The sequence below is a fragment of the Neodiprion virginianus genome, chromosome 7 (assembly GCF_021901495.1).
Source record: "Neodiprion virginianus isolate iyNeoVirg1 chromosome 7, iyNeoVirg1.1, whole genome shotgun sequence".
In the NCBI taxonomy this organism is placed as follows: domain Eukaryota; kingdom Metazoa; phylum Arthropoda; class Insecta; order Hymenoptera; family Diprionidae; genus Neodiprion; species Neodiprion virginianus.
In genome coordinates this window covers 21,145,691-21,217,779 of record NC_060883.1, presented here as the reverse complement: position 1 = coordinate 21,217,779, position 72,089 = coordinate 21,145,691, and the positions used below count along the sequence as shown (strand labels likewise).

Here is a 72,089-nt window from a genome sequence, read left to right as displayed (position 1 = left end):
AGTGAAAATAGTGCGAGCCGTGCAACGATATCAGAAAACACGATATTCGTTTTGGTAAAAAAAAATAAAAAAAAGAAGTAAAAATACGGATCGAAGGTATGTATAATTTAAATATAGCAACATGTAAGGAATAAATCCAGAAACGTGTTTTTTTGCTGTTCGAAATTTTCAAACAATTAAAAAAATAAATGAAGCGGTAACTCGATGATACTGATTAAACGGAAATTAAAAAATTCATAAACTTTTTTGGCAAGTTCAAAAATTCAGCTCGACAAAAACACGATGCGCAAGTATTTGGGCAAAGCTTTAATGTATTGAGGTTGAAGAGTGGTTGAATTACCGAGGCATCAAGAAGTGACAAAATTGATAAGAAAACAACAACGCCATCGACGATAGCGTTAATAAAAACTCTGTGAAAAAGTGTGACGTAAAAAAAAAGGGAGGGGGGAGGAGGGATGGAATAGAGAGAATAAAAAAAAAGCAACAACTTTAAGAACCGGTCATTAATTTCGAAATTATAGCAATAAATTCGGCGTTAGCTGTATCATATCGTAAAATGTATACGGCAGGTTATCCGGGGGTTGGAGTTCGCCGGATCGAAGGTGACGGATATAAAATCGGGAGTGAGGAAAAAAAGTAGGAACATTCGGTACATCCGCCTCTCCACGCGCATTCCCTATTTCAACTTGCCGAAGAAGAGGATTCCAGAAATGTCGCACACGAGAAGTTATAAGGTGCGTCGTGATGCGGCCGAGCTGGCGGGGAAAACGCGCCGTTTATCGTCAAGCACGCGCTTAAACGATCACCCGAATGACGGGGCCCCGAATTTCTGCCGTCGCATCGCCTGTAAGCAACGCGGACTTGGGGGGAACAACGTTTTTATAATATTTTACCAGGGTACGTGAGTTCAGACCAAAGTACTCTCTCTCTTGCCTTACATGACTTCGCTCCGTTTTGTCACCCGGACTACGTGCACCTCGACTTTACGACACGCTGATCTCCGCACATACCCGAGATAACTTTTCTAAGGTCAAAAACTGCAGCACAATTTTCTTGCTTTCGTTTTTCTTTTTTCTTTTTTTTTTTTTTTTTTTTGCGCAAGGACCGGCAGGGGAAAAGTTGAAGTACCGAATTTGAGAAGAACCGAAAGAGCCGATGATTGCGAATTATTTGAGGGCGAAAATTGAAGTGAAGTGACGAAACTTTGACGAAACAACAAAGCTTCGAATTGTCGGAAACCCGAAGGCTCAAACTTCCGAAAATTCAAGTTCCGATAGACCAAACTTCCGAAAAATGAAGTTTAGGTGGAGTAAAATTCGAAAAATTAAAATATACTCACACGGAGTAGTTTACTCGACGAGTGGGCGTGAAAAATGAAAAAAACCGAAAATCAGAATGCACAGGATTCCGAACGTGAAAATATCGCTTCTTTTTTTCTTAATCAAGAGAAGGACAGAATTCTTTGGTTCAATTAAGGTTACGACTAAAATATGTAGTCTCGATTCGTTACTTTAAGCTTCTCTCGTTCCATTCGAGCTGGATCATCGACTTCAAAATTTCGTTGTAAAAAAAAAAAAAAAAAAAAAAAAAAAACTGAAACGTAACGCGAGATATTAGCGTGTAGAATTGCCGCATTTGCATATGAGTATCCAGTCGAGAGGCCAAAGCATACAATGCAGAAACATCATATGACGGTTATTTGATTTATTTCGCTTAGGGTAGAAGCTGCAAGTGAAACATGCATAGAGCTAATAAAGAAGAAGCAGGCACAGCGGCAAAAAGGTTACAGGTCAACGATGTGACCTTAGATAATAACAATAATCAAACTGTCTTCATTCGCTACATATGAAACGTATTATTACTTAATAATTGAATCTCCGGCGTCCTTGAATATCGATTCGTAATGGACGATCGACTGATCGCTTCTTTGATTCATAGAAAATATCCTGAGGTCCTACCTTGACTTCGACTATGGCTCGGATAGCATGTATGATGATCTCTTTCCAAAGGTCGGGACGTCATCGTTGCGTCGTCGATCAGGCATCTCGGCGGAGGACCAGTTCACTCGATCCTCATTAATACCCGCGTCCGTTACACAACCTTCGATATTTCGCATTCACTATTCGTTCCATCAATTTAACTCGCGAATTAATTTCAAATTAGTTCCGTCAGCTGCCTCAAATTTGCACACTGCAATTTATGTCTTCACTCTCAACACTCCAACGATTATCTTTGTTAAATTTTCATACTTATATGTTCACAAATTGTTGCATTGAAATTATTTTCAGACAATAGTTGACTCAAGTTATGTACACTTCTTTTTTTTTTTTTTATTTTTTTGTTTTGATATTTAATCGAGAAAAGCTTGCTTCGGTGATTTTTTTACTCGCAAAAATTGTTCGGTAAAATATTCGTTCACATGATACACGATGAAAATTTTTACTCATATTGTTTAACAATTTCTCGTTGAAACTGGAAACCGTCATTTTAACTTTCAACTTACGATAAAATTAAAAATTCCAATAATCGTCGTTCGTAATAAATATGTTTGAAAATCGTGTCTTTCCGCCAGTCGAAGATCCGCTTATCTAGCGTATATATATATATATATACATATGTATGTTAGACAATATTTTATCCGAAATTAGTCCCGCAGCTAAAATTTTGTCCTGAGAATATAAAAAGCAAAGCTAGGTTATACAAACACATTATCACAGCGTGCATACAAGTTTTTATTCTCACGCGTTTATTCACGATTTATATACGTAATATTATATAAATAATGTAAGAGAGGTTTGGCCGGTTCCTTTCTCAAGTTTTGCGTAGATTTTTTATCGCGTTTTTTCTTTTTCTTCTCCCGTGTACAACACTTGGCTTTGTTGGCCAAATTTCGTTTATTTCTCGCTATAATTCTCATTGTTACTTTCTGTTTTTTCTATTTTTTTTTTTCTTATTTTTACAAAGTATAAAAGGTTAAAATAAAAATCTTCTTCGCGTTTACGCATCGTTTCTAGCTCTCGTTTTTTCTCTCTTCTTTTTTTTTTCCAACCAACTATCTCACAGCTTGTAACGTAACCGTTACAGCAGTTTCTTCCTCTATCGCTGTCTTCCTCTCACATACATATCTAAAATTGCGAAAGTCACGATCTCGTTATGCCGCACCGAGCCGAGCTATGTAAAGGTGTGAATTTAAATCTGACATTTACCGAAAAATTATCCTAATGCCTGAGCATATTTCATGGTTTGTGTTATGCAGCTGCTTGAAAATGAGGATGAAAAAATTTTTTTAACGAGCGTGTGAAATTTGAAATAATTGTACGGATACGTTGTTGCGCAGTTTTACACCTCCGGTGAAATAGAATCGATATCCGAGCCTCCGGCATTCGCGTAATTACATCTTAACGAATCTTAACTTAATGGTTATAATTACAGATCCTTATGTTGCAAAATTCAAATCTTTGTATGTTTCAAAGCAAGGATTGTCACATATTTTTCCCACTTATTTCTCTCTAATTTCGATCGCGTGCCGAAAGGTAATTACAACGTTGTTCAGATGGGGTAAAAAAATAGACGAGAAACAAGAAGCTTGTACATAAAAGAAGAAAATAGAGAAAAGAAAGGAAGAATGAGAACAAAAAATTTTTGTGAAAGTTTCCGAATTAACCGTCTATATGTACGAGGCGTTATGCGCACTTGGCCGTTTAATTTCATGTTTAGTTATACGTTGGGCCCGATATCGCGTCGACGAGACATTAACGGCACGTGGCAAAATCGTGTCAAATTTACGATACGTAGGCAATTTTTTTCGGGGTAGGATATTACAAGGGATAAGAAAGATTTAGCGGTTAAAAATAATTCCGCTGATATAGCAATTATCGCCACGTTGAAATAGCGGGTGGCGGTTTTGTGTATTAATAAAAATTTAAATGTGAATAAAATAAGGGTTATTATTTCAGTAATTATACGCACACCTCGAGTCTGTGTCACATTTCGTGGTCGTAAAGCCTTAAGGCAACTATCGGGTCACCCGATCGACCCGCGTATTGCGTTACGAATTAAAACCGCAAAAGGCGATACGCCTTCGCGTTTGCGCAACGATATCAGGCATAATTCAAGGGAGAAAGAGAAAAATATTATTCAATATATCGGTCGCGACTGTATTAACAAATAATTGCCCCCCCCCCCCCTATCAATTAAACCGCGATGTTGATCGAAGTATAATGACGATTTTTGCTAACGGACTAGTCAAGTTGGAAAAAAGTCAGGTAGAATTTAAAGCAATATAAAATTATTCTTGTGTTTTGCCTGTACGTGATTTGATCAATCGATCAAAGGCTCCGATGCATATTTTCAGAAATTTGATTGAAACTGACAGATCTGATGTTGATTTTATCGAGCAATTATTTTTCATCGTTCCGAACGATACATTGTGTAATTCGAAAAATAAAAGAAATTCGCAATAGAATCACCATATTCGAGATTGAGCATAAATCTGTCTATTTCATGTACAGATTTGTGCATTGAGAATTCTAAATGTACAAAATTACAAAAAAGTAGTTTCAAGAGTTCAAATATATTCGTAAGAAAATATGAGAATTAGTGTATTTCTTAAAAAATTTTGTTCAAGTGTGAATAACTGTCATTAAAATCTCGAATCAAATATGAATATAATAATTTCCGAATCAAATTTTCGGTTTATGCATCGTAGTTGCTAAAAGAATTTCTGTAAAGTACACTGAGAAAAATTTCCTTTGTTGTCGTAGCTCGAAAAATGGAGTAAAATAGATATCGTTGAAAAAACTGTTTAAATACTGTTGGAATTAGGAAAAACGAGGCACGCGTAACCATTTTGCGCTATCGCCGATCCTTTTCTGGTAATTGCAACGCAAAATCAGTTTCTTCGGTTTACTCTACTTTTTTAGTTAAACAAGGGCTTAACGTCAATTTATTCTTGCACTAGCATTAAATATTCGCAACAGTTGCAAGAAAATATATTAACAGTGATCGTAATGAGAAAGAATAGTAAGAAAAACGTCTAAATGTGAAACAAAAATTATCGAGCAAAAGCAATTAATACGTTTATCGTAAGATTAATACCTTTAGCTGCTAAAGGCGGAGTTCGATATCTCATTCGCAGAGATTAGGGAGGAAGGTTTCAAATGCGTTGCAAATACTCAAGCGGGACGAAAATTTCAAGCACTATAGAAAGTTGTAGACGAGATGAGAATTACAGCGAGGTTTTGAGCAGAAGAGAAACAGGTTCGAAGATTGATTCGAGATGATCAACCGGGCGAAAACGGGAATCGAGAGCTAGGCTGAGTATTAGCGAGGGGTCCTAATCCCTCAGGACTTTCTGCGTGCGTGTAAATTCGGGAGCCGATACAGCTCGCGCAATATCGCAATATTGCTACTTGGATGGTTAGGAACTGTGGGTTTTAAACGGAATGGCGGACACGAAGAGAGAGGGGGAGAGGCAGGGTCGACGAAGGCGACGTTGACGCGAGGTTGACGTTGACGTGCGGAATTGTTAATGCGAGCTTGCAAAACCCCAGCGAATTTATAAAGCCACGGCCTGGGGGAATAACCTGTTAAATTATTAGGATACGCCAAGTCTTCGTGATACGCTGCGCATGTCGGAACATTCGATATATAATTTAGTTTTAGTAGTGAAATGGTCACGAGTTTAACCGGAATCCCCCGTATTGGGAATTATCAAAATCCGACTTCAGATTCCTGATCAGCGCGCCCAAAGAACCCCGAGTAAGATAATTCAGGATAAAATATCGAGTTGAAAAATGTTTTGACTGAAAGGGTTAACGGGCTGAGTCATCGATAAATTCGAAAAATCGGTCAGTCGCAAGGAGAAATTCGTCGGATAATTAAAAAGAGGAATAATCAAAGTTCTTACACAAAAAAAAAAAAAAAAAAAAAAACCAAAATAAAAAAAACAAACGTTGACAATCGAAGTAAAATTATAATATGTTAGAATTTTTAACTTTCAAGAATAATTTTCAAAAATATATTAATTTCTACCGCTCGAATGAACGAATGAACAAATGAATAAACTGATCTGAAAGAAAAGAATGAAAGCATAATTATGGCAGAAATATTTTTCAGTATAATCTGTAACAATAATTGTGACATCTGCAACAGTTTTGTTGATATCTGAGTATTCACGAACAAGTTGAAAAAACATTTGATTAGTGGTGTAATAATGTATAATAGTTATTAATTTCGATGTTGGATCCACGGTTGTTTAATTAATCACGCAGCCTTTGTCGATAATATAAAGTTCCGCAGAGCTTCGCGGCTCTCCGAGTTGCTGAGCGTCGTGTCTGAACAACACTGACGTTAACTACTTCGTATCTCTATCTCCTTGGGTCCAGATGGCGCCAGCGGCGTTTTAGAAATCGAGAAAAGCCGTATCATTGTGAACCGATTTTGACGCCCGAGATGCGCGCTTGTTTTCCGTTTTAATCGGGATTTTAGTGTTTCTGTAGTAACTCGATCGAGTATTTAAAACTCACTCATCACGCTCCAGTTCTAAAATTTACATTAACTGAAATAAAATTTATTGACTACGCGAAATGAATTTCCATCGAATTGAATAAAACTCTCTCGTTAGTGCCAAGTGAATTATACACTAGATACATAATGTATTGCATATGTTCAAGTAAGATCTGTTGTATAGAAGAAATTCGAAAAAATTGTCGTCTCGGTTTATGAAAAATTGAGAATATTGTAACCGTTTTTATAAATGAAAATTGAATCGATTTCTGTCCCACACACTTTTAGTTTGGCAACCGTATAAGAAGCTGAAGGTTTCAAAATTAGTAATAAATATTCATTCAATTTGTGTTTGTTGGGGATCTCTGGCACACCAAATTTCGGATCGTTTTCAAAAAAAAAAAAAAATAAATAAAATAAATGAATACAGTCTTACGTTTTACTCTTCATTCTGGATGTACGCGAATTTTCTGAAACCCAACAATCAAAATTGGGTCACGTTACGCCTCACATATGATTCAACCCTAATTTCTCGCGAGTTATTCTCGTCTATCGGAGGACGCGAAGCGCTAGGATCGATGCGACGCGATGTAGTTTTGGGTGGGGAAGATCAGGGGTGATAAATGACCGCAAGAAACTTAAGCATACAGAGAATTTGGGTCCGGCGGGCGATCCCGAGGGAGTCTGACCTGCGTCAGGCATTTCGCCTCGCCCTTCGCTTTTATAATGTAGTAAATTTGACGACAGAGTTCACGTTTTTTTTTTTCACCCTCAGGAAATTTAAAACAGGCTGTAGGTAGGTACGATTTTTTCCACGAAAGCTGATTCTTTCGAAAGTATGTAAATTCCAGGTCCAAAACCTTTCAGCAAAAAATTACGTTCTTTTTGAAAATAACTGTGATTGAACCTGTTTTTGATTTGATTCTTATTATTTCTTTTATTCGATTCAACCTTCGAGTCACAGATCATTGTGCTGAGTCAACTTTTATAACAAGTTAATAAAACATGTATATATGTGTAGAAGGATGACTATCTCGGCAATGAATTGTTCCTTCATGTTTCACGATTTTTTTCAATCAATTTATTTATAACAGTAACAAGTGACATTGTATCGCAATAATTACTCTCGCGTGTTGAAAACCAATTACTGTGCTATCAGAAATAGTAAAAAGGCGCAAATAAAGATGTTTTGAAAATTCTCTAAATACACAAAAAAAAAAAAGAAATTGATATGAAATATGTGGTAAGAATACTTGCCACTATGACTCGAAAGGTTACAGGTTAACTACGCTGCAATTTTTTTTCCTTCATGATTTTCTCCGCTGCTTCGCAGCTGTAGATCGATTCCCCGGAATGGAAATCCCCGGCAAATTAATTGGAGTCAATCAGCAGCGGCTGCATTCGGCAAACCGAGTATGTATCGAGTGCCGTTCCAGCACTAATGGAACTCGACCGATGCTTTATATAAACCAGCTCTCGGTGTGTTTTCAGCGAACGAAAACGCGACACGAGGGAAAATTGTCAGCCCCGGCGAATTTGGTCCGGATTGAATTTTACCGCGGGCTGCAATGTTACGATACTGTTATCGAGTCTAGATGTTATTGTTTTTTTATACCTCGTTTACCGGATCCGCAGATTCGGGGATTTGTTCAGTTCTCGTTGAGAGTTGAAAGAAAAACAGAGAGAAAAAAAAAAGAAAATCCATAAAAGAAGCGTCGTAACTCACAGTTCTGCAAAATTGTTAATTAAAAAAACCGCGCAATGAAATACGATGGAATTTTTTTTTCCACCCTTTTTTTTTCTTCATCGCGTCAGGATTTCGAGATATTCAGATCTAAGAATGGCACTTTTGACAAGAAATGCTTTTCTTTTTTAACAGTATCGTCTATCGTATATACCGCTTCGTAAGGCAGGGATGGAAAAAATTATGTTAGTTGTTGTGATCTTTACAATAATATGCTATTGAAATACAAAAAAAAAAAAAATGTTTACTTTATATTATGTAATAATAGCATGCGTATTTATTGTAATAATACTCGGGGTTCGAAGATTGGATTTTTTATTTCAAGTATTCCACTCAAGCTATTTGTCACATCGAGATTATCTTGTACGAAACGTATGATAATGAGGTAAAAACTTGAAAAACACGACATTTTTGAGTTAAAAATATTTCTCAACCTCATTTGTAGGCTTGTTAAGAAAATTTGAAAAATATCGTGCCATTCCGCAGGTCGCAACACATGACATAAATTTTCTTCACCGTTTCGTCCGAGTCAAAAGTTTCAATTTTCTTTACATTGGAATAGATCAACTTATCCATCCATCGATTTCTCGAAACAAATCTTTCAGGATTGTGCATTTAATAAATTGACAACGAAGTTTGGAAAATATTCGGGATTTTCGGAAAACATGAAGGATTCGCTTCTCGCAAATCGGTGAAAATTTACAACAATTACACGGCTCGAGAACAAAGCTGCAGGGGAATATCAGGCGCACATAGAAACTGACTGCACCGTTCTGCTCTGGCCTTGTGAGAGCCTATTAAAGTATTTGCATGGAGCGGTAATGAAGCGGAGAGCACAGAGTTCACCCGATTACCGCAACATTGTTAAATCGCGCAGTCATTGTCTTCGGTCTGAACTCGGCCGATCGATGAACCCGTTTCGGAGTTAAGGTTCGCAGTTCAAATTCACCGTTTCGGTTTAGCGATACGCTTGAAACTCACGCTGCAGCTAATTGGCTCTTTGCATGACGAATTTTTAAGAGCTAATTATTTACTCGAGAAAACATGAATAATTGGGACGCTTTTAACCTCTTTTAGATTGAACAGTAAAAGGTGGAGGTAAAAATGTAGAAAGGTTAGAAAACGGAGGGGTCGTTGTATCGATTTTTCAAAAACGCGAAAATCTATTTTACAGATTTATACACAGAAGAGACACAATGCAGAAAATTCAAGTACGGAAAACCAGAACACAGAATCGTCAAAATTCTGCTGATTGAAATGACTTTCTACACTTTGACTTTTCTACATTTTGACTTTATGCATTTGAAAAATACCATTTAAGAAATTGTCGAGTTTTTCAAAATTCGCCACTGTGAACCTTCTATATTATGATCTTTCTATATTTTAAGCCTTACCTGGAAAAAAATCATTTTATCTATTTCAATGAAATGGAAAAATTTCTTCTCAAAGTTTCTCCATTTTCCACCATTCGATTTTCCGACCCTGTGTTTGATGTTGGGAGTTTCTTTTTTTTTTTTTTTATATATATCTTTCAAACGTAACTTTCATCTCCTGTTTCCTCAGAATCCGTCTGATTTTTTTATTCCGTATTCTTGTTCATTATCTCTGTCCGTGTAAAATGTTTGGCCCCTGCAGTTTGATAAAAAAAAAAAGATTTGAAGAGCGGATTTGCCATTCATTTTTTCATTCCCATTTCAATTATGTCTATCAATTTGGATAACGATTTTTTTAACTTCGACTCCGAGAAGGATTATATAAATGGGACGAGAATTACGTGATGTAAGCATTGAAGTCTTATTTTACCGTACACATAATTTATTTAATTGTAGGTAACTGAGAATTAGCTGAATAATAATTCCCAGGAATTTCGCAACATTAGTGTATTAAAGAGTCGGGATTTATGATCCGTTGAAATAACTTTCCCCAAAATTATAATAATGCACGTCGAAGATGAGACGGTGAGATTTGTTATTTTTTGATTTTCTCACGCAGATTTAATTCCGGCAACGTTCAGGGAACAAGGAAAAATGGCAACACGATGTGAATACGATCCCAATCGGACTCTCCAAGGCAAAGTATGCAGACTCAAGGTTAAGAACGATCAGCAGTCGCCTCGAACTCGAACTCGGAACTCTGCTAAGATCAAATCTTGCAACTATTTTGCATAACAGCATTGATACAAGAGCATCAATCGTTCCAACTTGGAACTTGATCGTGAATTGAGTCTACAAACTATAAAGGATGCCATAATATCCGTCAATAATCGTTCAAGAATAGCTGTTATTTTGCTACACTGATAGAAATGTTTATTTCCAGTTACCGCTGAATCCTTAACTATTTTCATTTCTTACCGCAATCGAAAAATATAGTTCTAGGTAAAAAATGAAAATTAGTTTTCTAGCCGTTACCGGAAAGTCTAGTATCCGTTACTATTCCTTCTCATTACGATCACTGTTGCTATATTTTCTCGTAACTGTTGCGAAAATTTAACGCTTGTGCAAGAATAAATTGACGTTAAGGCCTCGTTTAACTAAAAAAAATAAAGTAAACCTCGCAAACTGATTTTGCGTTGCAATTACCAAAAAAGGATCGACAATGGCGCAAAATGATTAGGCGTACCTAGTTTTTCGTAATTCCAACAATATTTAAACAGTTTTTTTTAACGATACCTGTTTTACTCAATTTTTCTAGTCACTGTAACAGATAAAATTTTTCCCGGTGCATTAAGAATATTTTAAATACATTATTTTCTCTTATTTCCATTTAATTCTATTCTGAATATTTTTTTTAACAATATTCAAGATCTCAACGAAGTGAAAATATGCATGGCTGATTCGTTGAGAATTACTTGTCGTATAATATTATAATGAGAATTGAAGAAAAAAAAAAAAAATAAATAAATACATTCCGAGGGTGTAATAAGACGAAATGAAATAATTGAACGTAAAGTTAATTGCTTTCTTTCTTCCCATTAAATATTTCGTGCAACTTTCCTTCCTGTTTAATATCCATTATACTATACCGCAATATTTTAATTACGTCCTTATGCATTTATATCTGAATCCTTCCTCTTAATTCAACTATTAAAGACGCTTGCGGTACGAACGCGTCAATTTTTAATTTGAATTAAATAGGTTGGGTATATACCGCGTTATTTCACTCGCAAAAACCGGTTGACTATTAAACTTCTTAACGAATTCAAAAAAAGGTGAACAATAAAGAAAAAGAAAGAATCTAAATGGTATATTTATGAAGAAGAGAAGTTTTTTTATTTCAATTCGATTTAATATATTTAATGTTAACTGATATTTTCATTCCATATAGAGTTACTATATGTTCAACGTGTATCGAGCATATATGCATATTGGTAACTAATTCAACCTCAATGGCTTCGTTGCATTGAAGTGAAAGAAAATTTTTCATCAAACGAGCAGCATTGATTAACTAATCAAATTGAACGACAGAATAAAAGAGAAATATGTAAATTTTAATCAAACCGTTTCTCAAAAGTCTATGATTCAATTGAAAAATCAAAATTCGATGAATTAATCAACTTGAACTGTTAAAAGAACAACAAAATTATGCTAAACAAATACGAATTTTGATTAGTCAGCGGATGCGATAAGCTGTCAATTACATCGGTGATCTAAAATAGAGTTCGAGAAGTTTCTAATACCAAACGAGTGTACAAATTGTAAAATAAGAAATTCATGTCCGATCCTGTACTTCGGGTGTGAGAAATTTCCGTAAATTTTCAGCTCCTAATTCCGTAAGACAATTTGTAGCGATTAATTATCGAAATCTCGATCGTGGTGATGTACGAGTAAATATGATCAGACCGATATCGTTATGGGCAGAGTTTCCGTATAATTGGTGATATCGGTTCTATCACGCGAGGCGTATATAAATTATTTATTACCGCTCCCGCGGTATAAGGTACGCACTACATCGGTATCGGTGGGAGCCGAAACGGAGGTACGTCATTAGCCGGCGTAAGCATCCTCATAAATTGAGAGTTTAAGAGGCCTTATGACCGTGGCGCGGCCGAAGAACGTTAAGGAGACTGGCTGCTTCCACCGCATCGAGAAACCGGAGGCTCCGTCCCGTCCGGGCTTTCATCTCCTCCAAAATTAACCGAATTAAGCTCAATTATTATAATTCACGTTGATATCGGCCGTTGCCATTACCGTTAAGCCGGAGGCGCGTCCCTCGCCTCGCTCCAAAATGTCAACCCCCTTAAAACCCACGCAGTCAATAATTTCAACGATTAACCAACGGCGCCGAATTTCCCGTGGTTTCCTAGTTTCGGAATTCGAATTAACCGACGTCTCAAGTTCGCCGAGTATCAGGGTGTCAGAAATCGTTTGCAACTATTGTCATTTTTTACCAAAATCGAAAAATATAGTTCCAGGTAGAAAATGAAAGTTAGTTTTCTAGTATCCGTTACTATTCTTTTATCATTACGATCACTGTTGCTATATTTTCTTGCAACTGTTGCGAAAATTTAATGCTTGTGCAAGAATGAATTGACGTTAAGGCCTTGTTTAACTAAAATAGTGGAGTAAACCGAACAAACTGATTTTCTGATGCAATTACCAAAAAAGGATCGGCGATAGCGGAAAATGTTTACGCGTGCCTCGTTTTTCGTTATTCGAACAATATTCAAACAGTTTTTTTAACGATATATGTTTTACTGAATTTTTATAGTTAATGCAACAAATGAAATTTTTCTCAGTGTACTTGAACAGAAACTTGTCACTTAATTATTTCCGATCTGGTGAACTTTTTTTTCTAATTCCATGATATTTACGTGGGGAAAATAACTAGAGATTTGAATAACACGGTTATTTTTTGAGTTGCATTAATTTACACAAATTCGTGTAATTCAGGTGTAAATTTTTTTGTTTATTTCAAATTAAATTCTTTCATTAAACTTAATTCATTTCAATTCGTGAATTTCAATTTTATTCTCGATAATTCTCGACAATTTGTTCAAATTCAAGTGAGCTTCACAAAATTTAAATTCATCGTTTTGCATTTCCTGTTAAATCGAAATAATTTTTGAAATTTAACTTGACTTTTTTTATTTCATTTTATTTATTTTTTCTCTGTAAACAGATAATTCTGGCACTAAATCCAAACTAATTCAAGTCAACTTAAAAAATCACATTTCAGATGGGAAAAAAAATTTCTATTTCAAAATCCAGCAGCACAAACATTTTTGATACCCTAGCTGCAAACCTGATATTTCGAATTCACTTATTCAATCCGATATTTGTTACGACATTGCGGAAGGTGTGGGAAAAATTTAGCGAATGTATTCGGTAATTTTTCACCACGCTAAAATTTCTCGTACCCAAAAGAATCGAAGAATACGAAAGAAGAGAAAGGCGAGAAATTTTCAACGCAGGGAAATACAAAATATCGCAAATTCTTGTAAGACAAACACCGAATTCAAACGTGTTTTCAAATCTCTCTAAATGAAATCGTGAAGATAAATGAAAAAATTTATGAAAAAAATTAAGTTTCTCTAAGTTGATGTTAAATATTCGGGAACAACTGTGTCAACGTTACATAACAGCGCTGAATGTCGTGCTCGGCACGAATTTCTCTGAATTTCCGCATCCTCCCGTTTCCGCGTAGCTAAATTAATTACCGTAAAGTGACCCGAAGATAGAAACTAGGATTTGGGAAGAGCCGTTGCGGAGCTGGACATGAAAGCATATCTTGACAGTGGAAAGGAGGAAGCAGCGGGTTTGCACGAATGGAATTTTGCAGCCGTCGCTCAGGGATGCAACGCTTCTGACACAAACGCGGGGGTTAAATTTCTCGTTATTTCAAAGGGGATCTCAGCTAGGCAGGATTTGCCTGAAACTGAAACTGTTGAAACAACGATGAGCGACTGCAGGAGACCCGGCATTGCAAAATTCCTTCCGACTGAGATCAGGAGTTCCAAGCCTTCCGAGTGGCATGGAATTTCCACCTTCGATGCACGGATGTGCAAGCACTAATTAAGCTGCACTTAATTGAGTCAGTGTCTTGAACGACGTTACTCAAACCCACTTTTGGTAGTCCGAATGATCCGCGATTATATAGCCAATTTTCATCGTACGCACCATTTTTTTCTCCATGCCAAAAAATGTTTCTTTTTTTTTTTATGCACAACTAAGGCGATACAGTTATTTAGGAAAAATAATCGGTGCTACGGTTCAAACTATTTTATTAGACTTTTTATTTTCATGCAAAAATCTTCACCTTCCATCTTGTACGGTTATAATTTCTCCGCGGTTGAATTTCATTTATATATCTATAACTATATACAATCAGATTTCAAATTTCTTTCGCGCCATTTTAATTTTTTTGAAAATACATTTATTTGCGAAAAATTTCTGTCTCTCATTCCGTTGAATATATCCAACGAATTGGCTCAATATTTTTTTCTCTTTCTTTCGTACAGTAAACGGTTTAAAAAAAAAATTATTTTTTTTCTCCCTTACATTGACATTCTATATTTCATGAATGTCAGGTCTCGGCTACTTTTTTTTGCAAACATCAATTCGAAATATGATCCAGAGGACAGATATTTTTCACATTTTCGACATTTATTTCCGTCCTGTAATTTGGCGATTAGTCACAGCTGAGTTATGTGAGAATGTATAACGGAGGTTGTACGCCTTGGATTTTTATTGCGGAAGATTATGATGCATGCATGAACTGAATAGTGAAGCGTCGTTATAGGAATAGGATCTTGCAAAATTAAGGTGATTCAAAGGTTCAGGGTGTACAGCATGCTCGTAAAAGTCACGGGAACGTCGAGCGATAAATTTTTTATTGACTATCAATTACCTTTCAAACGCTCTTTATTTATTTACTTATTTATTTATTATCGTCGTTTCTCTTTTCCTCACTCTTTCCACCCATATTACATCGATTTAATGTCCTACGCAAACAGTAATTATTCCCAGTCAAGGACTATGCATATACATACATATATATATATATATATATATATATATATATATATATATATATATTCGTGTGTGTGTGTGTGTGTGTGTGTAGAAATAATTTCACTCTGCAGAATTCGAAGGTCTGAAAATAGCCAAGGTACGAAGGATGCGTCTGGAATTCGAACCTGACACGTAATTCCCAGAGCGATCGTCAAACGACTAGTTGCAAATTCTGCCCACTTTCAGCTCCGTTTTATGTCTATTCGTTATCTGTTTCGTCCGGGAAATATACCGCTAAGCTTCGCTCGGATGAAATATCCTACGATATTTGCTTATATTTCCTTTGACGTCTTTTATACGATGCACCGGACTCGCTAATTAGGTGCATATATATGTATAAAAACTCGACAAGCTAACGAGAAAGTGTTCCAAGCACCGTTTTATTTCAAGATGTACCGACCATATCACGGGTTAAGGAAACCAGACAGAAATGGTAAAAAGAAGTGTTAGAAACAAAAAGAAAAAGAAAATTATCCAGAAACAAAAATTAAAACTAAAACGGATAAGTAGAAAAAAATGTGGCGTTTTAAAAACATGAAAGACGCGCAGCTATGATCAAACGATGTGCGATAAACTTTGCCGTGCTTTTTCACGGAGGAAAAAAAGTTTACCAGACGACGTAACGAACAAAAGAAATAAAAATGAAAAAAAAAAAATAAATAAAAAAAAATATCCGAGAAATAAAAATGAAGCTTTTTTACGGAAAATGTAACGATCGCATTGAATTCTTGTAAAAGTCTCGAGCATTTTAATTTAGCTAAACGACCTGTAATTTCAGAAAAATTTTACGATATAATTTTATTTTTTTGTTAATACACAGATCGAAGACAACGTTTTCGTTTCTTAATTAAAATTCAGATTTATCACGACGGAAAATGTGTGGAAAAATTGTGCAAAAATATTTCGATTTCCTGCGGGACGAACGGAAATTAATTAATGAATCAATTGGGGCACGAAATTCGGAGGATGACGTCACGGCTTCCAGCCAGGGAATCCCGGCAGGATCGAAGCGGGATTCTGTGAGCATTGCGACCTCCGAAACTTGAAACTTTGAAATCCCTTCGGAGAATCGGGCAGCCCCGACTCCCTGACCCTTCTCATCTTTCGACCGGGACGATCCAGTGACCCCTTTTCTGAACCTGCAGGGCCGAAACGCCTGGCACGCGAGGTGAATTAGAACGCCGAATTTGCAGTTGATTACGCAACTCCCAGTCCTCAAGCGACTCCGGAGTTCTCCTTATTTGAGAATAAGAACGTTTATTATGCGAGGTTGCGAAGCCTCCTTCAGGCTTACGCTCAAAGGAAAGGATTTTGTGAATGTAAAAAAAAATTTACAGGTGGAAATAGAATTGTTGATTGAGTATTTCTTTTTTTTTTTTTTTATCACAATTTAACAGGGAATCAAACCTGACAACCGAAATCATTGCCCATCACTCGATGTCAGACGATGATTGAAAATAAATCATTAAAACCGTTGTGAAGTTTTCTACTAAACGATAAATGATTTAGAATAATTGATATTCTGTTATTTTTTTTTTGTTTTTTTTTTTTTTTTGTTGAAACACATCACGCGGTTTCGTTTATTTCCAGTTCATTGAGTGATTTGTATTGATTTTCAACAATTTTTTTCTAGTTCTACACGATTTTCCGTCATTCCATCAACGCTAAAATTTTCTGCCGCGCGTTGACTTGGAACGAGGGTCAGATTTTCAGAGAATAAGATCGTTGTTTGTTGAATTTTGAGAAAAGTGGTGTAAAAATTTTTCAATGACAAATATAAATACAAGTCCGTGTTTTTTGAAGCTGTTTCGACAAGGATGGGAAAATACCGATCGAATAAAAGTACGAATCGATATCGTGATCGCCGTGGGCGGATGTCGATTGCGTTACGGTGGAATGTCTTCGAAGGTTACGGGGTATTAGGACCGCGTCCCATTTACACATCCACAGTCGAATATGGTTATAATATAATCCCTGAATCTTTTGAGGGGAGATGTGTGAGTGAAGATTGTGTTTCTTACAAATACGAATAATAACATACAGCGCTTCTATCAACGATCATTTACCTTCCGTGGTGTGCAATAAAAATACTCTCGGTAACAATTGATATTTAATATTCATGGCCGTCGCAGCTCTATTGCCAAATCCGCATTCTGCCATGCGTAAACGCCAGATTGTAAATTTACATTTGTATCCTCGACTCGATCTCAACATCTGCCATTGAGTCGTCATTTTTTTCATAATCTTACGCCCAAAGAATCGGCATCTATGTTACGGACGTCGTTTCGATTCTCATTCAAGTATTTAAATTCGTTTCGTGATTCTGAGATCCCTGACCCCTGCGGAAATATTCAGCTCTGATCGATCTGATCGATACAGATCTACGTTCGACTTCGTCGATATTGATATTAAACACCGCGACGTATCGCGTGTCTGTGAAAATGATAATACTCGAAAATCAACACCAATTTCTGTGAGACCGATATTTTCTCCCATTGCCAATCGTGAGTATCGAATTTGCTCTTCCGCATTATCGTGTATTTAATACCTGCAACACAAACAGCTGGTACTTGTTCAATTCATTCGGATAACGACGCAGATTCCATTTTTCTTTCGTCGAAAATATTCACATTTTCGAATTTTTCAAGCTACACTTTCCGTCATTGCAACCGACCTGCGATATCTTGTTCCCTTTTAAATTCTCCTTCGCCTTTCGTCTTCCTCAGATTTTTCTCACTCTCCCGAGTTATACAAGAAGGAACAAAAATTAACCGACGAATAATTCAACGCTTTTTGATTATCTTTTACCCTCTCTTCTCGATTTAGAAAAGAAAAGCATAACCCACTTGAAAAGTTTCGTTGATTTTTTGATGTAAAGGTTACAGCGAGAATGGAAAAATGAGAGATCGAGTTACGGTCATGAATATGCGATGTAAAATTTTTCAGGTTTCCCGCAACCAGAAACGCGTTATTTTCTGTTTCTGTATTATCGTTAAGATTCTTTGAAGGTATACGTTAAATTGTTTTGAAATATTTTGACATCCAAGTTTTCCAAATCCTCCAATATTTCCAAACTAATCGATTAAGAAAAATTCCTTGAATTTTTTGCAAAAGCGAAATGTTTAATCTCGACACATCATTTTTATTATTAACAACATTCCACCCTAGCAAGCAGGCAACGTGAGTTGCATTTGCGTCTGTCTAGTCGCGTCTAACAGGCGTTAGAAAGTGAAAGTTAAGATCGGGATAAGCGTTGAAATAAAACTGAACAAAAACCCCGCAGGTGAAAAAATTTATTAAAAAAAAAAAAAAGAAGATACAAACGTGAAAAAGTCTATGCTATTTCATTTTGGAGTTTATCAAAAAGTTGCAATGCTTTTTAAAAACTTCGGAGAAACTTCGAAGAACTTTAGCAACTGGTTCCGAATGAACGGAGTGAAATGAAAACAAATTTCATCCTTCTGGAATTCGTCGAAAATCGACAAAGTCCCCTGGTCGTTTTTTATTTTTCATTTGGCAGAAACGGTACGTATAGAACGCGTTCGAGAACACGTTTTCGGAAAATTGTTTCGAGCACGGGAAACCAGCACGTATGCTTATTGACAAGAGAAAGATTTCATTCGGTGTTGCGAAATTGAGAAAATAGCGACACGTATTCGTTTTCCCTGAAAGAAATATCCATACATAACGTTTGGGCAATAACTCCCCGAGCGACTGGGTAGTATATTGATTTGTTCGTCAGTTCGTAGTTTCGTGAGGTAAATAACAACCGGCATCGGCGGAAGGCAGAGCACGCGACGTGACATGACAGGTACGACGATGACGATGCTGAAGCGGCTCGGAATATACGGACTCGCCAAATTCCTGTAATGTCCTTCGGTAATGGATCATTGCAAATAGTCGGATAATTATTCCTTACCCCCCCCCCCCCCCCCCTCTCTCTGTCTCTCTCTCTCTCTCTCTCTCTCTCTCGAAAATCGGTATAATTCTCAAACGTCACGAGAATGTTTATTATACACCCTGCACACACGTCACCCTCTTATTACCTTAGTATTTCATCCCCATTTCGGATCCTCCACCAATCGTGGGGAGGGTAAAATTTTGCCGTAACGAAGAAGCGGATTTAGAGTGGCCACGAGCCAGCCCTCGAACTTCCCGTTCTCACTCTGCATGTTCCAAGTTCGTACACTTGGAGAAATTTTTAGTTCCGGTTACCGCTCAGTCCTTAACTATTTTCATTTTTTACCACAATCGACAAAATATAGTTCTAGGTAGAAAATGAAAATTAGTTTTCTACCTGTTACCGGAAAGTCTGGTATCCGTTTCTATTCTTTCTCATTACGATCACTGTTGCTAGATTTTCGCGTAACTGTTGCGAAAATTTAATGCTTGTGCAACGATAAATTGACGTTAAAGCCTTGCTTAACTAAAAAAGTAGAATAAACATCAGAAACTGATTTTGCGTTGCAATTACCAAAAAAGGATCGACAATAGCTCGTTTTTCGTAATCCCAACAATATTCAAACAGTTTTTTTTTTAACGATACCTGTTTTACTGATTTTTTCTAGTTATTGTAACAAGTAAAATATTTCTTAGTGTAGAGAAAAAACAAAGAACAATATCCAATTCGAAGTTCGAACTACAAATTCAGATTTACATGAAAATATTACGATTTAAAAAATTTTGAAACACTATTTTGGATCCACCATTACAAATTTTGGAAGGGTGACCTCGGATTTGCTATCGGTGACCCAAAAAATCTCCGTCTACCAATTCGTACCGAGATCCGAATATTTCAAAAATTTTTTTCGACTATATTGGATTGCTATTTTGGATTTCGGTATATGACTTCAGATTTGTGATCAACTATCCAAAAAACCGATGAGTACCGGCTTTCATCACAATCCACATGTTTTTGGTTTCTTTCAGCTTATCGAGTACGCCAAATTTAAATTTTGCAAACCTTACTTAAGATCCAAAAAACCTCACGGTACCAATTTTCGTTCAAATCTTTTCATCCGTTCTTCAGATATCGTCATTTTAATTTGATTTTTCGGAATCTCTGTTATTTAAATAATTGGAAAATTACTAAACCGACCAAAGCTAAAATCTAATCATTTCTAAGTTTGGAAAAGCAGCATCGATTCAAATAAAAATCATTACGATCCAGTAACTTGATTTCGTGATATCGTTTAACAAAAAATTAATCACACACAGACGTCCATCCGAAAATGATTGGAAGTGATTCTCTACACTTAAAAACGATAAGATCTGGTGAAGACTTAATTTTTAATTTTCAGGACGATTACACTAACATCCTTTTTCTCTGAAAATCGAGATATGCGAAGTTAAAAAAGGAACGTTAAGGTGATGGAAAAAAAAAAACTCGATTACAACTGAAGTTTCTCCACTTTCTGAACGCACGTTTCTCTGTTTAATCTACTTTACTTTTCACCAACATAAAAAAATAGATGAAACCCGACACAAGTAAAGCACAGTTTTACTGTCCAAACTTTTATTTGATACGATATTTTCGTTACGTCAATTTGTGCACTAACCGATGAATCCTCAACCTACGTTATACGTAAACCAGTAACGAAAAGTAATCGGTGGATGATTGGAGGCTTCGTTCCCGAGACATGAATAATGAAAGGACATCGTTATTTCTATGTATCTGTTTTACCTGAGCATCGTCAGCCGACAGAGAACGTCAGAAAATTGACGAAGAGGAAGTTTGCGAAGCGATTTACGATCTTGATTGTGTGTTCGCGTTTGTGTTTGTCCGTACGTAATTACGTACGGGCACGACTGGAAGTCGAGTGGTGTGCATGATGGCCGGTTAGACGGTCGGCTGAATTATCAACGTCAGAAACTTTGGCATAGAGAAAGAGTTTTTCTCAATACTGCCCCTCTTCGGGGCGCCGACGCAGTGGAGGAACCCGTTAATATTTGCGTGCCGCAACGTAATTAGAGTTTGGTTAGTTTTCAATAATTGCTCGTCGACGAAACCGGCCTATTCATACCCAATTTACCTGTCAGCAAACAGCCAGACAGCAACCAATTAACATGGGGAACACTGAACGGTTGCCCTAACGTCTATCGATTCAGACCCCGAAACTCGCGGTCCCGATTCGAAATCATCCCCCCCCCCCTCTCTGCACACACGGTCAATTTTCAACCAGTTACGGAACACCGTAGTTGAACTGCCAAATTCATGCCGTTTCGGGGGAATTTGTCACCGTAAAGTGGGCAACTTTCGCCCCCCGCAGAGCTGATGGTAAGAGCCAGCATTCTCAACTTGGGTTCATCACCGATCTCGGCTCGGTTCCAGAACTATGCTCTAAGTTATGCACCTCAATTTTGCAGCTAGCTGGCGTTGTAGTGTACCTTCTGAATCCGCGGTTAGAGATTTTAGATCGTTCTGTTACCGTTAAACACGCGTGAAATCGCATTTCGAACGAGAAAAGTAGCCGAGATTGTGAGGTAAGTGTACCGGTTATTAACCCTATCCCAATCACTGAGCTTTTTTGGTTGTATATGTTCGATCCTCGGTTATGAAATGACTGAAAAACCAATTTCTAGTGCCCAACCCTCTAGCAATTGGTTCTAGTCATCGAGAAATTCACAATTTGTGCCGGCGATTTATTAAAAAAAAAAATCACACACAAGATTTAGGTCGATGTAGTAACTCACCATATCCCTTCCAGCGGCATCGTCCTGGGGGTGGAAGCAGCTGTCAGAAGTCGCCGGGAGTCAGGACTCGCGTCACTGTCCTTAGTCACGGGTGTCTCTATCGGGGGTTGAGGATCGAAGGGCAGACGAGGAGGGTGAAGGGAGGTGGAATGGGGGTGGTTAATTTGCAGGGCATAGCTTACCCGAGGTGTTTCCGCGATAGGGTGGCTATAACAATGGCAAAATCGGCCCGAGGGCGTCGGGAATATAATACCAACATCACCCCCGACGATCTAATGTCATTGACAAATTCACGGGGGGGTGGCGAACTTCCTCGGGGGTGTGTTTTGTCCTTCGGGTCGGTTTAATGCGGGCCCAACTCGAGGGAAACCGGGCGTGCAAGACATCGACGCCTCTTATACGTGCCCTCGTCACACTTGCGGACAATTATCGACGCGCACGGAAGTGCTTCGCTTGCCGAAGCTGATCCGAGCATCCGTGACTCGCGATGAAAGCGAGTGACTGATCGACGCCGTTTATTATATGTTATATCTTTATTCGTGCCAGGACCCGGCCGGCTGTTATGTAAACATCCGAGGCACGTCCCGTTTACTCGAGTTTCAGTGTTCGACTGACTCGAAAGACAGAAATCACCCTCTGACCACAACATTGGAAGGAAGATTAAGGGGACGCTGCAGTCAGTATTTACCGACGGAGTAAAACGCCTTCGTTTTATATTATTATCGAGGTATACGCACCGCCGTGACATTTATCTCAGTCGATAAAAACGGACTATAGCATGTATGAGAAATCTTTTTTCAATCGGTTATTCAAGATTTGTACTCAACTTTTCAGATGTGGCTGTTATTTTTTTTTTTTTCGTAATTTGATTTCTAGAATGTCAATGTTTATGTTTTGACAGCGATTATCACGATTCTGCAAATATAGTGAGCGATATAAGTAAACACAGTGTTGAAAATACCTGTTTTTACAGAATAAATGTAATTGCGGGAAGGTTAAGAGGACTAGAAAAGTGGAACCCGGTAATCCTGGATTTTTAAGGTGGCTAGAAACGAATCCAACGTTGAAATTTTTAAATTCAAAATAGCGGATCAAATATAGCGGACTCGAAGTATGAAAATTTATTCAATTCGCTTAAAATTTCTTACCGCGGAGTTTCCAAGGTCGCTGAAGTCGAACCCGACGTCAGAATTTCAAAATTCAAGATGATGGATCGAATATGGTGGACTAAAAACATAAAAATTAATTCTATTCTCACATATTAGATTTGCGATCTCGAATTTTGAAGATATCTCAAATCTGACCCCATTTTTGAAATCAATGACTTCGAAAACCTTAACATATCCAGTTTCAAGGGATTTGACTGAAAGAAAAAATGTATACTTAAAAGGCTGAAGCGACGGATGCAAAATTCTCCTCGTTGGCCGCTCTTGGGTAGACGGTTATCAAACTTTACCTCCGAACCATGGTTGAACCTGATGAAATTTAATCGAGGCTAGATGCACAGCTCAATCCCTACCGATCATAATTAAGCTCGGTTGAATCATGTAGCTGGCTAGGCGATGTTTATCTAGCCGGGTTTCCAACTTCGACCTGAAGCCAGCTCAATCTATTCGTTCACTCTCTCTCTCTCTCTCTCCCTCTCTTTCTCTCTCTTCCTCTCTATCTATCCATCCCTCTTCGTCTCCCTCTCTACGAGGTAATTCGGTAATGGACAAAACCGTTTCGTTCCCGGGCGCCCGCCGGAAGCTGATACAAGGCAAAAGCTCTCCCGGTATAACAGCGCCATGCGCACACATTCGGGGGTCTCTATTTTGCACCGGCATGCTCTAGCAATATCTGCGTGTATTTCGTGGTCCCTCGCTCTATCACGTACACATAAATTCACGAGGAACGGGACACCGAGTGTTACGCCCTGCTGTACAGCCACTCGGCAAGAAGTTCTTCCCTTATCTCTCACGTTTCTGACAAATTAGGAACATTTGATACACCGTGTCGTTATACGTGTCTCATGGCGAGTGGATTGCCGCCCTTCGCTTGCTCCGCGTTACTCGATCAATCAGACTGGTAAGAAATTTTCCTATGAAACAAAAACAACGCGGCAAGAAAGTTTCGAATTTGACTTGATCGGTTGTAACGCTCCGCTCGCTTTTTGACGCTTCGTTTCGCTGCCGCAGCTTTCCATCACGGTTGGCTCGTTATTTATTCCCCAGGGATTTCTTCCCCGCTTCATTTGTTAACTTCGTCCAAAGTCTTTTTTCTATTCTCAAACCACGCCGATCTGCAGCACTGCAGTTGATCTTCAACGAAAATCCCTAGAGTCTGTGGAATGATTACGGCTGACTGTGTACGTAATGGACGTGATCGATGCGATCCTGTTGGTTGAACACTTGTACCTGCAGTTACGTGCTGGAATTATTCGACCCTGAAGAACTACTTGTCGTTAGGAAACTTGGCAGAGAATTTTTCCACAGCGTTCTTCGCGTCGCGTTTGGAATTTTGTGTTACGCAAAGCTGGACGAAAATAAGAGGATTTTATCCGTGCAAAGAAAAAAAAAAAGAAATTTGGTGGCAGCGTAATTCGTCCCGCTTTTCAAAGACTTTTAAGATAAAAATTTCTCCGCACATTTTTCAGAAGAATATACACAAATGACAAGGCTTTTAATTATCATCGTTAGTTTAAGAAAAAAAATCAGCTGAAATTTAAGTCCTCGTTCTCCGAACGATTTTTTTTTTTTCCGTCCGAACTGTACGGTTCACGGTTTTTTGTAATTGAACTCGTGGATTCTGAGTCCGTCTGAAGCGTAATACCAGATTCCCGATTCTCATAGCTGTCATCTATAAATTGGAATTAGTGTAACGTATTTGCAAAGCCGATTGGACACCGTAAACGCGAGTCATCCGCCGAGCTAAAAGTGTACTTAAAACGTCAAGAAGCATTTCATTAGAGAATATAAGCTTTCCGAAACTCCCTCCTTCCACCCTTGTCGAACTACCCTAATCCTACAGTGACGCCGGCGGACGGGGTCCGACATATGTTTGCATCAACGGCGTCACTTCCGGTTCGAGGTGAAACTTTTCAGGAGTCAAAGTAGAGGGAGAATCTATTTCGCCGCTCCTCGATCCTCGAATTATCATTTACGTTTTAGTTCCACGTTTATTCTCATATCTATTATTAATGTTCAGTTTTAACGCGATGTAAGACGAAAGTGATGATCTGTAGAAAACTGAGTTGAGACTAAGGAAATGAAATAGCTCGTGGCAATTTCCGGCTTGAGGGAAATACCCCGATATGAAAACAATTGCTTGTTCACGGATGCGGATATGCGTCGAGGAGAACCGGAAGCACCCGACTCAAGGGTCGAAGTGAAGGGTGCAGAAGTGGCAGGGGGTCGAGCTTCGAGAAAAGCGTCTCGACGTTCTGTACGAAATTTGTTGCAAGCGGGTTAAATTCTTTTATTTATACCTCAGGAAACGTTGTTTTTAACGTAATTTCATTGATGAATTATAAATATTATAAACAATCGCGTGTATTTTCACCCACGCACAAGCAGCACACGTATATAATGTACGTTATTGTATATTGTACAAGTTGTAAAAAATAGGAAGTGATGTGCATAAAGTTTTTGCGGATATTTTCATTTCACATTTTATTACATATTGTACAATGCTTGTGTAATAAAATATTTGCTCGTTTATTTATATGACACAAATTTACGTTCGTCACGTATTAAATGAAGAATAAAATAATAAAACCGATTTAACGACGTTACGAATACGTTATGGTACATGGGTATAAGATTATATTTATAAAACTGGCGTTTTATGCATGAAAATATATTTATACAGTGAACTGGCCAAGCCTTGAGTACGAATTAAATTGAAATAAGATTATGCACGTAAGAATATCGAGGAAAGAGATAATAAGGAGATGTAAAGAAATGAAGAGAGTTTGGGTAATTATAGCTAGCAATAACGTTGCGATGGGGTCTCACGGCGTATTATGTTTTCGGTCTAGGATATCAAGAGGTATATTAGCAGCGGTAATTATTTCCCATAATCAGCACCCGGTGGCAAATATTGGTTGTTCGGAGTCCCGCCGTTGCCGAATCCGCTTCCGTTTCCACCCCCGATACCACCTGCGACCAAACCAAGTATTTTACAACCTCGATAAAATATACTTAATATACTCTCTAGGATATCCATTGAAACCGTAATTACAACCAACTTCCTCCCATAAACACGTATCCAATTATGCGCGTCACTTCGTTCGCTTATTAAACGCAACCTGTCTCTTATCGGCAGAGTAGAAGAAAAAGAAGAAGAAAAAAAATAAGAAAAGAGAAAAGTTCGCCAATCAATTCTCTATTTTTCGAACAGTGCGTTTCATTATTTTGTAAAAAAATTGTATTGAAAAAAATAATAACTTGAGCTTGCAAAAGCTCTCAGAACAGGACAAATATATACCTTTCCTTTTTCTACATTGCATTTTCTGTATCGTCTTCAGCGTACCTGTTTTTTTTTTTTTCCATTCTTGGGAAGCAATCTGACTTAAAGCCATATCACAGTTCACTTAAAACTTCAAATGACCCTTGTAACTTCGTATAACCTTAACAAATCCCAAATAACAAGTTTTGGCCGTAACCATCGAATTTTGATTATTTATTTCAATTTAACATCCGCCATATTGGATTCAGAAATTAAAAATCAAACTCCGGCTTCAGATTCGTGATCAGCGACCCCTAGAAGCTCCCGTAGTAATAAAATTCAGGCCAAAGTATTGATTTGAAAAATGTATGACCGAATGGGCTAAGAGTATAAGAAAATCAGTTTGTCAGCTTCGCTCTTTCATATTAACGGAGACTTTGAGAAATGATAGAATTACCGCATCTTGTTAATTAGTTTTTCCCTAATATCAGCAGTGATTTTGTTTTATCTTTTCGTTACTCTCTAACACGAGGGATTTTGAGCCAGGGGTAAATCCTCCCCCGCTCCTCCTTCCTTTCTATCTCTGTTTTTCCTTACCTCCGCGATGGCCGCCACCACCGGCGCCAAATCCACCCTGGTAATTGGGACCTCCCGCATATCCGGCGACTCCAAACTGAGGAAACTGAGCTTGACCCTCGTACTGAACGTCTGCGTTGTAACCGCTCGCATCGTCGGCTGTGTACCTGACTATTTGGGTCCTTGAGTCAGGTAGCAGGACTCTGTACTCACCACGCACCGTATTTCCGTCGCTGTTTTCCTGTTGGCCGAAGTCATTTCCGGTCGGCGGGTCTCTCACTTCGTATTGAAAGCTGTAGGGTTTCGGCTGAAAGAACCAAGTTTGAAAAAAAAATTTTAATCTTATTTCTCAATCGTTGTCATCCTCCTCGTCTGTATTTATATGTACAAAATTCATTTGTCTTTAAATTAATCGATGGTTTATCCAACGTCAAAGACACGCCTGTACCTAGGTTTTAGTTGTCCGCAGCGTTGTGCAGATGAGAAATGCCAGAGCTTGCCATTTCTAATTGCGAAGGCGGCGCCTAAAAACCGATCCGATTTCTCTGCGGCCGCTGATGATTTATCGATATCGTTTGCAGACTACCTGCTGAAACGATCGTTTATAACTACGCGGGGGAATGAATTATTCCCGATATTAACTTCCGGGTTCGTTGGTGCCTCCGGCAGGTCGCGGCTACTGACTTATGAGCGAAAAACGTTCTCCAACCTCGACGAGATGCGATTGAATGAAAATAGTTTTTTAACCCAGTGAAAATCGTTTGAAAATTCGGTTTTTTCGCTCTTTTCATTGCTCGCCAAAAATCCCTGATTCCCGTGGATTTAGGGTGAATCCGTGGCTGTTTTTTGTTCGATTAGCATGGTGAGCGATGGCGAACTTGATTGTTGGATAATTAAATTCGAGCACCATTCGCGGCCCGCGTGTAGATCGAGTGTGTGGTGAGGAGGATGAGGGTTTCAAAAATGGTAATTTTGAAATTTGCATCCCGCGCTTGTGGAAAGCTCTACGCGAATTACCCTTTTTCGCGAGATACTCGAGGGTGAGAACAGCTCGCGACTCTTCAGCTCGACGCTTATCACCGACGACGAGACGAAACGCGACTCGTTCATCACTCGGAATGAGGAAAAATTCCCCGAGTCAAGTGCGAAGAATTTTTTCACGGCTTACCACGGAAGAATACCAACCGACACATAACTACGTAGCCAAGTAATGTCCGTTTATTTCACGGGAGAAAATTAAGCCGACTAATCGGACAACAGTTGTCTGCATGTCAGCCACGAGTTCACGAATTTGGAATTTTTTGCGTTATAGAAGTTTTAAGGATGTACTGTCTCTACGTTCTTAACTGAAAGTGAATCTCGTCGACAATATTGAATACTTTATGATAAAATGAAAATTGAAAATAAAAATCAACCTCAATAAAGACGATGATAAAATCAAACTTGAATGATAATAATGCCCAGAAGTTGTCGATAAATTGTTTGAACAGAACATTGTTTAACAAATTTTTAGGGAATGTTTTATTTTTTTTTTTTTTGTCATGTGAAGCGAATCCGTTAATTTTTCTGAATACACCTGAATTTTTTAAAAATTTTCTCTTTGCTTTGAAATTTCGGTTTTTGAAAATTAAAAATTTCTATTAATCTCGGAAAAATCGTGAATTCAAAATAGTTGTAAATTACAGTCAAATAGTTTCATAAATACAGCCTTTACAAATTTTCTGAAACGGATATTTGAAAATCATAAGAAAATTCTTTCAAAAATTCATGTGTCTCCAGAAGAATCAACGAATTCATTTCACACGACAAAAAAAAAAGGAAAAAAACATTCCTTAAAAATTTGTCAAACAATGTTTTGATCAAACAATTCATTGATAACTTTTGTGAATTATTATTGTTAAAATTCAATTACTTATTGTCTTTATTGCGGACGATTTTTCCCCGGTTATTATCTTATCATAAAGTATTCAGCCAGTACATCCTCAAGGACATTAATTGACGAAACCAAGGCAGGACACAGTTTCGATTTCGGGCTTATTGAGAGTCGTTCTGATCACCGACTCTCTACCGATTGGTCAATTACAGTATCTTGCCAAGGGTGTTCACTCCAAGGACGAATGCTTCCAATTGTCTCACCCTGCCGTTGTCATTGTTGTAATTGTACCCGCCACCAATGTTCGACGGTCCCTGGAATCCGGACGGCTGTCCGCCGAAACCACTTCCGGTGATGCTTGGCCCCCCGCCAAATCCAGTTCCTGGACTCCCGAATCCTCCGGGAAAACCAGGAGCTCCGTAGGATCCTGATGGCCTCTGGCCTCCACCTCCAAACAGTCCATTGGTACCTGATCCTCCGGGTCCTCCGGGCCTGTTGTATTGGTAACCTCCTCCACCGCCTGGCAAAAGACCGGCCGATACCGACCCTCCTAGACACGCCAGCACCATGAGCAACCCTGTATTCTGAAGGAGAATGCGATACGAGGTTAGAAACAGTATGAGAAACGAGATAAGTGGGCTGAATTTTAACGTATTTTGAAAAGAAGATCTGTGGATCGGTCTTTTCGTGGTCGAAAGAAGAGAAGTTACGTTGATCTTTGACACTGGTATTTTCATGGTCGACGATAAGAATGGATAAGGAAACGGACCTTCTTATGGAGGCATAAGAACGGAATATTTGTCTTTGTTCTAAACCTGATGTTTGATTCCAAAGAGAAAATCAATGGACCTATGTGTCGTTTCATGATCAAAGAAAGTACGTACAGGATGAAGAAATTTTTCAGTCCAGAAGTGAACTCAATCTCCATTAACAACAACGTTCACACTGGTGGAGTTAAGAATTGGTTTTTGTTTCGTCGAGGAATACATCGAGTGCAGAAAGTAATTTGCTAGTATCAATGAAACGCATGACTTGTCGATTCGTCTCGACGAATCGTTCGATGGTTATAATCCGCGTGACGACCGCGGGTTGACGTAGGATGAATGAGACGATGAAATGTAGAAAGGTACCCGAGAACAAAGAGTTCTTCGACAATTCCTAAAAGCTAATGAAGTTTTTTATTCCGCTTCTACCGTTTCAGGGTGAAAAGATTTTCCATTATCGCGGACTTGACAAAATGAAATCGCAAATCGCTGGTAAAATCAACGTCGCGTTGGGTTTCTTACTTACCTGAAGACGTTTCATCATATTATGCTTTGTGAACGAAGAGTCCAGGCGAACTGGAAAGATGATCCAACGCCGAGCTTATATACCTGCCCGATTCTTTGTTACAGTTTAGCGATGATGCACGCGGTTCTAGGCGGAGGAATCGGGGTACCGCAGCGGCTTTTTTGCCCCTTCACTATGCGGCTGCAGAAAACTGCACGTTTGCTATGCAGCTCCATTATGCACCGACCATCCGTTCGTCTCTCGCATGCTCGACACCGCGATTTACCAATTTGCTCGTTCAGTTACATTATCGCTCGATTGCCAATTCATCATACTCTGGTTTTAAACACCACCTTCATCCTATTATTTATAACTCGCCGTGGCGTTCAGCGTATCCGTAAAATGGTTACCTTCGTTACGTGGCGCGTGCCTTTGCGAAACGCCGCGTTACGTATCTGCTCAAGGAAATAAACGTTCCTCGAGAACTTTTGTCAAGGATCGATTCAAAATCAAGCCGGGACGTTCTTATTCAATGACGAGGCTTTTACGCCGTTCGATTCAACATTTCGATAGTGTCCTGAAGAGGGTGAATCGAAGAGGAATTGTAATGGGTACCTTATCACAATGTGGTTCATTATTTAAAAAACAAACGCTCTGACGATGTTCGGATCAGCGTGATTTCTGACCTAAAACCTGTTTAACGGGAGCGAGAAATTCCCGTGAACGTGAAACTTGAGACCAACTGGAACGTTGTGTCAATTTACGAACAATAATAGCACGAGTTTTATTTAATTCCGTTTCTCTTCCAACACCAAGCATCGAAAGTCGAACGTGTTTATTTATTCCTCCCTTATAAAACAGCGACTTCAACTTGACTCGGTCGACTTTTTTCCCAGACAAAAGGAAGTCTGGGCGACATCTGCCATCCGGAAAGCAGAATATCCTCTTAGCCGAATGTTTGAGAAGGGATTACGAATCAATTTACGGTCGTTGCGGAGGGTCGCTGAGTGTAGAACTTGAGAAACTTTCACGTCCTCTCGGAACGACTTATAAACCGAAGATTCGTCCCGCTAGCTGGCGGATCCTCGTCCTTGAGATATAAGACCGGAAGCTTCCGGCGGTGTAAACTACGTCGCTCTCAATTAGCCCGGAAAAGTGACGATCATCCGTGAACCACGTGACCCGAAGATCGATCCTTCGGGTCTTTGGAGTCCGCAGAGGGAAATCGATCGATGGACCGATCGATCGATCATCTCCTCCGTCGGGATGAGACGTGGATAATCAGGCAGATCGTGCGCGCTGTGAGATGATTATTACTTCACTCCTGCGTTCGTTCCTTTTCAGAGAACTCTCTCATCACGTAGGAGAGTTATACTTTCCACTCGTATGGGGAAAATTATAGGCGTGTGTGGGTCGGGTGGAATATGTAACGCATTGCGAAAGTCGTCAGCGTTTCTGCGCGCAAAACGTTTGTTTTAACTTTAACGAGTTCTCATGGGGCCGAATATCACGCACCGCATGTTAAACGTTTATTATACGGGCCGAAATAATCCGCCCACTCGAATTACCGAACATGGTTGCAAACGCTGCTGCAGAAAATTATGCGCTTCATGGATCGAGCCACGAATCTCAGAATTATACACCCGATTTGGCAAGCGAATTTTGCGAAATAAGAATACTTCGAATGTCAGCTTGTACCATCAACAATTACGTCATTTGAATCACATTGTTCAGAACGAATTTGGAGTTTGGGTTATAGATGTCGAATTTTGATCTTTGCTTTTTAAGAAACCAAAACGAGATTTCGGATTCATAAAATAATTATATATTTTTACCAACATTTATCTTGAATAATAATTCAACAAACTTCGGTTTCGCTTTCAAATTTTAGCATAAAAGTGACTTCATTGCAAAACCGAAGTTTGTCTATTACTTACAACAAATGTTTGAGAAAATACAGGTTCGGATTTCTAAAACATCAAATCTTATATAATAAACCTTTTTTTTTATACTATTAGTTACGAAGAGGAAATGAAAATTTGACATCTAGAAACTCAGATTCAAAATTCGTGTTGATCGGTCTTATTTATCAACGTAAAAAAGACAAGAGCGAACCTTACAAGTAATAAATGAAGATTTTGGTTATCATTCGATGTACAAAATCAAAATTTATTCATTTCAATATAAACTGATGAAAAATATTTATATATTCTTTACCGAGCTGTGTTATGGCAGCTAAATTCTTCGCCATAACATTTCCGATCCTTGTGAAAAAGCAAGCGTCAAAATTCATTCACTCAAGTCTGTCGAAAAGTGAGCAATTTTGTTGAGTGCAGCTGCTCGATTCCGTCAAGTAATTGTTTACCGATGAAGTACGAGTGGCGTAATTTTGTAACAAACACGGGGCAGGGGAGGTGGGATGCAGTTGTTTGTCACCGACAATTCGCTTCCGGCGTTGAATTCGTTGCGTTTTGCCCCCGAGTGATTTTCCTCGGGTTTTATCGGTTAACTTTCTTAATTACATTTTACAATGAAATGTCAAAGTTGACGATTCGCCGCGGACGACGACGCAATATTCTCTCTTTCCTTAAATCTCCTGTCTTCCAATCGGCCAACAAATTCCTGCTTCCTGTTTTCCTCTCGGCTCCTCTCTTCTCGCTCAAGTCCGTCACTCAGCGTTGTTACTCAAACTTTTGCGAATGTCTTCGCATTACGCGCTATGCCCAAAACCGAACTGCATCACGGGTGTAAAGGACATTGTCCTCGACATGTCTCTAATTTTTGGTGAAAATAGAGAAGAAATTAAAATAAAAAATACAGACTCTCGAACCGCAGTTCCAATTGACAGATGCAATTGTCTCCCGCGGCGAGGAATTCGCTCGTTGTGAAATTTTATAGATGTATAATCCTTGGCTCTGCAAATTTCTCGGTGAAACGTCCTAGGACATGCGGTAATTCCCGTCAATTTATTTCCGCAACGTGGATTCGAGATTCAAGACGTCGGAATTTCACGTTCAAGGAGAATCGCTCCGAGTTAGGTTGAACGTCGTTTAACCATTCGCGGTATAAAAACCTCTGAACGTTTCCTTGTTCGTAATAAACGTGTCGTAAGGATTCCTCAAGACGTGAAAAAAGAGCGATAAGTCAGGCGCTGCGTTGCGTAAAATGGCTCAAAGATTTATCGAGGATCTCGCTCGACTAGCATTCATTGTTGTTGGATGATTTTTTCCGAATTTAATTGACATCAAAGGTGGCGCAGCCGGGATACTAAACCTTGGAAAACAGCGTCCATTAAAATGTCAAGTCCGATGATTAACCGCTTACGCAAGATGCTTTGCACTCCAGATACCGCGGTGCGGTAATTTCAATTTCCAGATCGCATATCGGCTTCGGGCGGATCTGAACCGCAAGGATGAGTTGCGATTAGTAGATCTACGAGTAAAGGTTTCTTCTCTCCTGCAATGCGCCAGCAGCAATTAACGATGAGAGATGAGTGGCGCGCTTCACGATTCGAGCCCAGTTACTCTGGCTGTAAAAAAAAGCTTAGAAAAATTACGGTAATAAATATATGACTTGCCAGTTACGGCGAAGATCCACTCCGTGAAAGAGATCGCGATCTGGATGATGCGGGATCATCTCATCTCGATGCAGGCTTTCATGCTTAGCAATATCGTTACGAAACTTGAGCTATGATACAAAAACGATGTGATATGGTTATTCGGATAACAATGGTCCGGGCAACGGCCAACCCAAAAATCAAACATAACGATAATATATCCGAGTGATTTGAGACGCATTTTTCGGAGTCATTGTTGCACCGATTGGATATCGTCCTGATTACGAAAATCGTACTTTATTAAGATTGTGAGGATCAAGATTTTTTGAGATTCTTTTTACTGCTTTTTCTTATCGGGTTTTTGAAGAACATCCAACTTCGCATGAGTTGACACTGTATTTGTACCGTTTTGTAAAGCATGTATCAAGGAAGTTGAGAATTAGCATCGATGAACAAAATGCCTGAAAAAAAAAAAAAATGAACTTTTAATGTTGTGATCGAACGTTTTATGCATTTTGTGAATTTTCATTGGACTTTTAAATAGTGCTTTGATTACATCGATGATATTTTTTCAATTTTATCGCCGTTCGTTCGCTTCTCGATTCGGTTGTCATTTTTACTTTGCATTTTTTCGTAGGTTTAAACGCTATCGAGAGCAAAAAGTATTTTATTGATTCCAAGAGTTACATGATTATTTTATACGCAGTTGGTCTTCGGGGCTGGATGTGAACGTCACTTATTTCGAGACAACTGGACTCAAGTAGATTGACATTTTTAATTATAGTCAACGTTCAAGACCAATTACCGTTCGAAGTTACAGGCTGTAACAGGTAAATATTTGAAAAGGATTAGTAATGACGACAGTATTTCTTATTTTGTGTCTTGATTTTGATTTGTCGAAAACAGGAGGAACGTCATAATCTACCATTATTCGAAAACTCTGTAAAACAATTAACACGACCACTAATAGTTGTAGGAAAAATAGGCGGAACGCTTTTGTAGCCTGAAAGTACTTGAGGCCTGAACGGACATTTTTGTAATGACAACGAGTTTAATTGTGAACTGACTGACTTGTTTCAAACTCACCTTACGCATTCACTTGCCACCAGGCGCGAGATAGACGATCTTACCTGGAACATAAATTTTTTTTACAGTAACCGTGTAAATATCGATAGCTGATACGTGACGAAAAAACGAATGAATATTTTGGTGTTGAGTTGAAGTTCCGAATTTGAATAGTTGCGAATGTGTCAAATTCCGAATTGTTTGGTGGTGAAACTTGAAGGGAAGAAATCAAACTTTGAAGAAACAACAAGGTTTCGAATGGTCGGAAAACCGACGGCTCAAAGTTTCAAACTGTAAGATTCCGAAAATTCAAGTTACGATTGAATAAAGTTCCGAAAAGTGAAGTTTTGATGGAGTAAGATTCTGAAAATTAAAATATGCCCACGCAACGTAGTTTATTCAACGAGTGGGTGTAAAAATTGAGAAAAATCGAAAATCGGAATGACCAGGATTTCGAACGTAAAAATATCGAAAATCCAAAACAAAGAAATATTAAACCGTTGAAATTTCTCCAAGCCAGAAATTCATAGAACCGAAAATCTTGGAGATTCAAATTTGTAAATTTTCTCATTTTTGCACTTTTGAAATTTTGATTTGTCAGATTTATGCCCTTTCAGGATTTTGTCTTTTCAAAACTTTGAGCGTCGAATTTCACACCATTCGAGATTTTGGTGTTTCGTAGAAATTTGATTTCTTTACTTTAAGTTGCACTACCAAAATTTGGAGATTTCGTGCTTTTGGAACTTTTCAAATTTGAAAATTGAACCCCATCCTCATTCTACGGATCCCACAACCACCCTCATAAAATTGTACTTTTCTTCAATCGGTAAAGAAAATTTCAACTCGCAATTCTAAGAATAATTATTATTAGTATTAAATGTTTGTTCTTACTGGGATCGGGCTTAGCCTCGATCATGGTGTAGAGTTGGGCGATCACCAAGACGGCAAAGACGAGGGAGGCGACAACCTTCATGTTGAGAGTGTTGAGGTACTTCGGAAGAAGTGAGTCAGTGTCGTACGTTGGCCGGAGATTCGGTATTTATACCGTCCAGACTACCCCCAAATTACTTCCGAAAGATTGCCTCAAGTCCGAGAGTGATTGTAAAAATGGACGCCTTTCCGTATCACTCAATAAACGTAAAATAATATCTGGTTCGTGACTCAAAGTTTTTTTTTACCACTCCATTTAACGACGGTTGCACAATTCGTTGCTGTAATAATTCTTTTCCGTTTAGTTGGATTCTTATCTTTCGATTTTATTAGTATTAATAAAAAAAAATATCTTGAGTTCGTGCAACCAGAATTCCACTTTATTTATTTGTCTTCGCCTCGTGACCATAATTTTGTTTGGTTCTTTCATTTAATGAGGATTGCGTAATACCGTCGCCTTAAAAAAAAATTTCCGTTCCGTCGAATTCTCATCCTTCGATTTTAACAATCGCGGTGAAAAAAAATATCTCCAGTTGGCGTAAGCTGCGTTTGGTTTCGTATATTCGTTTTCACCTTATGGCCAGATATTTTTTTCAATTCGATACTTGATGGGGATTGCGTGATACTGTCTCTTTTGATATACATTTTCTTTTTCTAGAATTCTTTTCTTTGGATTCGACTGGCGCGGTTTCGCATTCTTGTCATATCCATCAACTCGAAAATTGGACGTCGGGTATGAAAAATTTCAAGAATTTTATACACCAGAAAAAGCTGATCGAATTTAATTCAATGTTGAACAAGGTATATTTTTTAATTGATAGATATTTTTCAGTTCAATCCAATTGAAATTTGGTTTTTCATTAAGACGATACAATTATTGAAGATGAATTTCCGGGTACATTGGTTTTCTTACACGGTCAATATTCAAACAAATCGAACGTTTATGAGAATCCAGAGTGTGACTACAATCCAAATCTACAACGTATGAAAATTTTCATGATCCGATGTTCACGTGGTTATATTTATTCATAATCTTCCAAAGTTCCAACTCAAAAGGCGCTATCTCAGCCATAATAATGTTTCATGAAATCAAATTGAACAGCATAATATTCAACATAATTACAGCATCTTCGCAATACTTTCATGCAATTTTATGATTGAATTTGATTGACGGCACCGTAATTGTTTTTTTTTTAAATGATATGAAATTTTTGTACCAAAACAAATTCAGTTTGTTTAAATAAATGTTTCTTCGAGTCAAGAGCTCGAAGGTTAAAGTAGGTAATGAAACGCGTTACAAAAATATTTTGTATCGACTCAACATTTGAGTTATTCAAGCGCGCAAAACGTATTCTTCATGTAGAATCATATTCTGACTTGAGAGCAAAGTTCCGTGGGTTTTTTCTCGTCCCATTTGGGATCATCTGTAGTCGCTGCTTCTTTTGCTAATTTTTTATTAGCATCGAGAGAATCTGGACAAGATATTCAAAATTCGAAGTAGTGGTTACAGATTTTTCTGTTCAGCCCGTAAATCAGTTGCGTGTGAATTGATCTGTGAAAATATTTCAAACGCAATAGAAATGCTCGTTCCATTTCTAATCTTAAAATGAGCAAGCCACTTCGGTTTAGCGCTCCAACAATCTGTCGGTCTAGAAATTTTTTAATGTTTCGACTCAAGCCTGCTTCTAAGTTATGGTAACCGATTCCCTCAATTTTTGTGGCTAAAAATGCCGACGATTTTGTATTGCTGTACTGGGATCGTAAAATTATTTAAGCGCCGTACGGTTATAACGATGTTTTGTTGACCGTGAGAGTTACATTATCATTTGACAAGCCGTAGTCTTTTGGGCTGGATTTGGGCGCCAGTTATTCCGAAACGACTGATTGGTGTGGAATTGCCATTTCTAGTTACCGCCAAACAATTTGAGAGTATTAATTGACTGTTAGGATGTATCAAGAAAATAACGATACATCCGGGTTCATAGATAAAAATCTTCCGCGTTTCGAGACCGTGCAAATTATTTCTGAACGCAATTCGAGCATGAAGGAAGAACTGCTATGGATTTTCCGAGTCAGCAATAGTCGGCAAATTCATTCGTTATTCCCCAATGTCGATCATTTTTACAATTCCACCAATTTTTGATATTTCCTGACTCTTTTCCTTCGCTCCAAGTTCGCGTCAAGTCATAAAATCTCTTATACTATTCGGCAAGCGTAATAAACGATGACTGCGATTTTTTTTTCACCCAGCAGAAATGATTGCAAACTCTTCATCCTTTCGCTGACTTTGATTATTTGAACGCTTTTACTAATTTTAGGTGTTTTTGAATTTTCATACTCAATTCACATCCTCCTTTTATGAATTCTACCATTTATTCTCTTGCATTATCGATATTTCGATACTCTGATTGTATTATTCTTTGGACGTTTTGGTTTTTTACCAAATTTTTATTTTCAAGCCTGTGATCTTTAACATTTATTTCGAGGTCAGAATGGGATCGCAGTGATTTCTAAATAATTCAAACACTGTGGAGATCAAAGATCCATTCAACTTTTTTGTCATTTCACATTAAAGTGTGATTCTAAATTCATCGACGTGACATTTTTTTTGTTAGAACAATTTGTCGTCTTGTAAATTGGACAGAGTGAAAATTAAATTCAGTCAATAATTCCGTGCACGTGGCGTTTCACCTTCAAGACATATCAAATGATCCGAAAAATTTCGAAATTCCGAGGCGTAATATTGATGTTTCGTATTCTAAATTTATCTGCCTCTGTCTATACAAATCTTCTTTCAACATCCGCATTCTTATTTACATATAATGTTCAACCAGCCGCGCTCTTTTTGTTGAGTTTGATCAGCCGTAACTTGTTCTCAAAATCCACTCGTACAGAAATTTCCAACCCGGGTATTAAAAATTCTTTCAATCACATAAATCAAGATAAAGTTAACTGCCGTTGGCAAAGTTTATTTTTACAATTTTTTCAAGGCAATAAACTTGGCGATTTTCTTCAATGTGATTAAATCGTGCGGTATAATTACTAATCGATATTAAGCTTTCATTATTTTCCATTAAATTACATCAGCGACGAAACGATAAAATTTCTGAAAAAGTATCTATCATAAAAATTTTCACCTACGCGCATAACTCGACGAATCTTTCACCGAATCGATAAATTTTTTCCCCATATTCATCACGATGTGAGAACGGCTATCAGAAAATGTCGGAAAAAAACTTGACACAAAATCCATTAAATACGATGACTGCAAAAGATGGAAGAAAAAATAAATAAATAAATAAATGCACCGATCGGTCCTCAGTTTTTCGCGCGGATTGAATATGCCTTGGTAATTTGCTAACATTGCATCGCAAAGCCCACGTTGGACTCGAGCATTCCGCATATAAGAGCACGGCTCGAAGCGCTAGTCGGGTCATCCGGCCAATCTGTTTCCCTTTTACTGTACTCATCGCAAATTACTCCGGTCTCTCGGTAGGTACAAACATCTCAGAGCACCGGTCGCATTAAGCCAAGAGACGGTCTTAGCCCGAAGATGCCTTTGAGAATCATTGAGCGGTCTCTGCGTGTGTAGTTTCTGTTCAGTCCATCCTACTTTTCCTTTCGTTGGACTCGACGCTTTACTACATTTATTAGTTCGGATAATAAACGTGCCTCGCTCCGTTTCCGAACGATATTCCGAGCTGAAGGTGCATCGATAATTTGTGCCAATTACGCTTGTTCTGATAATTTTTACGCGGTTTGAGAAGAGCTCGGTTTCGGTGAAGCGCGAAATTCGCACGAAAGCTCTCGAAGCGCGGTCTGAGGTCCATGTTCTGAACTCGATATCAGCAGTTACTCAATCAGCGGTGTGCCAGAGTCGGAAATGTGTTGGTATAATCTTTACGGGAGATTGTTAACGGGCCGAGACGTTGAACGTGTCGAGTGAAATTAGCCGTCGTTCGCGATGGGATTTTCATTACTTTGTTCCGTCGAATCGAGCGGGTAATAACCGTAGAGCTGAAATTATCCGCGGAGGAAACAACCCGAGTGTGAGGTATTAATTCCCCCCCCTCCCCCCCCCTCCCCAATATTTAACCGCCGTTCCGTAACGACTCACTCGATCATCCTGTAATCAGTACCGAAATTCCGTAATCCGCAATTTGGCAACTCGGTTAAGCCACCGTCGTCATCATCAACATCCTGTTACACCAAACGAGTCGAAAGCATGATAGACCAAAAACGGCTCTCACTTTGTACTTTGGCTGTTGTGCTCTGAGATGTTGTATCGCTTTCATTCGCATCACTCGCTTTCTTCCTCAGTAATAAAAAGTAACACCGTGATTGAAATATTTCACGATTGCTTAGATTTTATTGAGTGATTACGAGAGATTACTTTGATCAGGTGATCTCTCGCGATTTCGTTAACATTACAATGAGATTTCTGTAATTCAAGGCAGAATTTTACTTCGACATTACTTACTTTAGTGTGATTTCGGAGATTGCGAAATCGTTTCGAATAATATTGACATCGCGATTATTTTCGTGAAACTGTTTCCGCTTTTCCATCCCGTCGTCATGCTGCGTCGCACTGACGTCGAATTCGTTTGTAGCGATGATGCAGGCTCAGACCGACTGAGTGAAACCCGATGTGAACTACTCGATCAGCCGCATATGGGAACCGCGGAATCCCGGGTAACAGCTTAAGCGAAACAGTTTTTGGTCGCCTGCTGTTTTTGACTTTGACATCACTGCAGTCCGCGAATCGAGGCGTTTTCAGGAACTGGGCATCGTGCGGTGTTTCGATCGTTAATTTTTCTTTCTGCAACGGAAACCGATCACCTCGCCACCTTTGAGAGGTCAATCATTGATCAGTTTGTGTCTGGGCACACTCGATTTCAGAATTGCAGAATATCGAGAGACTTCACCGAGTTTTCATCATAATTTCATCAGATTTCCAGTCTCATGTTGTTTCAAAGAATTTAGGAAATTCTCAAGATCTTACGGAGTTTTCCAATATATTAAAACATTTTATACGATGTCAGAGGGTTTCAAACGATTTCACGAAACGAACAGCAAGAATTTCTTGTGATTTCATAGATTCCAAACGATTTCAATAACTGTCATCAGATAGCGAGAGAGGTGTAGACGGTGGATTTCAAGGGTGGTTGATCGTTTGTTTCCAAAAGATGAAAATCGGCCGATTGTTACGTATCCTAGACGCGATATACGTAGCCTCATAGTACGCATTGCGTAATTTGCATACACATTACACGTTATACACCGCCGCTCGGCGTTAATCTCATTTCACTTTCTCTTCAATTTTTTATATCCTTTGTCTGGCTCATCACGGTTCTTTTTCCCTGCGTCCGCACCGGCCGTCTATAATCGATGCGTATCTCTGTACGCTGTGTCGGGTGATCGGCAATAGTTTCCATGAATCGCGAATCGACTCTAAAAGTTTATGAAAATCCCCTGGTTTTTTCTTTAAGAACTTAAACTTGGCGAAAAGGAGAATCTCCCGCCTAGATTTCACTTCGAAGTGGATCAATTCCAGGATTTGACGCACATACTCGGCTATCCTCGATTTTCATTGTTATACAGAAAGAGGAAAACATTGGTAAAAGAAGCAGAGTTTTTATTCCGGGAAAACCGAGTCAGGATTCGGAAATTAACCCGCATCAAGCCAATTGGGCAGAAGAGGCGGAAGCCCGAGGGTTTATACTCCATTAATTAACAAATTGCCAAACAGTAAGCCGAGATATATATATATAACCTACATGCGAGTCAGAACTCCTATTCCACTTTAATTACAGCCCCGAGAGTTACGCGTACATTGGCATATGTGTAAAGCACGTACACTATACACGTACGTTAAACCGTGTGTGTTGCTGAAAATGATACGATCTCTAATTGAATTTGCGATGTATTACAGAGAAACACACGCTTATAACACTCGCTCTTCAATATACGTGACAATGAAGAGGTGGGTTGGGCATTTCTCGAGATGCAGCTCAAACGGTTGCATCATGTGAACTGCACTCGTGTATAATACCTACTCGTCTTGATACTACAATAAGTTGCAGTTGCCACGTTGCGCAGGAACATTATCCCGGAGAGAAATTTACAGTCTTGCTCACTCTGCGATCGCTAATTATTTACATTTCTGCCGTAACCAAGAAAAATCGATTTTCAGTTACAAATTAAAAAATGCCTTTCTAGCTCTGACCAAAAAATCTAGCGTGCGTTATTCATATTCTTTTCGATTATCGTCGCTCGAACTAAATCTTCTCACAACTGTTATCATAATTTTTCATATTGGTGTAACAATCCGTTAACGTTAAGGCTCGATTTAACTGAAAAAATCCTGTAAAATAGTTACTTGAATTTTCTGGTGAATATAATAAACGAGATCTTTCTTATACAGTGTATAATTTTTTGCTTCGATTTGATCGTTGATCTTCTTTTTTTGCCGTGAGCTTTTCCTCCTTCTTATTTCACGTGTACGAAGTATTCCCCAATTTTTTTTTCCTTTTTTTTTTTCAGACTTCCGCAATTTTCGAGCCGGATATCCTCCTCCCCTCCCCCCCTTGCCCTTTTTTTTTCTTTTTCCTCGTTTCCCTCGCCTGAAAGATGCTCGCAGCCGTTCCAACTGCTTCTGAACTTATTTCGTACCCAGATTCGGTCTGGCAAGAATTCCCGGTTGAGTGCACTAACAATTTGCAAACAGAAGTTTGCTCCGCGTAAACATTCTGCAGACCAACTCAGTTGTGAATTTGTTTCACTGTGCCAACTAGCTTGTCTAGTTTAGTCTCTGTGTGATTCAATCCGTTTGACGATTTTTTATCCAATCGTTGTATGATTCTACAAATATGTGAAATACAACGAACGAAATATAATTAATATTATGATACAACTGTAAGAAAGATTTTATGTCTAAAAACAGAGCAGGTTAAAATCGTTAATAAAAATGATCGTTGCAACAATTGCAACAACGCATAGTTTGTCTATACTAAATCTTTCAAGTATCCATTTTTTTTTTTTTTTTTTATTCTCCAATTACGAGGCGACAAAATTAATTCTCTTATGTCGAAAAAAAGACGTGGTATAAAAATATCTCGGAAGCCTCGAACGAGTCAAATACATTTTCTCAAGTGTATTGGAATTCGTTAATTTTTCTTCGAGTTCAACGTTTTTGGTTCTACAGTCGTAAATGATAGCGACAGGCGAACTGATGACGATAAATTGAAAGTGAAAAAAGAGAAAAGTTAAATTCTCATGGAACTTTTGCCGGTTTCGTTTAATATCACGTCTTTGTTTGAAACAAAGACAATGTAGGTAAACACGCTAATTATTTTAGTCGTATAATTCATCTACATATGTACAATATATTATGTATTTCAATGTAGAAGAATTAATTCTTCTCTTGAAAGTAATAAACGCTTTCGGTCTATTCATACTTTCCCCTATGTTACACGACGATAGATATTTATATATCTATACAGTGAAATGGAAGATCGAGGGAAAAAAATGGCACAATAAAATGCACAGACTCACTAGTGAAACATTAAAAGTAATCGGCGTTATACCCACGCGTGCGTTGCGTATCAAGGATTACGAGATCATCGCGTGGGAATGTATTATATATCTCGTTTCTGTTACATTCGCGTATAACGTACGAGTGTAAGAATCCTAGGCCTTTAATTGCTGAGTAATTAATTAACGAAAGTCGAGACGTTGAAACTGAGGTGAATCCCGCCGTTCAACCTACGCCGCATTGTTTTTTCTTATCGTTTTTTCTCTCTCTCTTTTTTTTCAATCCTTTTACGTGTTTCTTTTACAAATTTTATTACAAAAAAATGGATACAAAAAAATTACACCTGAAAAAAAAAACAAACAAGAAACGGTATACAGGTACGTATTTTAATCCCACCGTTAAATTGATCGATAAATATATATTTTTTTTTTCTCCACTTAATTTGTTAAACGGTTTTTACATTCGTTGTATTCCGTCAGTGAAACGCTGGCGTTCCGTATGATGAGACCGGGGATTTCGAACCGAAATTATTATTAACGTTGCTCGAATATCCCGCGTTATAGTTGTAACCGCCGTTCAAACTGTTTCCATCGTAGTTGTTGTCGTTGTAATTGTTGTTGTGACCGTTGGCGTAATTGTTGTTGACACCGCTGACACCAACGCCTGTGTTATAATTCCCGTTGCTGCCGTGATAATTGTTGTTCCCGTTGTATGCTCCGTTGTTACCTAAAATTTGTACACCACTCAATGAATCACGACTCGGAAGACAATATTTCAAACAATAATAAATGAAAAGTATTTCAAATCATTGCAATCCCAAACGATCAAACTAATAGCTCTCATGAAGAAAAAAAAGGTTATTTTCTAAAATCAGTATCTGAAACTGCGATGATTAAAACTTTCCTGTCCGTCCAGTTATTTTTATTTTTTTTTCCCACTAAATCAAATCCAAAATCACTGCCATAACGTCATTTCGTATTTTCCACAACCTACGTCTCGCGACTAAAAAATATTGGAGACCTGAACCAATGATCAAAGTGTATTCGCAACTTTTCCCTAAATTTTGAATTTCGTTTAGAATCTTGAATTTACAAACATCAGCCTGTTAAAATAACGATTTTAAGCTGACAATGAAATCGTCAGGTGAAAATATGACCGTCCCAGTGACTTTGTATCAATAGATTCGCTTTAAGCGTCACAGAACCTGACACCGCTTTTGCTGCCATTGATTTTTAACTACAACGAAAGCTCAGCTTCTTCTTCAAAGAAATTTCAATCACCTCCGTTGTAATTACCAGCTCCGTTGTATCCGGTATCGAGACTATTCGCGTTCAGATCGTTGTATCCGTTGTTGTTGTTGTAGTTGTTGTTGTAGTTGTTGTTGTTGTTGTTGTTGTTATTGTTGTTGTACTGATCGGGATACGAGGCGACACCCTCGTACCTTACATCAGCGTGAAATCCAGTTCTCCAATCAGCCGTGTAAGTTACGATCTGAGTACGCCCGTCCGGAAGTTGGACTCGATATTCACCCCGCACCGTTTCACCGTCGCTGGTCTCACGACGTCCGAAATCATTTCCGGAAGCCGCGTCCTTCACCGCGTAACCAAACTCGTACGATTTCGGCTGAGGATTTAAAGTAGGAATAAAAAATAAAAAAAAATAAAAAACAAATAAAAAACCCAAAAACATTACATCAGAGACGACGATAGAATCATCGATATTGCAATGAATCGTCGACGTGTATCTCAAAGCTTTGTTTGCATGAAATAAATTTATTTCTATTTTTCCTGTTATTTTACAGACATGCGTCTGAACGTTGTAAGATTGAAGTTTGGATAACGAACAGACGGTAGGTTAAATAATGGGGAAAAAAAATTGAAATAACAAAATAAGTGACTGAAGTTAGCGAAGTGGAAAATTGCTTCAAGGCCTCATAAATCAGTTTTAGTTCTTTCTCGCTCGCATGATAATAAATTTATTGATAAACGTCTGGTAGTTATGTTTGTAGGAATAAATTCTTCAGCCGCTCGTACCGAATGTAAAGAAGAACGAGAGGATCGGGTAGTCAGTTTATATTCACACGTATAAAATATGTAGCTCGGAACGAGGCCTCTGAACTGTGTAATAGCGATACTATGAATATGGAGAGCTACTCGAGGATCTTGTAATAGCTGATTATTATACGTATATAGCCGTGGCTGGAAGTAAGTCGGATTTCTCAATCGTCGTCCTCCGCCTTTTGTTAAGCAGTTGCATTTCGCGTTTTGTTACCAATGACGAAAGAAAATGCATGGATGAATTGTAAGCGAATTGAAAAAAAGAATCGACAGTTTGTAATTTGTCTCGCGTTCGTTTTGTCAGTTTTTCAATTCTTCCCTATCCCTTTCGCTTAAACAATTAGCGTCAGAGTCGAGCTGCAGCGAGATAATTTCGTCATTCAAGCTTTTGTAATGCAGCTTTTACTCCGAGTTGTAGTTATTAATTTTTCTTTCCCCCGTTACTCCCTCGGGTTTTTATGCCGTTACCACTTTCTATACCGGAGGGTAGTTTGTGTTGCAATATTGAAGAACAAAAGAAACCCTTTTTATGCCTGAAAAACTTTAGATCTTGAAATTGATTGGGGAGGAAAGTTTTTCTCTATTATTCCAGCAAAGTAATTTCTCGTTTAATACACCATCTTTTCTCATCTTGAATACCTCAAAGCAGTTTTTTTCACTAATTGAATTCAGAGTACTGAGGCTTCACGTTTCAAAGAAAAACTCTACGATCACAAGAATTTTCTTCCTCACTCCGAGGAATTTATTAAATTAAGAAAAAAACAAAAAAAAAAAAAAAACATTTCCCATCACGAGACAGCTAAAAACACAATGAAAATTTTTGTTACCTCTAAAATTACGACCTTTGAATCAATTCCTTCGTTTTTGCGGAGTAATCAAAGGTATACCAAAAAAGTGAACCATCAGCCTATTTTTCTTTTTTTTTTTTCTTTTTTGACACTCAAGGACAACGCGTCTAAACTTTTCCTTTAAAGATTTACTTCAATCTTTCATCCGGAGTATAAAAAAGATGTAACAAGAATAAGAAAGAAAAAGAGAATGGTATGCGTTATACATGAGAGAGAGTGAGAGTGAGAAATAATTTTTAAAACGTAAAGAATAAAAGCGAGTAAAAATTTCACGGGCAAAACTGGATCGGATAAGGCGAGAGGCTTGACCTGAACATTAACCAGGAACACGATCCCGACTTAAATCTCTTCGACGCAATAACGACGCGACGTTCCCGATTCGCTTCCAACGTGCACAAAGAAGTAAAGAGAGGGACTTACTTTTCGCAATTTAGACACACACACATATATATATATATATATATATATATATATATATATATATATATATATATATATATGTATATATATATATATATATATATATATATATATATATATATATATATAAGAGAGGTATCCGCACTATTGTGGAAGCCGGCGGCGGGGACCATAAAATGGTTTATCTGTGGTCGTCGGGTCGGGTCGGCAGGTTCGCATGGTTTACAACACCGGGACACCATGCCGAGAGCATTAGACGCGCGACAAACATTTATCGTCTATATACGCGACTCGGCGGGTCGCTACAATCGCTACGGTGAATCTAAATGCTCCCATTATGCAAGAATCCACTTTGCTGCACTTGCATGCGCCTCCCGACGTATGCGAGCAAACCACCCCCAACCTTCCCTCTCGTCCTACCCTTCGCGATTCCTATCGCACCACTTTTTGCGGAAGTTTCTACTTTGCTCCAAGTATGCAATCTCGGTAGACTGAATTCCTCATCCTCGTCGTGTCTCTTTTTTTTTTTTTTTATCCACTAATTGGACCTCCCGAACAGTTTTAAGAGATTGCAGGTTAATGACAAAAATCGATAACTCTTAGCAATTCTATTTACGAGATAGTTGTAATCAATTTTTGTTAAAATTCAAGTCTGCAATCTCTGTAGACTGAATTCCTCATCCTCACCGTATTTTATCCCTTAATTAGACCTTTAGAACGATTTTAAGAGATTTAAGAGATTGCAGGTTCATAAAGAATCGATAATTTTTAGCAATTCTATTCACGAGATAGTCGTAATGAAATTATTATACTCGCAAGCCGTGAAAATCTCTTTGGATATGCATAAATAGGGGAAAGTGCGGTTGGAAAAAATGTTTTTTAGCATTGTGTTTTTGTGAATTTTTAGAAACTGTATAGCTTTTTTTTTTTTTTTTATTCTTCTTTTTTGAATAAAATAAGTCATCCTAGGGTGAAATCGATGAATCTACTCTTTCTTTTCAAATATTTTCAAAAGATTTAAAATAAGGCCGCTGAGATTTCGTTTATTATTTTTTTTTGATAAAGATCTTTGTAGCTTAAGAATATAATAATTTGATAGTAAATATACCGTGATGAAATTTATTGAAAGTATTGATTATAGTTCGATTTGAAATTTACCGGAAAATTGTTTTCATTCCAAAAATCAATTCAATGACGATTGAAAACTACGTGTTGCAAGTATTTCTTTTTAGAAATTTCTTAGAAGAAGAGAAAAAAAATCGAATCGTTCAATACTGGGGATTCTAAAAAAACAAAGTGTTGAAACGAGACTTTGAAATATTGAAAAAATTGAATTAAAAAAAAAAAAAAAAAAACATGTGATTCAAAATGCGGTACGGTTAGAAACATGTTTGATCTAAAAACTTGGAATTCGTACTGTGAGAAAAATCGAAAATTTCTATATCAGAAATTCTAAACAACAAAATTGCTAATTGATACAACCAAGACTCTTCAAGTGCAATTTTTTCAACAATTCTACTCTCACACCCCAAAGTTGAAAAGTTTCCCAATCAATGACCCGAAATTATTGAAAAATTGCACAAAACAGTTTGAATTTCCGCATCGTAAATTATTCCCAAATTCTTCTCATCTCAAATTGTACTTTCAAGATGATGGATTCCCAAATTTCACCTGACTGTCGATGTAATCCTGGTGGGCGTCGTGTCCTCCTCCATTTAACGGAGCCCCGTAGCTGTTCGTCACGGTTCCCGCACCCCCATGACCACCACCAACCCCATGGCTGCCTTGACCATCAAAATTTCCCGGCACACCGTACTGGCTGCTTACCGGCGGCTCGCAAAACGCCAAACCCATCCCCAAGGCCAGGGTCAGAATAACCTGCGGAATAAAATCGATATCAATTATGGCGGCTGCTATGCTTGTATAAAATGGAACGGTTATTCCATAAGAATTAATCAACGGTCACTCAATATTTGACAGCAGTAATTGTTCGGTGAAATCCCTTGATTTTATTCACTCAAGAGTGGTTAGTCATCAGTTTATAGCGGTTATGTTTCAACTTTTACACGATTATGACAAGTTGACGAAAGTTAAATTGATTCATTTTCCACGAACAAATTCTATTCGAACGTGTCAAGGAGGCTTATTGAAACTCTATTTTTCACACTATGATTATTCTCCAATAGACACTTTGAGCCGTAGTCGTAATTCGAAGATTATCGTGTTTTGTTAGGTAATTTTTAGTTTCCAGTAATGAAAATTTATCCGCATCGACGATTTTCATTTCGTTGTATCACTTGCGTCGATGTTTGTAACCGCAGTAGCTAATCGATATCGTGTGCAGGTACTAAACAATTTTAACGATGCACGTAAATCGTGCACTGTTTTATCATTTTATGTTTTCGGTCGAAATTGCAAAACGTCAAGTTTCACCGACGAACGAGATTAACCCAAGTCAAGACAGACGTATTCGTTGTACCGAGTTTATCGCTTCACGTTCAGTTCTCGTTGTTAGGAAGCTCGCGTTTGCTATCGGACAGATTAAAATTAACGCTGTGACAATGTCGCTGTTGTGTGATTTTGTGCATCGGCTACAGACATCGCGATTCAAGCCTGTCTCTCCTTCAGCTTATGGATGAGTGACACTGAAACTAGTTGACGAACTGCAGGCTGATTCCCTAATGCGTACGATAATATCGTCTGTGTACCGGTCCGCGCAAAGCTTGAAACGAAAATACGTGAAGTTCGATATTCACCGAAATCGGCTCCCGAGTTTAAAGGGAACCGTTTGAACGAGTTGAGGAATTTTGCCACACCGCTGCAAGAATAATAAAATTGATATCTAAAAAATAGAAAAAAAAAATTTGTACAACAGTTCCATCAAACACTACGCACTTAATTTCGAATGCACCAACCAATTATACTTTAAAGTTTATATACTGTTATTATTATATCATTTTCTGTTTGCAATTTTTTTTTTTATTTTCAACCAAACCAATACACACAAGAGTCTAGTACTTATATCGCAAAGCGTCTTACAATTAGTACAATGCGATGTATATTATATTTATTTCCTAAGTATCGTACGTCATTTATGTGATTTGGTTTTGAGGCAATAAAATAGAGGACAAAAATTGGACTCTAGCATTTTTTCCCCACCAATTAATTCCGATCGTAGTCATGGAGAGAAGCAGTTGCCCACACTGTTAAAAATGATTGTGAACTTACTACACATTTACCGTACAAAAGTTGTGTAAGTTTACAAATTCAGTGCAGCATCGTAAATTGCTATGCTGCATTGTTTGAAATTTAAAATGAAAATTATTGATTTTACTAAAATTTATAGGAAAAAGACAAAAAAGTAATTTAATTTGACAAAACTTTTTATTAAATTTATTGTGTTCGTAAATTGAACACACAGTGAATGTATGGTGAATCCACTGTTCCGTATCCGCATAAAACTTCTAATACAGTGTAAGAAGTTCCATAGAGAAAATTTTAACAGTGCAGTCTGTAACGATTTTTTTTTTTTTTTTTTCGAATCGACTACGAATCGATCGCTTAACCAACACGTTAATTACAGCTGAGCCGGCTGGCTGAGCTGCATTAAATCGACCGATTGTGAATAGCTAAGCTCTGGGCGAGGTCGTGCGCACAATTATCCGATCCGGGTATAAGGCATACGGCACACGCTGGTGATCGAGGTCGGCGGTTTGTGCAGGTGCAGATTCTGCCGGCTGCATAATCCCTACAACGGTTTCGACGTGTATCCCTAATTACCTATTACAAAGTCCATAATAATCTGAGGGATTTCGTATATCGTACGCGGGGTACAATTGCCTCGGTCTATCTACGCCTAGGCTCAATGTTTCGTGCCACGGTCCGCCGAAGGAAACCCCGAGCTTCCACCTCGTAACTCCTGCTAAGCCTCTCCGTTATTCCACCCACGATTCGTCATCGATCTGGAATCTCCGATTCCAGCAACGCCCTGGCGCTATACGCCGTCTTGTGTAAAGGGCGCGATGCGTGGGCGGCGGGTTTAACGTGCCGAATTTGAAAGTTTCGAAATCGGCTAATTCCGAATTATTTTGCGGGAAAGCTTGAAGCGAAGAAATCGAACTTTGACGAAACGACAACAAAGTTTCGAACGGCCGGAAACACGCTGGTTCAATGTTCCGAAACGCATGATTCCGAGAATTTTAGTTACGATTGAGCAAAGTTTCGAAAAGTAAAGTTCCGATAGAGCAGTGATCCGAATAATAAAGTTTCGATCGAGTCGAATTCCGAAAGTTAAGATTACCGAGTGGGTGTAAAAAATGAGAAAAAAAAAAAAAATAAATGAATAAAACAAAAATCAGAATTATCAGGATTTCGAGCGCAGAAATATCGAAAATCAAAAACAAAGAAAAATCAAAGTGATGAAATTTCACCGAGCCAGAAATTCACGGAACTGAAAATCTTAGATCATTCTCAATTACGTTGTTACAGATTTAAAAATTTTCTCATTTTTGCACTCTCGGAACTTTTCAAATTCTGAATTCTTAATTCAGACCATGAAACTCGATATTTATATTGCAATTAAAACGCTTTCAAGGAGAAAATTGCGTAACGATTTTTAACGATTATTATTATTAGTAGTTTTTAAAATTTCACCCAATCACTTAAAACCGATATGTTTCCCTAATGAAAATGATCAGTATAAGTTGCGTCGAATTGAGAGTCGTTTGTCTTTGACGGAGAAATTTTATGTCTGGACGAACGAAAAATACTGTTTCGAAGTTACGTTAACAAAAAAGTTAACAGGCATGAATTTTCTCGTCCGGTCAAGATGAGAAAAAACGTGTCAGATCAATCGAATTTCATTAATGAGATATTCAACCGCTCCTTTGACGTTAAAGTAAAAAAAAAATAAAATAAGAACAAGTACGGCATAAACATGTTTCTAGTTATTTTGATCGCACTCAGCAGAAAAAATGTTGTTACAAATTTTTTCAGCAAATATCAGATTCTATGGTTCACAATAATTTTTACAGATCCAAATTGATCAAGATTGCCATAAATCAGTCCAAAAGTAAGATAACGATATTATCACTTCACACTCTATCACAAGTTTTTCCAAACTGCATAAGACGTAAAAAATATTTTTCGGGACTAATCGAGAAACGGTTTTTTTATTTCGCCACGTGTATGTCGCGTCACAACGAGTGTTCGTGTTTGCGGATAGTTGAAAAAATTCCGTTCTATATTCACTCAAAAAATCACACAAAAAAAAAAAAAAAACAAAAAAAAAAAAACACCCTCCGACAATGAATCGCCTTAATTCAGCAACGTGTTAATTACCTGACGCACAGTTCTTTCCATAATCTCAAAGTATAACGCTTAGATTTGAGAAAATATATATATATATATATATATATATATATATGTCTTTTTATTTTTTTTTCTTAAACCAAAATCTAATCCGCGATAAGATAGATACAAGAGCAAAATGTCGAATGTGCCGTACAAAAAACTTCCCAGAGTATATATACTCTCAGACAGGGCTGATTCCCTGCGTCTTCCTCCTCGCGGTTTTGCGGCCCAAGAGGGGCCCAGGGGCCCGTTGTGGGGCCCGCGTAGTGGGGGAAATTCGAGGCTCCAGTTCGCACGGAGAGCGTCGCGCGGAAAAGTCTATCTTTATTTCCCATTGTTCGTCGGTGGATTTTGGAGGAAACGGGCAGAGAAAGCTGTTTCGTAGATATGTACAATCCATGCACGTGTAACCGTGTGTGTGTGTGTGTGTTTATATACGCTTGTCCGCATGGTTGAAGCCTGTTTATTGTTACATCATGGTATGGCTTTGCAGGCGCATAATGCGATGCGTGGGAGAATCACGGCTGAACTATCCTATGAACATTAGAGAAGGACAAGGAGAGGGAAAGAGAGAGAGAGAGGGAAAAACCCGAGTCCTACTCGTTTTATACCGCAACAGCCTTAGCCGGTGAATTATTTATATTACAATATACCGCACACCTACCCATCTTGGTATATGTTCATATAAGAAGATGCGTGCGAGCTACGCGCTAATTCTAGGATAATTACCAATTAATTTCACCGGGATCTAACTTCTGCAGAATCCGCTCTCTCCCTTCCTCAAAATATTGCGAAATTCGTATACCCGCGTTATGTTATACACCGTTAGGTCTGGCTTTTTCTCTTTCTCTCTCCCACGGATCCTGCAGACGCAGCTCCGGGTCTCACATCCAGTGTATATGAACCACCACCACTTTTTTTTTTCAATCTTCCTTTCTTTTACGAAAAACCGATTTTCGTACGTACTGAGAAAAATTCAAAAAACTTTTACGAAAGCTCGGTTACCCGATCGTTGATTAATTGCCGCAAGTTTTCACCAAGATACTCCATTTTCATAAAGGTTTGAACTGAGACTGAATTGGACTGATTCCAATTTTCAAGGTCTGTTACTCTTTGATCCGAATGAAGGCCGTTTTTCTCCGAACGTTTTAATTTCGCATGAAAATAAACGAGGCTAGTTAACAATTCTGTCGGGAGGGCCAGAATTTTTTCTTGACAGATTGGCAAGGCTCGAAAATGAAGTAACGAAAGCTCAAAACTTACCGTTTTCCAAAAATTGTATATTTCTTGAAGAAGTGACGAAATGGTCACTCACACCGTATTTCCAGACCATTATTTAAATTTGACCCGGATCGTCCTCGACTCGCAAGTTAATTTAAGCGATGGTCGATTACTCAGAAAGTAAAACAGCGGTGGAAAAGAGAGATAGAGAGAGAGAAAAAATGGTTTTTGTTCGGAGCATAAGGCTCGCTGCGAGCGCGGATTCTTGCCCAATTATTCCTTAGAGGGCAAAAAGTGTCAAGGCTGATGGAGACAAAAAATGACTCGAGACGCCCCCGCGATTGCTTGATCGCGTATCTTGACCCCGGTTGACTCGAGTCGATTCAAATCTGTGCTGCGAATTCGCGCATTCAGTCCTTCAAACCGCTGTGTACGGTGATAACTGCACCGTGGCTTCACCTGGACGTTAATTACGGTTTCATGGCTCGCGCTAATTAATTGCAATTAGAGCTCGAGGAGGTCCGGAGCCAAAGTTTGCCACACAAACGCGCGTTTTGAACAGGTATCCAAAGCCTGTCGATCCCACCGCTGACACCATTCGCCCTGTCCGGTTACTCCGCTTGCGAAACTGCTTCGTTGGCCTTTCAGCGAGCCGCAAATTCGCCTAATCGTCATCCGTCAGGACCGACAAGGCTCGCACATCCCGTCGAATCACTCTCTCCGTGAAAACACCCTCCCAGAATCGAATACCCCTTGCAAAAAATCGGGGGATTTTGAATATCAAAATTGACGCAACACCGGATGACTTCCCGAAGAATTCCTCTTCAGGAATTCGCTTTCACCAACTTTTAACAAAGGCTGAGCAATTGCGTTCCGAACACCTTTGTTCGCTGAATTAGATTTTTATCGCAAAACACGGACCTTCCGTTTACCCAAGCCACGTGCCCTGCGGGTGTCGAAGTAACGAGCGGAGAAATTTTTATACGCTATAGCTGATTGAGGCAGCGGAATGATTTCGCACAGAGCTTGCGAATATCGCCCTGCAAAATTCGCTGAACAAAATCGAAGATTAACTTGGCACAAAACGAGTCTATTCATCCTGATTGTACGCGGTATATTTTGCTAGCGCAGAGCGAAACGGATTTCGCACAGCAAAGGGACCGGTCGACTGATAACCGGATTCTGACTCGGGTGGCGGAAATTTTGGCTGGTCAACCCCGATGACCAAATGCTATTGCACCGATTGTTGACCGACCTGTGTATACTCAGGCCACGCATTGTTTCAGGCTAATCTGGCGTGCATGCCTGTTATGCTCGTATCTCTACGCGTATGCTGCTTAAGCGACAGTTTGATATACGGAGACCGGCCGGCGCTAATTAACGCCAGGATTTCAGGAATTGCCAAATACATTCTACCCGCATTCCGCCGAGTCACTTCAACCTTGACGTATTCCAAAAATATCGCTCAGAGAACTATCTTTGGTAATAAAAATAAAATTTCAGACCATCTTGCACTGAAATAGAAGAATATGACGGGACGAAAAATCACCGTTTCTGCAATTTCTCACAGCTGAGAGTTGTGATTAATAATTGTCTTTCAACGACTCGTAGCGACCTTTTTTCTTTTTCTTTTTTCACTTTGCCATCATTTCACACTCGGATAATCATCTCGATGAAATATTGTTCTCACTAATTCAATGTCACTGGTTTAATTGGTTAAACTGATTTAAAAAAAAAAGTTTTGCTGCATCTCGAACCAAATTCACCGCCATTGCGTTACGATTCATTCGCAGAAATGTGCTTTTTTAATTTTCTTTCTCGTCAAGTTTTCGGTTCATTCTTCACACTCGAAGCCTAATTAGTATCAACATCATTTGTTCCAATTTTAATATCGACGGTAAGGTAATCAAGCCCGATTGAATTAGACACGATTGTCGTGACCACTGAATTAATCTGTTGTCAGCCATTCATCTTCGGTCAGTTCGACGGATAAATTGAAAACGTGGGAGATTTTAATGACCTTTGATCTTGTGGCTATTAAAGACGTTGTCCTTTAGTTGAATAGAAAATATTTCAAATCGTTAATTGGTTGGATTACACAATTCGTTTACGATTTTGGATCTCTTTTGCAAAGCATTTCCTACACAAAACACGTTTAAGTCCGATGTGGGGGGATTCTAATCGCGTTGAGAAACCGTACTAATTTTTATCTCCAGATAAATCCCTAAAAATAGCCGCTTTCTCGATTGCGGCATTGTAATAGCTGGATCGTCGTGCTCTCGAGTTCCCGCTCTGAACGCATAGAGCCAAACCGTGTTTGAGTGTGTTCAACTAACGCACTTAACCACTCTACGCTCTTGTGTGAGTATAAAACATAACTATTACGCGGGAGAACGCCGCGGGTAATTAACCGACTTTCGTACACGTAATAAATTAACTCGTTCAAGCCAACCCGGAACCATCTTCTTCACACCTCGAAAAGTTCTGCGTGGTGCTGAAATGGTGGGAGGGAAAATCGCGGTTAGTATACAACTCAATTTAATCCCTTTGTAAAGTGCGAAAATTTATGAGTAACGGAAGAAAAAAAAAACCAAAAAAAAAAAAAAACATCGTGCAAAAACATCGTGCCGATTGCAGGAATTTTTTGATATTCAATATTTTCGGTTCAATCGAAATTTAACGGCAATGAATTTCGTCCTAGATACCGAATATAACTGAAATCGGTCCCCATTAAATCTAAAGTGATCGGTAAGATTTTGGAATGTGATGCGATAAAATGACGATCGGCGAATTGAAAATTTCGATTTTTTAGTCGAGGAAATCAACGCCGAAGAAGCGTCGATAATATGAAAATCTCGTTTTATTCTCTTCTTAATCAGTGTAACGATTTCTTGAAATCGGTATCGACGCCAAGTACCGATATATTATGTTATTCTGCAGTAAACAATCGCGTTTTATTATGAAAAATATTAAACACGATACAGGTCAATAAAACTAGTGAAAAACAACTTCTTGCCGATTTTTGAAGTTTTTGAAACAAGTTCGGTGAATTCTTCTTCGAGAGACACGAACACTCGTCTTTCCGGGTTCCCTGGAAACCGTAACGTGGTGACATTTATATCCGTTGATTCCGAATACCTCGCGTGACGATAATCTATTATCAATTCGGTTCTTCTCCGCCGGGAAACCCGCGAATCTATTTTCATTCTCGATACCCAATCCCAGTCACTCGCCCATGTGTGACAAAGGCCAGACTCTGTCCCTCGAAATTTCGACTTCGCGTTTTACTCCCGTTCGCGATTACAATCGTAACGAAAAGAGCAAATTTTGAAAAACAAACACACTCTTTCACAAAATTTGTCAAGCTTTGCAGAATGAAAATTGGTTTTTACCCTGAATTTCGGTAAAACGATTCCACAGATTCTTCTAAAATTGAACTGAAACCGTTTTTTGAACGTCGATTTAAAATTTTTATTCGAATGTAAAACTTCTGCGATAAGGTTTCTGTCTCACTGAAAAAACTATAACTTCAATCCATTCGAGTGAACGCAAAGAAAAAAAGATAAAACATATTTTTCGATACTGATTAAATTTCTCCAAATTACTAGAAACTGACGCTTCGCTATTGTTAAACCTTCAATTGACCTACCTTTACAGCGAATCAGGAAGCGGAATAGTCGCGGCGATGACAAATTAGTGAACGACGGGTATCGCAACGATCCACGTTGAGGGCATCGACGTTGATCAACAGAGATAGCTGAAATTTATTGATTGCGTGGCAGTCGGCTGTCAGTTGTCTATTTTCGTATAGCGACGAGTCAAAGAGGGCTGTCCATTAATGCGTGGATTCGTTCAGGTAACGTGTCCCACCTATCCACATGCATTCGAACTCAGCGGGGTAGGAACGGGACCTCGAAGCACAAACGGGACATGAAACAGGCACCGGAAGCCATCGTTCACTTGGAGTTTATAATACACGCACTGTAACGATTATTCAAACTAAAGTTCACGGAACGGTCTGCTTCCACTCTTTTATTGTTGGACAGAAATTATTCAAACGTCGAGGGGTCGCAGCTTTGGAAACATTTTTCATCCTTTCTTGCTAATTTTCATCATCCTGCGAGGTGATGTGAGAAGGTATTGGCATATGATTAGCAGGGAATGTTGAGTGATAGATAGTTCGATCAGCCTACGAATCTTAACTCTTGATTGAACCAGAGCTTATTCGAATATCGATATCTCTTTTTAGATATCTGCGATTAACCAATCTCTCCTTCAACCCTGATTTGGTGTAAATGAGCTCTTTCAAACTCCACACATGCAACTATATTCGACCGAAATGACAAAAAATCAGTTGAACCAGACTCGTCCAAAAAAAGCTCAGTCATGAACTTCAAGATAGTCATTACCGTATAATATACTTACAAGGACTCGAGTCTTCCGTCAATTGTTTACATCGTCAGGATATATTTCGATGTCGCAACTTTGCAGCCCACTTGCGAGTCCTTGAAAGTGAAAAACTCTCGATATTATTATTATTATTATTATTATTTTTTTTTTTTTGGCGACAGGATTTGTCTCGCGTTATTTTTTTTCTCCTCCTCTTTTGTTCGATACTTTTTCATTTCATCACTGTAATCACTCGTCTGTTTGTACAATTAACTGCTCTCCCAAACCCCGTGTTGCGAACTTTTTGCACAGCCCGAGGGTCAATGGGACCTCAAACTCCTCCCGTACCGCTTTGTTTGCGGTCCTGATAACGCAGTCGCGATTTCGAATTGATAAATATTTCGAGGAAATTCAATCTTTTTTCCTCTCACGTTTATATCATATGCAAACTCGGAGTAATACCCGGATTTTCCGAAATTGAAATCACACATCTCGTTCTTTTGTGACCCTCATATCATAGGTTCTACCTTTTTCTCATGCCACGGTGTGTTTGCAATGTTTGTTTCTTCGCCGGAGGAAAAACAAGAACAAAAAAAAAAAAAAAAAAATAAAAAAGTGAAGGAAAGAAACAGACGGAGCAAAGAAACGGAAAAAGAAAGAGATCGATGTGAGAAAAACCGTCGTCACAGAATTCAATCAACTGTATCCAAACACGTTCGCGGAAAGTGCAGTATGGGTTTACATTTCTGAGTGAAATTCTGCACCGCACAAAGTGACCAAAGTTTCGGGGAAAAACGATCACGTAGCTATTGATTCGGCAAGTTTTTTTTTTTTTTTTTTTTCCACTCTCCGTTTATTTTTTTCAACGCTTTGTTCGATTTATAGAATTCATTCGTTGAATTCGACACGTGCTTTCCAAACCACCTTTTCTTTGGGTAAGTATATTTCTTTCGTACAAGGAGCTCGATCTTTTTCGCGGTCTCGCGATTAATTCCCGACCCTCTCGAATACATGTATATTGTATAGATGAGCGCAGAGCGTATAAAAAAAAAGGTAAAAAATAAAGTAAAAAAAGAGCTATCGAAGAAACGAGGGAACCCGTTTGGGACCGGGAGACGTCTGCGCATGCAGGGGGGGGGGGATGAAAAATTCAGGTGAATCCAATCTTGATGAATTATTTCTTGCGTTGTTGAGCCGAATAACCGTCGGTCAGCGAGTCGAACTCGCGTTTCGATTCTATATCTCGACCACAGTTGGGAAAACCCGATTCCCATCGATGTTTAAATGATTAACGAAAAGGCCTTTCACGCTCCGCCATCGATTTCACTTTTCGAGGGCTGGTCGCATACTTGAGTCTCCCTCTATTTTTCCCTGTCTCATTTCGTTTTACCCATCACGTCAACTCGAGGCCATAATTAGGGTTAAATTACCCGCGGTTGAATATGTCGAGAATGTGAAAAAGTTTCTCGTACAGGCATTGTTACGAGGAAAGAGTTACACAGGCCAAGGAGTGAAAATAATTGATCCCTTGAGGGATGCCTCGATAAAATTTCACCACCGCGTTGACGGTAATTTTGCCTTTTTCTTTGAAACTCGAAACGAGGCGGACAAAATTCTATCATTCATTTTATTTTATGCAATATTATTTTCATTTCTTCTTCGAATTTCGTTGACGTTTTCGACTTTTTTCTTTCACCCTCTAAAGCGCAACGTCGTCTCGGCTCATGGGGCGTGTGAATTTAATTTTGAACAGAAAAATTTACGCCGCAATAACGGACGGGAAAACGTGCGAGGCCCTGGAATAACTACGAAAGTATACGCGATACAGTTTAGCGTAAATAAAAGCTCCTAACAGGGTTAATTAACGCCACCCGGTACACGCCGTGCGTTATATCAATTACATATACATGTTGTGCGTAGCAAATACGTATATATACGTGTACGTGAAGATGTACAGGTATTGAAATCTAGAGCAAGTTAATCGAACCAATGTTCACCCCGCGTTGTGACCTGTACGAAAATAGGTATATATATATATTGAATAAACACTCAAGTTCGTTTATCACGATTACCACCTAAAAGCAGGTTAACTCATTTTAATTACTCTCGCGTGAAGATCAGCGATACCAACACAACAGAAATCACAATTTAGAGTTTACGATATAAGCACCATGTTTTATTTCAAGGGTTTGAAAATAAAATGTAAATAATATATCTAGGTACTACTATAATAAAGTTTAGAGCTTTTCACGCTGTTAAAAATTGTTCGTGCAAATTTCAATAAGATTCACACGGTTTTCAGAATCTCACTTTACACTTTGTATGAATTTAGTTAATTGTTGAAATTTTTTTAATCAGCTGTGAATTATTCCAATGCTCGAATAGTGCGTAATGTTATAATGATTATCCCGAGTCAAATGATCCGATGCACTTGTGATCAGGACGATGCGAAGAAATTCGTCAATCACAAAGAAAAAAAAAAAAAAAGGGAAAGTAAAATCGATCAACTGAGATCTCTGAATAATAAGTAAATAATAATACATACATACATGCATACATGTTACATAAATAAAGATATTAAGGCGCATACGCGGATTAGAGTATGCAATATAAGGTACGGTAGCATTTTCATAAATAAAAATTGTTCTGTACAAATTAACTGTCTCAAGGATATGATAATATTCTCCAGCGGTTAAATGCGCAAGTACTTGGAGGGGTTGGGGGGTCAAGCCTCGGCATTGTTTCCTGCTCTTCTAATTCTCGAGGAAAATTAAAGAATCTTGGAGGGGTGAACTGTACCGAAAGAAAGAAAGACGGAGAAGGGGGAGGAGGGACCGCGCAAGGGAATGAGGGAATAAAATTGGCACGCGTAAGATCAGCCGCTGCTTCTTCTCGCGAATTATATACCCTGCAATTAAAACTTTTGAATGCCAGTCCACAGTTTACAAATTGAATAACTTTGAGAGCCTGCAGCTTAGACAAACTGATGGGGAATCTGGGGAGGGGGGGGGGGGGGGGGGGGAGAGCGAGAGGGAACGGAATAGGGAAACCTACTTAACTAATAATAGTAAGTAACGAACAAAGTTGAACTTCAATTATTCCATATACGTGTATACTTGGCTCCTGACTACTTTTTGCACTTCGCTGCACAGTTTCGTGCCTCATGATGTGTCCAGGTATCAACTTTATGTAACTGTGCTAACCGGCTTTCACCCTCACCAACTATCACAACGTAATTTCAGGGTGCAAAATCTTCCGTCTTTTCACTCTCCTCAAGGGGATCTTCAGATCCTCGCTAACTGCGAGTAGACATGTTTTGCACCTCTCGTGACTTTTCATAATCTTACAAGGAAGGTATACCACGTCGATCTCTCTCTCTGTCTCTCTCTCTGATTTGATTTCTTTTGTGACATGTTATAGCAGACTCAAAACTAAGCGACGCATACTTTTTTTTTATCTTACATTTTTCAATTTAGGAGGATGAAACCACCCTCAAAAAGTAAGGGATGTCAACAGGCGATTTGGCAGTTTCGCCCACTAGAACATAACATTTTATAACTAATCCAACTGGAAGAGCGTCATTTTCTCAATTGACAAAAAACCTGGGAAACCAACCCTTGACATGTCTTAGTGTGGATGGTGGTTTCACCCCTTTAAAGTGTTTCATAGCAGATAAAAGAAAATATATATGTCGCTTAGTTTTTACTCTATTATAACATATTACGAAAGAAATCGACCTGGGATACCTTCCTTCTTAGATTCATCGTCCATTTGTTCGATCATGGCTCTCAATTAAGGAAAGCTTTGGCTCTTTTATCTCCTATCCCTGAAACTTGAGCCCCCCGAAATTACGGAGCTAAGGATCAAAGCTTGCAGCTATCGTCACCTCAGCTCCGATCCTTGGCTCGTCTCTACTTCAGGAAGATCGTTACTCAGGACAACTGAATCGTCGAGGACGATTCTTATGTTGAACGAGTCAGCTCGTAGGACACCTTGGCGTGATAACCGTTCTCATCCACGCGATATTTGACGTTCTGCACCCTTCCGTCGGGTAGAAGGACGCAATAACGTCCATTAGTAACGAGGCCATCGCGAGCTTCTTCGTGACCGAAGTCGTTACCACTTTTGTAGTCGTTCACGTGGTATCCGAAGTTGTATTTGGCCGCGTAGCCGACCTGAAAAGAAAATCCCTCAATCAGTTGATCGAAATCATCGATGATGTGGATTCTTCGAAAAGGAAATGGTTTGAATGCACCATTTCCAGCCGCCTTCGTAAGATTCTCTAGCTCCTGATTCAACTTCCGATCGCTTCGATTACAGACACAAACATTCATGACTAAAATCCAAATCTTTGAACAAGTTTTTGATCCAAGTTTTGACACTTGGTACACTAAATTTATGGGCAAGTGGCGAATATGGCCACGACTGGTACCAATGGTCACCGAAACCTCGTTCAAGGTCTTGACAGCGTTCTAAACACCAAGTACTTTCTCACCCCGCTATCGGTATCCTCTCCACTCTCTTCCCGCTCCCGAACCTGATACCCCTCCCTGAGGATCCCACCTCCTTGCTTCTCCGGTTGTTGGTGTTCTTTCCGAAAGACCGTCAGCTGTTCCCGATGTTCCTGAATGACGGGAATATCCTTAAAGCGATCCTGATGAGGCTCTGATCTTGGTGTCGTGAATTCGGGTCCAGGAGTTCCGGGGTTCTGCTGAGTCCCAAGGTCAAAGATCGCCTCTCCGGCTTCGCCGAAGTCCAGACCACCATTCGGGAACCCTAAGCCACTCTCAGCGAGTCCGGAATTCACATCAGCGGACGGAATCGGTGTTACAAAGGCCTGTCCGAGGTCCAAGGCGTCCTGAAGTTCCTGCTGCGGGTGGTTCACAGGCTGATCCTTGTTCAGGATAAGGTTCAGGCCCTCGAGCTGCTGCTTCGGGCTCTGTCCCAGCAGCGCGTTGAGCGCCTCGACGGTCTTCCGTTCTTCGTCGATCGATCCAAACGGCATCGGCAGGATCTTCGTCTCGTAGACTATCCTTGGTGGCGCATAGGCGACCTGTTTCGGAGCGATGGGTTTGAAGTTGGCCGAGGGTGGCGGCACCTTGTCGAAGAATCCTCTCAGCGCCTGCAGCTGAAACGGTTCCAAATCGCCCAGAGCTTGCGACAAGTCGAGTTGCACCGACTGCGGTCGCCTTCCATAAGCCGCAGCCGCGTTTATCTGGACCGGATTCAGCACCGCGAACCGCACCGGATCCACAGAATAATCCCTACGTTCCGCAACTCGCCCCCCGTTCCTTCTCACCCCTTTATTTCCCTCTCCCCTCGAGCTCCGTTTCTTGTAAACGACGCTCCGCGACCTCGTCGCTGGTGGCATGTTCGTCGACTGCTGATGTCTGGTCTTGACCACAACCTCGACGCTCTTTCGCTGACGATTTTCCGGTTCGAGGTCAACGTCCATCCGGTCCGCGAGTACGTCGAGGTCCTTTGCCTCCGCGTACGTATCCATCTGTTTGAGTTCCCGTTTTCGGGACACCTTCTTCGCGTCCCGTTTTTCCGGTTCCACCTCCGGTTTCGCACCTCGGCCACTGACCACGGAGTCGATGACACCGGCAAGGTAGGCGGAGAGATCGTTTTTGAACTCGGTTTTTTCCCTGGAGACTCTCTCTTCCAGTACGTCCTGCGAGTAGACGCTGGAGAACCGTTTCTTCGGTTCAATTTCGGGGCCGCTGGAGTTGCGCTCGTGTTTTTGGGCCGTCGCAGGAACCATGCGCAGAAACTCGTGACGCGGTGAACCACCCAGCTCGAAACGATCCTGCTGAACCTCTGCTGCGGCTTCTTTGTGACTGCAGTTCCCGTAATCGTCCAGCCGCCCCGTCGGCTCGATTCCCGGTTCGTTAGCGACTGCCTGATTAGAGGCGGCCCTCTGATGCTCAGGAGGGTCCCTGTCTGCACTGGGCAAACCGCCGACGCAGTCTTCGGTCCTGAACAATGCCAGGAAACACACCATTACCTGCAACAACAATCGTTATCCTTAATTGATTGCAGAACGAGGGTGAGAAACGGACGCTGTGGAAGGTCCCGATCGCAAATCACACGTCGGTGAGATTCTCGTTCGCTTTCGAAATTTTGGGGAAAGAGGAGAGACAGAGAGATGGACAGAGAGAGAGAGAGAGAGAGAGAGAGAGAGAGAGAGAGAGAGAAATGACTTTGAGCGAGGCTTCTTGGCTGATGAACATTTTACAACCCTTCGTTCACGCTGTGAATAATTTCGTACAATGTGTTAAGGGTAGTTTCTTCACTTCTTCATTCCTTTCCTTTTTCTTATGTTTAATCTGCGAAGATGGATTACCAATGTATAGATATATACATACCTGGTGTCTAGAAATTATTAATCGCTGGTTTTACTGAATACGAGCAACGGATTAACGTTGTGTCAGTTACTTACAGTCCGGTATAAAGAGATTAATGAAACAAGAAAGTTACGGAACCGAGGTTGAAAAATATTAAACTGAAGCTGTAATCGAGTTAGATTTTATGATTAAAAAACCTGCCTACAGCGAAAAGAAAAAAATAAATGAAAACGCGTTGATTCTTATGAGAATAAAGAAAGTTAAACTCGGCTGTTAATTGGATTATAGTTAGAAAATTCACACAATTCATGATCTTTTTGTTTTTTTAAGTTGCTAATAAACGGATCAGCTAATTGATTCAGTTCACCTATTAACGATCTGAAAATTGCTGTAAATGAATCTCCTACGCTGCAGTTTGTCATAGCGTTTTAAAAAATTGACTAAAGGAATAAAAATCGAATAGCATAATGTTACTCGACTATTGTAGGGAACAGTTTTCAGTCGAGGGCAGTCGAGAGGCAGTCTAGCCAACATAATCCGCAAGCTTAATAATTAGCTCAATCAGTCGGAATCACGGCGATGCGGCCGTTCTTGAGAGCAGAATTCTCGTTACCAACGGACGACGCGGTCATTCTTCGCCATTTTCGTTCTTAATTACAAACCGAGCGGCGTGCCTCCAACTTCCGGGGCCCTCGGTAACCGCTTCAAACCTTGAAGTGGATGGGAGAGGACGGCTAAAAGGGTTATCGAAGAAGAATTGAAAACGCAGGGGATGAAGAAGAGAAAAAAAAAAAAGAAAAGACAAAACAGAAAAAAAATCGTATAAAAAAAAATAATGAGAGAAGAAATGGCGGGAGGTGATTAAACGGGCTAATAACTCCTTAAGGAATAACGGGGCAAGACAGTTGTATAAGGATCGGGGATGAAATAACCGAGGGTGAAATTTTTCAACCAGCTAGCGAGTAAAGCGAGGTGATGAATTCCCTGCACCCTTTAAAAATTGCTGAACGTGGGTGGAAGGGCGAGTCGCAGGCTCGATATCAAAGCGGCTAATTATTCACTCGGTATCTCGAGTCCAGCACCGTTCGCCTTTACGAAAGGATTATTATAACGGAAGGGGATGTTGACGGTGGGAAAGGCAACTTGAACCGCGTATTTTCATACGGTGGTAATCGCGAAATTGCGCACCGTAAAAACGATGCACGGAATACGCGACGAAACTTCGTTATACCTAATTCATTACTCATTATATTCATGCCGTCTCTACGAACAATAATCTAATTGCTTTGGCGGCTCGGAGATCCTGATAAGCTATTGTTTTACGAGTTGTTATCCAGAGTGGGTTATACCTACAATGACGTTTAATTACCCCCCAGCCGTGCACTCTGTTTTCTCTCTCTTTCTCCATCCTCAAGTTTTAGGATTTCAATTCAAGTTCTTTCACCTGAAAACTAAAACTTTACACCCACACACACACACACACCTTCGAATCGAGATTACACTTTTCAATGTACCGGCTCTAGTACACTTGTTCGCCTACGGAAATCCTGCCGGCTTGATCTCCATATCCAATTCAACTTCTTTCAGAAAGTTTTACAGCGAACTTTGGACGAATAATCTATCCACTTTCATATTTTTCTTGTACAGTTGAAGAAATTATCAAAATTAAGTCGGACCATGGTTTTATATTTCCGCTCATTGCAGACTTTATTTTTCTACTGAAATTATATTTTGGTGATGAAAGTTTTTCTACGCGTCAAGGCACGAGATTTTTAAAATCAAATTGATAGACACGAGCAGGCGTACAAAAAGCTGTTCCAAAATCGTTAGATATATCGTTATGCGATTCACGAGGACAAAATATCTGGCAGAGATGTATGAAAAGTTTGATAACAAGACGAAACGCGGAATCTTTACTGCGTCCGATATCGTGTTTTTCTCTCTCTCTCTCTCTCTCTCTCTTTCTCTTTATTGTTCTTTTTTATTTTTCTTTGCCTCGGGAAGATTGAAGATCCGGAATAATAATATGCTATATCATCGGCCTATCTCGACGCACGCTGACACAAGGCAAATACATCAGCGTTTATGCGAAAGAAAGTTTTTTTTTTGTACCTTGAAGAAAAAAAAAGAAACAGAAATAAAAAATATACGAGAGAATCGTGTTCGGCGAAAGAGACAGAGACAGAGAGAGAGAGAGAGAGAGAGAAGGAGAGAAAATCAAGTTTTGCAGGAAAAAAATGACGCACGAAATGGAAAGCAGAAACGAAATTACAGTTTCGAACAACACCCGTCAATCCGGAATATATTATCGTTTTGCGTAACGTCGTTTGATCGAACTTCGAAAACGGAAAGAATTCAGGCATGTATCAGGATTTATTCTATGAGAAAATGGGAGCTTTCAAAATTTGAAACTCAAAATTGGAACGTAATGAAAATGTAGCATTAATCGATCAGCGGTTGATCCCAACGTGAAGAGTAAAATTTTTTTTAACTTCCAATTCTCAATTGTGGGTATTGTAGGATTTCAATTTTTCGAAACTAAGTCATAGACGTGATTCCGAAAATTTTTACCGACGTTGAAACTCTGCCTGGAATAACGAACCGCGTGTAAAATGGATTCTCATCACTTTTCTCCACGCAGGAGCAAATAGGAGACGCAATTACGAATGGATCGAGTTACTCGAATATTCCGACTGTGCTCGAACCGCGTCGGAATACCTGATACGAATAGTGTTATAATTCCGTTTGTGCATAGAGCGTCGCGACGCTGGTTGAAAAATTAATGGAGTCGCGGAAGGTTTGGAAATTAGCTTTTTTTTCGATCCCGACTAAAGTGAAAATTCAATGGGCAGTAAAAAGTTTGTAGAAAATCGAATTTAAAAAAAGTAGAAGTATCCTATTAGGGGCAGGGTTGAAATTCCGAATTTGTAAAAGATCCGAAAATGCCAAATTCCGAATTTTTTTATCGTGAAACTTGAAGTAAAGTAGTCGAACGTTGAGAAAACATCAAAGTTTCGAATGGTCCGAAACCCAACGCTGAAAATTCGGAAAGTGCAAGGTTCCGAAAGGGCGTAACTTTGAAAGATCAAAGTTCTGAAAGTACGAAAAAGCGAAAATTTAAAAATCTGAAACATCGAAATTCCAAATGGTCCAAGATTGTCAGTTTGGTGAATTTCTGGCTTGGCGAAATTTGATCACTTTGATCTTTCTTTGTTTCGGATTTCTAATATTTTTACGTTCTTAATCCTCGTCGTTCTGATTTTCAGTTCTTCTCATTTTTTATCACTACATAAAAACTTTATTTTCTGGAATTTTTCTCGATGGAAAATTTATTTTTCAGAACTTTGACCTACCGTAACTTGAAGGGTTTCCAACCATTCGAAACTCTGTTAACTCTTCAAAGTTTGTTTTCTTTACTCGAAGTTTCACCGCCAAATAATTCGGACTTACGCGCTTTTGGATCGTTTCAGCTTCGAAATTTCAACCCCGCCGCCCTCCCCCTCATCAGCATTCGGATTGGAAAATTCGGGAATTTCCGGACCAGCTCTGGCTTCCGCGAGTGAAATTTTGCTCCAGCTTAGGGGATGAAACCGCGAGGGTAGAGGAGGACGGGGGTGAAACAACGGTCCAATTTGCGCCAGGGTGCGGGGAAAGCTCCCCGCGAAACCGCGACTTCAAACCACGACAACGGGGTCAGCGTATTCATTTCGTATCCGTGGAAGGTGTTAGTCCTTCAAGGAAATCGTCCTGAGAAGGAATTTCATTATTTCGCATCTCGAAGCATCGCTTTGCCGAAGTTCGGTGATTATGAACCGAGTATTTAATTGCTCTCGTGTAGATTAAGCTCGTTGAAGAAAGAAGTCGAGAAACTTGGGTTATAAAGCTGCTCGATTAAAGGCCTTGAACTGTTTTCTCCTTAATTGATAATTGTAATTGTACGATGCGAGGATAATAATTGCGCCAGCTCCAAGCTCTTGCATTAGGTAAAAGTCAAATCTTCAAATGTCAAGCTCCGTTGGTCAACAGTTTTGTTTGTCAATTACTTTACACCGATTCTCTGCAACTTTTATCGCCTTTTTAATACTCCGCGCGGCTTGCCAATATAATTGTTACTATTGTCCGAAAAGCAGGCCAACGATCGTACTTTTCTTGTAGCCTTGATCGTCCGGTTGCACAATTCCCCTTTTATCACTGCGACGCCATTGACAATTACGTCTAGGTAATAATAATTACAGCCTCGTTAAAAACTTGCAATCGTCCCGGTTCGTATCGATATACCGCTAACTTCTCGAGTTATCGCCGTTAAAATAGTCCGCAATGTCTTAAATTGAGATTAAAAATGAAAAGAAAAAGAAAGCAGCCTAACAAGAGCTCGTTAATTAAGGTAAAACGTAGCAAACGTTTCGTTCATCTCCATAATTTCCCCTCGAATTTATTACACGCAATTCCGTCCCACTTGCCGATCAATTTTTGGCGAATAAAATTCGATAAAACATAAATAAAAGCGTGAAAATTGATTAATTATCCTCACCTTGAACATCAGCATGATGCGCGAATTGAAATCCCAGGAACGGCACAAACTGATGAAAATAAACGGTTGATCTCCGGGGATCCTCTCCTCTTAACCGAGTGCTTTGGGATGAACTGAAGGCGAAACTGTCCCCGAGTCGAAAGAGATTCGCGGCAGCAGCATCCCGACGTTTTTACTTTCATCCCGGCCTCTTTGGTGGGCTTTCGATTAGCCAATTCAAACAACGAACGAATCTTCTCACTGGCCGAAAGTCTCCCGCTTTCACGTCACGTGGATGCGATAAGCGATGCCGATTGGCGAACGGGTGAAAGAAGATCCTGCACGGCTAGTGTAAGGTCACGGCGAGAGGAGAGAGAGAGATTTCTCTTTCCGCCGACGAATTATTACAACCGGGACTGTCTCGGAGGTTGAGGACCTTCGGTATAACCGGCAAACGAACGAAACGACTCGCCGAGCCGCCGAGTCTTTGCATTTTAATATTTATGACCGTGTTACTTACGCTATTTGCAATTGTAATAAACGGTAATGGATGCGAGTATGCTTATAAGGCTGCTGACTTTTGAGATACGGACCGCGTGGTTTCGTCGCCCTTATTTTCATCCCTCTTTCTCCGCTCGTTCCAACCCCTCGTCTTGTCTTTATATGCCCCGCATCGAGATAAATTTCCACTTGTCATTACTTTCATTTTTTAACATATAAGAAAAATATTCACGTCCTGGATGTAAAACGGAAGCTAACACTTTCGGTACGTATAACGTGATCGTGCCTTTCTTTCATAGCTTGATCGCTTTTACAATTCAAAGCAGAAAACTTGAGCTTATTACGTTTTGCTTATAAAAGATGAGTTTTTTCTTGCGATGCTTTTTTGCTTCGTATGGATAACAACCCGTGAAAAAAGAAAAAACTAGAAACACATTATTGGTATTCTAGACAGTGAACATATTGTATTAATATTTTCCATCTGTTCGCCATTTTCATCCCTCTTTTTCCGTCTTTTCCAACCACTGTCGTTGTCTTTATATACCCTGCAACAAAATAAATTTCCACTCGTGATTACCCTGCGTTTCTTAACCACTTTCATTTTTTTACCGTACCAGAAAAACATTCACGTGTGTAAAACAGAAACTAGTTTTGTAGATGAAATCGAAGAATTTAGGCACGCGTATCGCTATACTTATTGAAATATCTTCATTTCTCAACAGTCAGGAATGAAATGTTACTTTGATATTTATAACGCTTCAGCCTGTGACTCTATTTCTGATTTTTTTTTTTTTTTCAATCTACCATCGATTATAGTTGATTAATCAAATCTGAGTTCGCGAATACGCTTTTAATAATACGTGCTGGATAATTGAAATAAGAATGAATATGTACCTGAACCGTTCCAAACCTGTTTCTTCTTTTCGATCACCTGACACTCAACCTAAATTCGAAATTCGAAATTCGAAATACTACAAGAAGGATCTTGTTCGATATTTTTTTATTTTTATACATTCAAAAAAAGTTGTAAATGATCTCTCTGTTCCTGCATTAAATTCAATATTTTCACTATCGAGAATGATTGATATCGTATAACGCAGATCAGCGGAAAAAGTTTAAAAACTAAACCAGCATATCTACCATCGCTGCAGTGATTAATTAAATAATTATCGGATCGATCCGGGTGCTTTCCGAGTCAATTAACTACCGGTTCTCTTCAAGACCCAGAAACTCGACGTCAATTTTTCCCTCCATTCTAATTCTAGCTCTTTGCAATTTTGCATTCGAATATACAGACGCGGAACGCGTGGAATCTGGCGGAGAGGCAAACGGCTGCCACTTTACAACGCGCGTTACAATTTACAGGTTTGAATTAATTAACATTCTTCAAGAGTTGAACAACCTTTTCCACGAACTTGTATACACCCTCACCCCTTCCCTAACAACGTTTATTAACAGTCTACTGGACGCGGAGTAATTCGAGCTAGAAACACGGTAATTTTTCGATCTCAGGCGAAATTAATTAATCGTAGTAAAACAGGCATCGTTACAATAACATTTCAAATATATACACATTAAAACCGCAAGAGAAAGTGATACGAATAATTATTCGGTACGATTACCATTATTTGTAGGTTTCAATCAAGACCCCAAAAATCAATTTATCGTAACACCAGCATGAAATTGTCGCAATAGTTATAATTAAAAATTGGACAAAAATATTAATAACTCGTGCCAGATTTTCTGGCTACAGCTGAAAAACTGATTCTCAATTTTTAACCCGGAACAGTATTTTTCTCCACTAACAAGAAGAAATGGAAACGACGAAAAGCAGAAACTTCACACTCGATATTCCGTAACTCCCTCGAAATTGAACACTGTATAGTCAACGATGATTCGCCGATTTACCGGAGCGCTATCAGAAAGCAGGTGAGAACCTTTCACCCCATGGAGATTGTCACTCTTTGATGTATTAAGAAACGCAGGAGTGTGCAGTACATGTATAAACGCGCGAAATAATGGCTATGGGAACAGACACAGCTGTGGGCACAATTCCTTCTGTTCCACCTTTTCTTCAAACACCTTCCTCTCATCTCCTCTCCTCTCCTCTCCTCTCTCCCGCTGGCGCCGAGCTGCGAAAGATACTATTGTATTAGCACGGTACAAAAGAACGTTATCGGAAACCAATATCGAGAAGTAATATTTTTCGAAAGTGGGCTTTTCCCCTGTACTGTACAGGTCACATCACCGCTTACGGTACTTCTCATTTGTGCTTTCGTTTCATCTCGCTTCGGTAGTATCTGTATTTTGTACACTATTTCAGCCACTTGCCGATAAAGCCAATTTATTCGTCCGAAAATCAAAACTTTCAATATCAGAGTTACCGAAAAATTGATTATCAAAAAAGAAAATGAACCGTTCAACTTGTAACTAATCGAACAATTTGCTTGTTCGACAATAAGAAAAAAAGAATCAAGTAAAATTGAAAGTAAACTATCGATTATAGGGATTTATATTTGACTAACTGAAAAAATATCCTTGTTTTAATTTTAAACAGATTTAGAAGAATCTTTTTTCCATATAATGTACCGCATCAGAATTCTTTTACGGTTTTTGTTTACAATTTCGTGACGATGGTGAAACTTTTTTTTTAGAATTCTAGTATTAATACATCCGAGTAACAAATTTTTTGAATTCTTCGTTCATCGAAATTGTATTGTTTGAAAAAGTTGCCGGTTGATTTTGTTTCGACGAACGAATCACAGTCAGAGAGTTCGATTTATTGAAAACGAAAATAATAAAAAAAAAAAAAAAAAAAAGGCTCCGCCCTTACAAAATCAAATTTCGTTCAACCCTAGACACTTTTTTCGTGCAGTTTGACTGCCGCGTTACGAGATCCGACTAAAATGGGCTCGTTCATTCGCCGTCAGCGCGTCCATCAGCGTCCGCATATCGCGGTGAATAATCGCGTTAAATAAGGGAGTTTCACCCTGGCGAGGTGCGTGTCAGTCGACGTCGCGACGCGACGCGTCGCAGCGGGAGGCGTCGGGAAAGAATGCGCGAGGGGTTTGAAAAAAATAGGGGTTGAAAAAGAACGATTAGAAACTGCCTTTCAACGGCGAGTGAAAACCCGGGATGGGGAAAACACGAGTTTTACATCTGAGTGACGAATCGTGGACGCGGCATTAACACGGTAAACAAGTACGAGCGAGGCTTTTCGTGGTTAGATAAGCGGCTGCCCCACTTTAAATATGGCCGC

General features: G+C 39.1%; 3 protein-coding genes across 5 annotated transcripts; all 3 read right to left on the bottom strand.

The window, feature by feature from the left end:
- Positions 1-25,587: 25,587 nt before the first annotated feature.
- LOC124308899 (acanthoscurrin-1-like) lies at positions 25,588-35,728 on the bottom strand. Of its 2 annotated transcripts, XM_046772060.1 has the most exons (7): positions 35,613-35,728; positions 34,743-34,786; positions 34,213-34,477; positions 33,678-34,117; positions 29,095-29,415; positions 26,980-27,265; positions 25,588-26,093 (listed from the first exon to the last, which is right to left on the bottom strand). In XM_046772060.1, exons 5-7 carry the CDS (start codon positions 29,398-29,400, stop codon positions 26,002-26,004), a joined length of 684 nt encoding a protein of 227 aa, XP_046628016.1. In that variant the 5' UTR covers positions 29,401-29,415; positions 33,678-34,117; positions 34,213-34,477; positions 34,743-34,786; positions 35,613-35,728; the 3' UTR covers positions 25,588-26,001. The 2 variants fall into 2 exon arrangements, with proteins under 2 accessions (XP_046628016.1, XP_046628015.1); XM_046772059.1 differs by lacking the exons at positions 33,678-34,117; positions 34,213-34,477; positions 34,743-34,786; positions 35,613-35,728 and adding an exon at positions 30,122-30,213.
- A 7,860-nt stretch (positions 35,729-43,588) lies between these two features.
- Positions 43,589-51,996, bottom strand: LOC124308925 (pro-resilin-like). Of its 2 annotated transcripts, none has more exons than XM_046772095.1 (4): positions 51,851-51,996; positions 48,182-48,388; positions 44,466-44,808; positions 43,589-43,911 (listed from the first exon to the last, which is right to left on the bottom strand). In XM_046772095.1, exons 1-4 carry the CDS (start codon positions 51,869-51,871, stop codon positions 43,661-43,663), a joined length of 822 nt encoding a protein of 273 aa, XP_046628051.1. In that variant the 5' UTR covers positions 51,872-51,996; the 3' UTR covers positions 43,589-43,660. The 2 variants fall into 2 exon arrangements, with proteins under 2 accessions (XP_046628051.1, XP_046628052.1); XM_046772096.1 differs by having other exon boundaries at positions 44,481-44,808; positions 51,851-51,975.
- A 7,614-nt stretch (positions 51,997-59,610) lies between these two features.
- LOC124308910 (uncharacterized) lies at positions 59,611-68,522 on the bottom strand. The gene is made up of 3 exons (XM_046772076.1): positions 68,351-68,522; positions 61,968-63,479; positions 59,611-61,647 (listed from the first exon to the last, which is right to left on the bottom strand). Exons 1-3 carry the CDS (start codon positions 68,363-68,365, stop codon positions 61,435-61,437), a joined length of 1,740 nt encoding a protein of 579 aa, XP_046628032.1. The 5' UTR covers positions 68,366-68,522; the 3' UTR covers positions 59,611-61,434.
- Positions 68,523-72,089: the final 3,567 nt, after the last annotated feature.

Coding starts and splice junctions, on each gene's coding strand:
- LOC124308899 (XM_046772059.1), bottom strand. Junction 27,266..29,094: donor ACAACAATGACAACGGCAGG/GTGAGACAATTG, acceptor TGGTTCTTTCAG/CCGAAACCCTACAGCTTTCA. Junction 26,094..26,979: donor TGGTGGCGGCCATCGCGGAG/GTAAGGAAAAAC, acceptor GTTTGGTCGCAG/GTGGTATCGGGGGTGGAAAC.
- LOC124308925 (XM_046772095.1), bottom strand. CDS start 51,871: ATGGAAAGAACTGTGCGTCAG. Junction 48,389..51,850: donor TGGAAAGAACTGTGCGTCAG/GTAATTAACACG, acceptor TTTATTCCGCAG/GTTATTCTGACCCTGGCCTT. Junction 43,912..44,465: donor AGCTGGTAATTACAACGGAG/GTGATTGAAATT, acceptor TACAAATTTTAG/GTAACAACGGAGCATACAAC.
- LOC124308910 (XM_046772076.1), bottom strand. Junction 61,648..61,967: donor GAGAGGATACCGATAGCGGG/GTGAGAAAGTAC, acceptor TTTTCTTTTCAG/GTCGGCTACGCGGCCAAATA.